The sequence below is a fragment of the Papio anubis genome, chromosome 5 (genome assembly GCF_008728515.1).
Source record: "Papio anubis isolate 15944 chromosome 5, Panubis1.0, whole genome shotgun sequence".
Taxonomy (NCBI): domain Eukaryota; kingdom Metazoa; phylum Chordata; class Mammalia; order Primates; family Cercopithecidae; genus Papio; species Papio anubis.
In genome coordinates this window covers 166,223,315-166,294,901 of record NC_044980.1, presented here as the reverse complement: position 1 = coordinate 166,294,901, position 71,587 = coordinate 166,223,315, and the positions used below count along the sequence as shown (strand labels likewise).

General features: G+C 46.2%; 1 protein-coding gene and 1 long non-coding RNA gene across 5 annotated transcripts; both read left to right on the top strand.

The window, feature by feature from the left end:
* The first annotated feature begins 27,582 nt into the window (after positions 1 to 27,582).
* Positions 27,583 to 36,544, top strand: LOC103885593. Of its 3 annotated transcripts, XR_001903991.3 has the most exons (4): positions 27,583 to 30,817; positions 35,049 to 35,523; positions 36,023 to 36,097; positions 36,213 to 36,544. It is a non-coding gene; the product is annotated as an uncharacterized LOC103885593 (long non-coding RNA). The 3 variants fall into 3 exon arrangements; XR_648754.4 differs by lacking the exon at positions 35,049 to 35,523; XR_004183904.1 differs by lacking the exon at positions 35,049 to 35,523 and having other exon boundaries at positions 27,583 to 30,953.
* A 20,055-nt stretch (positions 36,545 to 56,599) lies between these two features.
* Positions 56,600 to 69,916, top strand: BOD1 (biorientation of chromosomes in cell division 1). Of its 2 annotated transcripts, XM_003900533.4 has the most exons (4): positions 56,600 to 57,476; positions 60,379 to 60,503; positions 64,210 to 64,406; positions 65,341 to 69,916. In XM_003900533.4, the coding sequence occupies exons 1-3, from the start codon at positions 56,955 to 56,957 to the stop codon at positions 64,403 to 64,405; spliced, it is 843 nt and encodes a 280-aa protein (XP_003900582.2). In that variant the 5' UTR covers positions 56,600 to 56,954; the 3' UTR covers position 64,406; positions 65,341 to 69,916. The 2 variants fall into 2 exon arrangements, with proteins under 2 accessions (XP_003900582.2, XP_003900583.2); XM_003900534.4 differs by lacking the exon at positions 64,210 to 64,406.
* Positions 69,917 to 71,587: the final 1,671 nt, after the last annotated feature.

Sequence of the window (71,587 nt, the reverse complement as noted above, 5' to 3'; positions counted from 1 at the left end):
TCATGTTGCCTGCCTGGCCCCTGTAGGTAGTAGCCATTGCAACTCCACTGGACTATGGGTTTTTGGGGGGTAAAGTGTGCTTTAGCTGGATGCGCCTTGCACTTGGCGCACAGCAGGTGCTATGAAATGTTTGTGGAGTGTGTGAATAGGTTCGCTGAAACTTTCAGGATTAAATTGCATTGCAGCACAGACATACATTCCACCCACACCCTTCCCAACCATCACCCCAAAGAAATCTATATTTAATTGGTTTGCAAAATCAGAGCCTCCAAGCAACTTCACACTAGAGATCCTTTCTAAACGGCAGAAATGCGACAGCTTAGCCCTGCGTGCTCCAGCCTATTCATAGCTCGGGTGTGTTTCCTGGGCAGCTGCATTGTTCTTAGTGGGAGAGCAGCAGAGGCAACCTTCTAAGTCCAACTCCAGCTCTGCCTCTCCCAACCCTCCCTCATGCCCTTCCCCAATTCTCTTTCTCTGTCCAGCTCGCGGGCCCGCTGCCTATTCTGTTGGATGGTTATTTATTTATTGTCAGCACTAATCAGAGGGTGGGGAGGGGAAATAGGAGCTCTTGCCGATGTGAAAGTCCTTCCCCAGGGTCCCCAGGGAGAATCCTGTGCAGTGTGCGGCGCCAGAGGTCACTGTCACCTTGGCCTTGAGGTGGCCTGTTTACCAAAGTGAAATGAAGATATCAGTCAGATGTCAGGTAAATGCTAATGGCCAGCAGAGAGCTGGTACAGGATTGGCCGGGCTGGGTGAACCCTTCCTTTCCAATTCTGTAGCACAAAGGCCCCAGTGACTTAGCAACTCCGATAAGAGGTCAATGGGCAAATGTCAGTCCTTGATTGAATGCGCCTCTTGGCCTGGTTTCAGGAGCTTCAGGGCTGCCTCCCTGCGTTTCCCTCGGCTCTTCTCACTCCTATTCAACTGGAGGAAGGTGAAGCATTTGTTGGAAAGCCCTCCCATCCACCCTTTCCCTATCTCTGGCAGGAAAGAAAGCGTATCCCTCGTGTCCCAAGGTCCGAAAACACAATGAAAACCGGCATCATTATCCTCCAGCCGTGAATGGGAAAAGCGGGATGTTGACTATGGGTCGTCACCTAGGAGGACGGATGAGACTAGATTCGGTCGCAGAAAAGAACAGGAAACAGTCGTTGCCTTGTTTATCAGTGTGTGATAGATAGCACCCCGGGCCCGCCTCTCCACGCAGGGCCTCATTAGGAAGTCGGCACCTGAAACAGGAACCTCCGCATCACGTGGTCCAGGATGAACCGGGCCTGTTAGCTCAGTCTCCCAGGACTGCGGATCCTTTTTGCATTCCTTCTATTGCTTTTCCAATGTGGGGAGTTGGCACTGGGCACAGTGAGGGTCTCACACCTCTGCTGGTTCTCACCCACAGGAAGCGTCTCCCACATCGACATCTTCAAGCAGCCCCTCCCCAAGCCCCTCGATGTCACTTCGTCTTCATCCTCATTTAGGCTTTTCTGCAAACTCTCCTGCTCCTTGGTCAGCCCTCTTTTATTCTTCTTTAGACTTTTTCTCTGCATTCTCCTGCCCCTGCCACCGTAACAATTGAAAGAACTGTCAAATCTTCTCAAATAAATTTTTCTGCATTTTTTTTTTTGCTTCTTCTCATATTTAACCTTGGTGATATTTTAATTTTTTTCAGCTTGTGAAAGATTGGAAATCAGAAAGAATGTAAGAAGTCTGTGTAGTACACAACACCACGTGCAATAAAATGGGCACAATTTGTCTCCCTTTTATACCATGTAGCTGCTTGGGACTGCTACGAAATACATAGGACATCGGTATGTAACATATTAGCTGTATAGCTGTATGTTGATTTCTATAGACAGCGACGCATCTGACCTTTGGTCTGGAATGCATCTTGAAAATGGGACGTGGATTGTATTACTTTGTCTTGCTGCACAGTTGTTCACCACAAGCTGTCACAGGTGCCCCTCACAGCCTTTTTGGTACTCCAGTGGGGGCCTGCTCTGATTAGACGCTGGGCGCAAGGCCATTCTCGCTGGCTTGTTATTGCAGGGCTGTGAATGCTCGTGAAATCAGACTCTTACACACAGGTGAGTTTCTGGGGTCTGGTTAGTAAATCGTACCTTCAAGTAATAGCCTCCACCATATTCAGAATAAGCAAAAGCCTAGAAACATTGACTTGAAGAAGGATGTCCTGTCCCTTTGATGACAAGTTGCCTTGTCACTGGAAGATAAAATGGCTTCATTTGCCCATTTGCCGCAGTAGTTCCGATAATCAACCCTGCTTCCTGTCTTGTGCTCCCTTCAACAGATTCTCCGTGCAGAAAGCAGAATGATCCTCTTAAAATACAAATCAGGTCAGCTGTCTCTCCCCTGCTTCCAAAAATTCTGCAAAATATTTAGCATCTCAGCCAAACTCCTTCCTACGATAGTGCCTATCACTCTGACTTCATCTCATGGCATCTTCTCCCCCTCACTCGTCACGCTTGAACCACATTGGCTTCCTCACTGTTCCAAAGACATGCCAAGCTCACTTTCTGCTCAGTGGGGTTGTAGTTGCTGTTCTTTCTGCGTAGGATGCCCTTCCCTCAGATTTCTGCATGGCTGGCTCTTTCTCATCAGGTCTCACCTCAAATGTCACCTCCTCTGAGAAGCCCTCTGATCTTCTCTCACATCGCTGTCTCATTTTCATCCCATCCCTTATCACTAGCCAATATCTTTCTGTTCATTTCATCATGTACTTCCCCTACCACCCGCTGCTGTGAGAAGATAAGCTCCATGAGAGCAGCAACATGGTCTGGGGTCGCATAGAGTCCAGTCCAGTCCAGACTTGGTCCAATCCTCCAAGTCCAGATTCATCTCCAGGCAGCTTCCAGTCCAGAGTTCTAAGCACAGCACGAGCCAGCTTCTTGAACAAGTGTTGGCATTTCTTTCTCAGTGGCTTTGGAAATCAGATGTCAGCCCCCAACCTTGTGACTCAGCCGGCGCATGTGAGAAGGCTGGCTTGGGGACACAAAGTCCTTCAGTCTCTAGAGAGATAGCAGCCCTCCTGGGAACGAGGCCACAGATGAAGGCTGAGCATGAAGCCCGGACACTGGCCTGCCACTGGAAACTGACCCTCTGCTGGACCGTGCCAACTCTCGACATTTCCCAAACCAGGCAATGGCCCAGTCTTTTGAAAGACAGTATCGCCTAGCTATGGAATTACCATGCAGATAGAGCTTGGGGGATGAAATTAAATTTCCCTTTTCAGAACAAAGACAAACACACTCCTCTTGCCCATCCTAGGAGAGCTGGGCCGGGAGCGCCTGCCTCTGTGCCAGGATTCAAAGCCCACGGGCTCTCCTGCTTGCTTCAGCAGTTCCTGGCAAGTGCAACGGAGTTATCCCGCTTTACAATCCAATTGCCTGCCCACGGTCATGAATCCTATCTCCAAAGGCAAGAAAAAAAAAAAAAAAAAAGGTTGGTGAGGGCGTGAGGGGCCGAGGTTCTCACAGATTCGGCCCAGATGAGCCCATTTAAGCTTCTGACATTATGCCTTTTGGGGAGGCCAATTCAAAATAAAACCAGCCCAAGAAGCTCCTGTTTAAAACAGAAAGATCCATAAATGCAGCTTCTGTCAGTAATGAGAAAATGGAAATCACAAGCAAAACCAGAAAACTCATTCCCCCAGAATCTTAATGATCTCCAGAATAATTGTGCTGGTCTCTCACATCACGGAGTGGATGGTGCCAGCCCTGGGTTTTCACATGAGGGTCAGATGGGTTCATGTTTTTTTAATTGGGCTGATTTCTAAGCAGTGTGCTTGTCATGATGCCTTAATCCCTTCCCTGTGCCCCAGCAAAAATGCTTTCTCTCTCCTTGTCTCCTTCAAACAAATGCAGCTTCTCAACAGGGAAATGAGCTTCCCTGTCTTGCAAACAGATTTCTTATCATATGACTGATCCACTGTGGGTGAACTTGCATTTCTCTTGCATAAGAAAGCAATTTCCTGAAGAGAAAAAGGGGGGAAAATCAAACCGCTTACCTCTCCTTGTTTTCCATATTAACATCCTTAGCTGAAGCTCCTGAAGATAATGGGAAAGAAACGACTTTATTTCAGAGGATGAATATCAATCTTTCAGATAGCAGTGGGATGTTCAGGGCTCTCTAAGAGGCCACCAGGTTTTCCTGCATTTGTTTTATTTGGCAGGACTCACCAGAAGGAATAAATTCTTTGACAATTTCAAAGGTTCTCCAGACAAACTGCTACCTTCTGATAAAATCTCCTAGCAGGCTAAAGTTCAACAATGACGAACAAATTAGAAAATTCTGCCATTATAGTGGAATATAAATTGGCAGGTTCATTTAGGATGCTTAAAACAAAGAATGAGATCTTAAAAGTAATAAAAAATAATAATGAGCTTTGGGATTTAAAAAGAAAGAAAGAAAGGGTAATTTCTCAAGTGTGCGCAGAGGTGTGAAAAGTGACAGCAGCCATCAGTTAAATAAAGAAGCACTAGTGATTTGGCAGACAGTAACCATAGCACACAGTCTCAGGGGGGCCTCAGACCTGTCTTGGCCATTTCACTTCTCTTGTAGGTTCTGACTTTCAGCTTCATTGCACCAAGAGAGGGTAGTGAGCCCAGCACAGGCCCAGCACGAGGATCAGCCCTGAGAGTGGGCTGGGGGTGGGGTCAGAAAAAGAGGAAAGAGGGAGGGAAGGAAAAGGGAAGGAAGAAACTACTATTTTACCTACCTTGGCTGATTCAATTTGAGAAATGCTTGTTGTGCACCCACTATGTGCCTGCTGAGGCCAGGGGCCAGGAGACAATAGGGAGCAAAGCAAGAACCCAGCTCAGCCCTTTTGGAGCTCCTGGAGATGATGACTTTAACCACATGCTATGGTTTGAGTGTGTCCCCTCTGAAACGCATGTTGAAGTCTGATCCCCAATATAGCAGTGTTGGGAGAGGGGCCCTAGTAGGAGGTATTTGGGTCATGGGACACCACTGTCATGAATAGCTTAATGCTGTCTCTCAGGAGGGAATTCTGACTCTTGTGGGAATGAATTAGTTCCCAAAAAAGAGGGTTTTTTAAAGTGAGCCCAGACTCTCATGCATGTCTTTTTGCACATGCCTTCTTACCTTTCTGCTTCTCCACCACCCTGTGACCCAGCATGATGCCCTCACTGGTAGTGGAGTGTATACCAGTGCCATGCTCTTGGACTTCCCAGCCACCAGAATCATGAGCCAAGTAAACTTCTTTTCCTTATAAATTATCCAGCCTCAGATATTTTGTTATAGCAACACTAAACAGACAAAAGCACTAGACAAACACACAAATAAATGTAAGGTGGTCATCTTGCTGAGTGCTACCAGGGAGTGCATGAGCACATGGTTCTGTGCACAGGAATAACCAGGAGAAAAGACTAGGTGTGGTGGTCAAGACAGCATCCCCTGAGCACAGGGAGGATGGAGTCAAACGTTCATTATGTTTGAGTGCTCTTCTATGCCAGGTCCTGGCTAAGTATTTTGTAATCATCATCTTATTCACTCCTTGCATCAGCCCAATAGGACAAATGATCTTTATGACCCCATTACAGATGAGTACCTCAGGCTCAAAGAGGTAATATTGCTTGCTTGAAGTCACAGAGCTGGTTACATGGAGGACTCAGACTCAAAGGCAGGCGTCCCTGTCTCAGAACCCAGAGCCCTGACCACCACAGCATACACTGCCCTCCCAGGAGGGGTTGGTATGGCAAGACCAGTCTTCCATCTCCGAACCTCCCTGCCCCTGCCTCCTCTCTCAGGCAAACACATATATGCACACACTCACACTTATACATGCTCTTACACACTTTTTCACAAACCCTCACACTCTCTCCCACTCACAATACTCTCAATCACTTACACTCTCACACTCACACACTCTCAGGCTCACACACTCTTTCTCACACACGCTTCCTGCCTCCCTGTTCCCAGAAGCCAAGGTGACTGCCCCTGAGCCTGCTGTAAGCCTTACCACCTCCTTCCCTCCCAGTGGCAATGCTCCTTCCAGCCTAGTGTGGTTCGGGTTGCAAGCAAAGCAAGGTGTGGGCTCCCATCAGAAATACATCTGAGTAGCCCAGGGGAGGGGGGAAATTGACCCAGACCTTGGAGCATGAACAGGTGCTTGTCCAGAAAGCTGAGAATGGCTTTCTAGGCAGAGAATGCTGCCCGTGGAAAAGTATCTGGGAGATGTGGATGCCATCTGTGCTGGCTCAGATGCACCCCTGCCCTCCACAGCACCCCCTCAATAGCTGCTTCCCCTGCAGCGTTCCCCACTTCAGCAGAGGCACCACCAGCCGCCCCACAGCACACAAACCATGGACATGGGCAGCCCCCTGGCAGCTGCTCATTTACTAACCAGACTGTCACCAACTCCTCCTAAACACAGTCTGAGTCTGCCCACGTCTCTGCCACCCCCTCCTTCTAGCACCCACCCTCTCCCCCCAGACGACTATCAACCTCCTAACAGTTCCCCATCCCACAAGGTACACCCACCACCCTCCAACATGCTGTCACAGAGCAGCCAGGATGGCCTTCCATTCAGCAAATCGGACTGCAGGGCCCCCTGTCTAAAACTAGTCCCTGGGGCTCAGTTCCAACAGCTGCCCTCACAACCCCCTTCTCCCCTGGACTAGGTCAGATACCCTGGTTTACTCTCCATGATGTACGCTTCTTTTCCTCTCTAATGTTTGGCAATGTTTTCACCTAAGCACTTAAATGTTTGTGATTATTTGGTTTCGGACTTGGAGCTACAGGAGGGCAGACACTGCCTCCACCCTTTCCTAAGTTCCCTGCACATAGCAGGCCTGCAAGAAGTCTTTGTGAGTGTGTGGATGGATGTTGACGCCCTTGGAGGTGTGATGGAGATGGGGCCTGGAGCAGGTGGAGGGGAAAGAGACAGATTCCTGGAGGGTCTCCATCGCTGTGCTAAGGCATGGGAAGAAAGAGGGGACATGAGGGATGGCATTGGCAGTCTCCCCGGAACTGGTGTGGTGGCTTGCCCTTCCCTGGACACAGCCAGCTGGCTTTGGACTCCCTACAAGGCCCCCCTCTCTCCCCAGCAGGTTTGATTTGCTGGAGAAATAAGTGGGTCAAGGGAAGGTACGATGTTTGAGAGACGCTGGCATCTGCTACCAAGAGCCTACCACCTACAACCAGGCGGTACCTCTGTGCTGCCCACATGCTGAGCTGCCCAAGGATGCTCAAGGCTCAGGGGAGCCCTGGACACTGGCAAGGAGGCCAGCACTTTCCTGGGTCTCTGGAAGATCCAGGGAGACAGCTAGGGAAGATGCCTCAGAGGGGGGCACTCCTTCCAGGCATGGGAAAGACGGTAAACAGCACTGTACAACACCCACAGCATTTCTGCAGCCACCACAGAAGTGCAATATTGGTTTCTAATGTTTAAAAATCAGAACACCACAGCAAAGTCTAAATTTCTGGCTTCTCTTGAAAAACTAGAAGATTCCAGCCAGGTGTGGTGGCTCACACCTATAATCCCAGCACTTGTGAGGCTGAGGTGGGGAGATTGCTGAAGCTCAGAAGTTGGAGACTAGCCTGGGCAACATGGTGAAACCCTGTCTCTCTACAAAAAAACACAAAAATTAGCTAAGTGTGGGAGCTCATGCCTGTGGTCTCAACTGCTTGGGAGGCTGAAGCAGGTGGATCATGGCTGCAGTGAGCCATGATGGTGACACTGTACTCCAGTCCAGGCGACAGCAACAAAGCAAGACTTTGTCTCAAAAAAAGAAAATAAAAGAAAAGAGTTTTAGAAATGTTTTCCAGTTCTGTGAAGAATGACGGTGGTTGTCAGTAACGTCATTTTCACAATATTGATCCTACCCACCCATGAGCATGGGATGGCATCTATGATTTTTTTCAGCAGTGTTTTGTAGGTTTTTTTTTTTTTTCCAGAGGTCTTTCACCTCCTTGGTTAGGTATATTTCTAAGTGTTTTGTTTGTTTGTTTGTTTGTTTGTTTGTTGTTTGTTTATTTATTGTAGCTATTGTAAAAGGAGTTGAGTTCTTGATTTGATTTTCAGAGTAACCACTGTTGGTGCACAGGAGAGCTACTGATTTGTGTACATTAATTTTGTGTCCTGAAACTTTACTGAATTCTTTTATCAGTTCTAGGAGCTTTGTAGAGGCATCTTTAGGGTTTTCTAGTTATACAGTCATATCATCAGCACACAGCGACGGTTTGACTTTGTCTTTACCAATTTGGATGCCCTTTATTTCTTTTTCTTGTCTGATTGCTTTGGCTAGAACTTCCACTACTATGTTGAATAGAAGTGGTGAGAGTGGACATCCTTGTCTTGTTCCAGTTCTCAGATGGAATGCTTTCAGCTTTCCCCCATTCAGTATTATGTTGGCTGTGGGTTAGATGGTTTTTATTACATTAAGCTATGTCCCTCGTATGCAGATTTTGGTGAGAGTTTTAATCATAAAGGGATACTGGATTTATCCAGAATCTACAATGAACTCAAACAAATTAGCAAGGATAAATCAAACAATCCCATCAAAAAGTGGGCTAAGGACATGAATAGACAATTCTAAAAAGAAGATATACAAATGGCCAACAAACGTGGAACACCACTAATGAGAAGGGAAATGCGAATCTAAACCACAATGCGATACCACTTTTCTTCTGCAAGAATGGTCATAATCAAAAAAATCAAAAAATAATACATGTTGGTAGGGATGCGGTAAAAAGGGAATGCTTCTACGCTGCTGGTAGAAACGCACACTAATACAACCACTATGGAAAACAGTATGGAGATTCCTTAAAAAACTAAAAGTAGAACTACCATTTGATTCAGCAATCTCACTACTGGGTATCTACCCAGAGGAAAAGAAGTCATTATAAAAAAAGATACTTGCACAAGTGTGTTTATAGCAGGACAATTCACAAGTGTAAAAACGTGGAACTAACCCAAATGCCCATCAATGAGTGGATAAAGAAACTGTGAGAGAGAGAGAGAGATATATATATATATAGTATGTGTGTATATATATGATGGAATATATATCACATTACATATATATCACACATATCGATATTTGTGTGATATATATGTAATGTGATATATATTCCATCATATATATACACACATACTATATATGTATATATATGAGATGGAATACTACTCAACCATAAAAAGGAATGAAATAATGGCATTTGCAGCAACCTGGATGGGATTGGAGACGAAGTTATTCTAAGTGAAGTAACTCCACAAGGGAAAACCAAACATTGTATGTTCTCACTTATAAGTGGGAGCTAAAGCTATGAGGATGCAAAGGCATAAGAATGACACAGTGGATTTTGGGAACTCAGTGGGAAAGGATGGGAAGTGGGTGAGGGATAAAAGACTACAAATCAGGTTCAGTGTATACTGCTTGGGTGATGGGTGCACCAAAATCTCACCAATCACCACTAAAGGACTTACTCATGTAACCAACTGCCACCTGTTCCCCAAAAACCTATGGAAATAAATTTAAAAAAAATTAAAGAAAAGAAAAGAAGAAAAGGAAAGGAAAGGAAAAAAAAGCTAGAAGATCCCTTCCCACATGTCATTGGTTGCCTAGAGTAGGCACTCTTGCCCCTGTTCGTGAGATGGGACGTGAGCCCTGCAGCCCTGCTCAATGCCCACCACTCACCACTCTCTGTTGATTTACACCCGTTTCTATGTCTCCCTGGCCCCTGTAGACTCCTGGTCAGCATCTGCAAGAGGCAGACAGTTATCCAACTGGGCGATCACATCTGGGCTGGAAGATGCGGAGGGAAAACCCAGAGAGCTCGTGGAGCCGCAGTGAGGGCTCCTCACCCGCTGGCCTAATGGGGTTGAGCTCCCTCCTCATGCTGGTGTAAGGACAGGAAGCTGCCTCTCTCCCTCTCTAGCCCAGCTCTCCCCACTTGCCCTGGGGCAGTCTCTCCCCAGGTGGCAGCCCCCGGAAGCTGCAGGCCCACAGCTTGCCGGTGTGATCAGCCCCAGGGAAGAGAAGCCCTCTTTCTCTGATTCCAGCAGAAGTTCTTCAACCGACCCTGCGGCTCAAATGCTGATTTGAGTCATGTGTTCACTCCGGAACCACTGTGGCCTGGAGAAGAGTCAGCCCCACGCAGACCAATAGAGTGAACGGGAGAGGGGTGCTTCCCACAGGAACAAGTTTCTAGAATAAGAGCATTTGGATGCTCTCCAGGCACACACAGTTGATGTTCGCCAACCCCTTAGAAGTACATCTCTACAATTGCTTCCCTTACTCTGCAAGTGCCCGTGCCTAGCTCAGCTCTGCAACCCCAGAGCCCTGCAGATGTTAGGCCACTCCTGTGGGGCGTGACTTAATGTCGTTTAAAACTATAGATTTAAATAAGAGCATTATGCCTTACACAAAAGCTTACGGAATTAAACCGTCTTAATTGGCATTGCCTCTGCTAGAAGAGACCCTGACATATGTATGTTTTCAAAGTGTGGTGTCTGTTCATCTTCTGTTTCTAAACTGACGAAAGCTCCCTGAGGGCAAGGCTGGCTTTTCTTCATTCAGTGTCATCTGCACTCTGCCACAGCACTAAGCACCTGGCTGCCCAATCACTCTGGGTTCATCAACTTTTAGAGAATGCCGTGGGAAGAGTATAGACTTACCGGTCAGACAGACTTGGTGGAAATTGTGGTAAAGAAAACTTAGGTTCTGTCTCTTAATAGCTGTCCCTTAAGCAGGGTGTAAGTGAGGGTTCAATGAGGGAAGAGGCCACTGGAATGAGTGGAAAAAGGGACTTGTTATTGGAATTTGACCTTTCACAGTGTGGAAGAAGGAAGGTCTAAATTACAGAGTGGATGGTCTGAGGGGACAAGGGCCAGTCGATCTGGAAGCCACGTGGGGAGGTTGATGGAGGAGGATCCAGGAAGCTTCTGCCACCAAGCATCTGGGCTGGACACAGGGCAGAAGGAGGCAAAGGCCCACGGAAACCCACTGGTGTTTCTACATCCCGCTGCCACCACATCCAATGAGGCTGGCCTGAGACTGAAGGCTGCTGCTCCCCGACTGCTGGATTCTTATGCCTCATTTGGCCAGCTCAGACCCAGAGCTGTATTGGGGAATGGGATTCTGGACAACACAGCTCCAAACTGTCCACGTCAACACAGCACAACCACCACGGCCAAGTGTTAGACCCTTCTGAGCCTCAGTTTCCTCGTCCATGAAACGGGGGTGTGAATGCTTGGTGCGGGACCCAGCTGATACTTGGCACTCAATGATTATTTACTTACCTTGGCCAGAACCTTTGTTACTTGTACAAACTTTTGGCCCTTCCCTCTTACCACGGCAATGCCTTTAAGAATTTCTGTCCCCAAAGCCCACGGCAGTGGCCTCTGAGGGCAACCATGACTTAATTTAGATCTGAAGTTTTGAACAACATTAAGCGATGCCCACAGGGTGGCCTAATGTCTGCGATGCTCTGACTTTTTGCAGAGCCAGATTCCTCTGGTCAATGGGCCCAGAGGAGCTCACTGCATTTCCCCCCAGGCCTGGTTTTGGGGTCATCTTGTTATGAGGATGGGACAAGTAGCAGCCTTCCAGGTGTAGTCACCATTTGCAGTCGGGGAGAGCCTCCACTACCTTGGGGAACCCTGACTCCACAGCTTCTGGCTACAATTTGCCTCCCCAAAGGGTAACCAAGTGAACGCCTTGCCACGAGGCAACATCCATTCTGTGATTTCAGCAAGCGTCTTTCTCCGGGGCTTAGGGAACTGGCCCTTTAAGGCCAATGGGCTGCCTCCTGGGCGGGGTAGATGGAGGGGGCAGGGAAGAGGAAGAGACTTCTCTGCTGCCTGGGAGAAGGAGCAGAAGCCGTTGTGATGCCATGGCAACGCGGAACACTTCAAAATGGATTTGTCCAATTTGCAGGTTAATAATCAGGGAAACAGAAGGGCAACTTTCGGTGAGCTGCTCATGGATCCCTGAAGGCTGGTGCAGAAGAGAAATGGGCGAGGTGGGTTGAGGCCCGGTGAAAGGCTCCCATCCACTGGCAGATGGGGAGACTGAAGCTCGGTGAGAGGACCGGACCAGCCCAGAGTCACCCAGTATGTCAGCAGTAGCTCCAGTCAGCAGGTCAATGGTTCATTTGTTCATTCAACAAAAAATATTTACTGAGTGCCTACTATGTACCAGGCACTATTCTACCGGCTAGGGGTAAACAGTGAAGGGTTAACTGGTATTAGAGCAAACTTACAACCTAAACATTAATTTCAGGAATTACTGCGAACACCCATGAAGGCTTTACTCAGTGCCAAGCTCAGTGCCAGCGAATGCAGTGCACCTTCCACTACATACTCCACGAGACCCCTGCAGCAGACACTGTTCTTATTCCCTTTGTATTCACGGAAAAACCGAGGCCCAGGGAGGATCAGGTGCTTGCCAAGGTCGCACGCCGAGTCCCTCCGAATCAAGGGGCAATAAGGTGCCTTCATCATTCTGCCACATCTCTGCCCCCACACTGAGCTGGAGTGACTGAACTTGGGGCAGAGAGAACCTGGGAAAGTAAACCCATGGTGCAGGATCCCTGAGGGCTCTGAGAGAGGTGAAGTTGGCAAAGAGTGCTGGAAACCCAGGACCCCGGGACAACAGGCCTCACTGCCGGGAAGCCCACTCAGGTCATTCACATAGTGGGATGCAGGCGAGCTCTGTAGTCAGAAAGATCTAGGTTAAAGGTGAGTGACGTGACCCCTGAGCCTCAGTTTTCCTGTCTGTACAATGGGGACGATACAGTGGTGTGAGATTCACAGGATCAGTGCCCATGAAGGTGCCTGGTTCAGTGATGGCTGAGAGTTAGCAGTCACTGACTGGAAGCTTGAAGACATCATGGGTAAAAGGGCACAGAGGCCTAGCAGGACCCGTTCCACAGGTACTCTCTGTTCTGACTTGCTGTTGTGTCCCATTAGACACCCCTTCCTTCTCCTGAAAAAGCAGGGGCGGCCGACTGTTGCAAGGAGTCAAATACAGCCCTGGCCAGGGGCTAGGACTTATGAAATATACAGAATGAAATGTACACAATGACCACAGCACTTATTCCCATCACAGTGACCTTTCCAGACTGAGCCACTGATTGGTGACACCTCACTTCTGGTGGCCCCTACAGTTTACCCGCTACTATCACATATGTTTGTTCACTAATCCCAGGACCTGAGTTTTAGAGCTGAAAGATCCTGGGGCGAGGGAGGGTGGCAATGCGTCATCTCACTTGGTAGTTACCAAGCCTGGGTGCGCACCAGATTCACCTGGGAGCTTTTTAGACATGAACGTGAGAACAGTTTTCTTTCGTGTGCGCACTGTAGAACTTTCCAGCCGTACCAAATAGGATTCAGTAAGTAGTCCCCTGGTGTGTTCCCCAGAAGCAGCCACTGTTTCTTTCTTACTGTTGAGGGGGCAATCCATGTATGTGTAGGGGAATGCATTCAATGCAAGCACGGACAGCCCCTGAACATGCCTTCTGTTCCCTGTTCTCATTTATCAGTGCATCTTAGTTGTATATATCAATATATCAGAACATGAAGATCCAACTGGCTTCTTCTTAATGCTGCACAGCATTCCTTTGCTCAGCATTGGTCCCTCATTGATGGACATGAATGGACTTTCCAATTCTATGCTGATACGGTTTGGCTGTGTCCCCATCCAAATCTCATCTTGAACTATAGCTCCCATAATTCCACCATGTTGTAGGAAATACCTGGTGGGAGATAATTGAATCATGAGGGCAATTTCCCCCATACTATTCTCGTGGTAATGAATAAGTCTCACGTGATCTGATGGTTTTATAAGGGGAAACCCCTTTCACTTGTCTCTCATTCTGTCTCTTGACGGCTGCCTTTGAGACGTGCCTTTCGCCTTCCTCCGTGATTGTGAGGCTTCCCCAGCCATATGGAACTGTGAGTCCATTAAGCCTCTTTTTCTTTATAATTTACCCATTTTCAAGTATGTCTTTATCAGCAGCATGGAAATGGACTAATACCTATGCTAAGTCAAACAAGACAGCAGTAAGCTTCCTAGTACCTACATTCCTTTATGCACAAAACTTTGCATAATTTTGTGTGTGTGCTAAAGGATACTGTATTAGGGAAGCTTAAGGTGACAGATTCCTGGGCCCTCTCAAAGACATTCTGATTCCATTGGCCTGGGGTGATGCCCAGGAATCTGAATTTTGAAAAGCACTCACATAATTCAGATGGGCCCCCATGCCTGGAATCTCCTGGCTCATCTAGTGAAAGGGAAGTGCAGGTTCTACAAAGCTGAGTGGACTGTGCCAGGCTCCCGACTCCTGGGTCCAGCCCAGTCCATGACAGCATCTGCAGAAGGCTCTGTGTGGCCACCACCAGTGCCCCTACATGTGTGCCTGGCTCCTGCCATGGAACCATGATCATTAGCCAAGCGGCCCTGGAGCCTGGCTAATCATGTCCCTTTCCACTTCATGTAACGCTATTGTTTTTAATAACACACAAGAAGTCAGTAAGAGTGGCTGCCTCTGGGGAGAAGAACTGGGCACGTGGGAATGGGAGTAAGGGAGAAGACTTTTCCATGATGAACGTGGGCGAAAAAAAGAAAATAAAATAAGAAAATGAAAACCTGTTGCATAAAAAATATAAATAACAATGGAATCACTGGGTCTAGCTCGTTCTCTAACCACATGGTCTTGAGCAAGTCGCGCACACTCTCTGAGCCTCAGTTGGGAGCGGCTACGACACTGGGGGCTCCCAGTAAGTGCTGAATGAGTGAATGGAGGTGAGACCCTGGGTGGAGCCCTCGAAAGCCATGCCAGCTGCAGCCCAAGGCAGAGAGAAGCTGGTAAGACTTTTCCCATTGTGCAAAAGGGCAGAACACAGAGAAACAAAGGCCAACTTGAGGATGGCCATAAAGTGAGGATGACAGGGAGGAGGCCTATCTGAGGGCCTCTGTAGCTGCTAGAAACCTGCCTCCATCTGCCTGGGGAGGTCTCCACCGTAGGGCCTGGACCTGGTGAGTAAAGTCATTCCGTGGGATGTTTTCTGCTCTCTCACCTTGGCCTGGGACGGCACCATCAGGTGCCTTGTGGGCAGAGAATGTGACTGTCTCAGGGGCCTGCCAGGCAGAGCCAGCCCAAGCCCCAGGCGAGACTGCAACTGGGGGCATCTGCCCATGGTCGGCCAGGCCTGGGAAAAGAGGAGCTGCCTGCCTCTCAATGCTGACTTTCTCCGACTGCCCTCCCCTGGGAAGCAGGGATGACAAAAGCAAAGAGAAGACGAGCAAAAGCCTGCTGGGAGGTGGAAGATGGGCCAGGAGTCCCCAGTGAATTATCTTAACAATGGCAAAATATTGGAACATTTTGCAACCTTTTATGGAATTTATAGTGAAACAAAAATTGCTTTTGTTCTATCAGAACAAAGACGGATGGGTACGTTTCCCCTGCTGGGGCCGTAAACTGGGATGGTTCTTGAAGGAAAGTAAAAAAGTGAGGTTCTTTGGGTCAGATTTGGTATGTAGATGTCTTCCCCAACCCCCTTCCTCTCAATTCAGACTAACTGGGGACTTAGAATACTCAGTGCTTTTGAAATATTGAAGGATCTGGTAGCCTTGGGCCAACCTACAACCTTGTCAGCCCTAGGCAGGGCCTTGGGAGTGGCTGCCTTGTGCACCTGTTGTGCGCCAGGTCTTACACTAGGCTCTGGGAAGATGGAATTGGTTTTAACCATTGTGGAATTCACAGTTCTGGAAACTAGCAAGTAAAGCAGGAATTACAACACAACATGGTAACCATTTTGCAAAAGGAATGCCCTGGTACTGGCACTTGGACCCACGCTGGGCCAGCAAGAATTAGCCTGGGAGATCCACTGGCCCTATTGGGAAATAAAAGTTCTTTCTCACAGGGGAGTTGGGCTGGCAGCAGGATGCCTGGAGCTGCTGAAGGCAGGCTTGCCATCATGCGGGATCTACCAGTTCCCATCTTGCCATGGCTGGGGAGGGCTTGCCTGCATATGAAACCAACACAGAAGAATGCAGAGCGAGATGGAGGTGAGACTCCTGGTAACACCTCTGGGGCCCCTGAGTCCAACTGTGCCTGGACTTTGCCTTTGGACTTTTTGGTTCTATGTGTCAAGCAGATTTGTTTTTACCTGGAGTAATTTAGGTTAACTTTTCCCTTGCTTCTTGGATTTCCCTTGCTTCTTACCAAAAGGAATCGTGACCCCCAGTTCTTAAGGAACTCATAATCTAATATAGGGGACTCATGTGCAAGCAAACAATAATGCTTCAATGTTGTAAGGACTGTAAGGAAGAAATGTGCATGCAGTATTATGAAGAAAGGGTTTGGGTTAATTTTCTTGGATGCAGGAAAAGAAGTTCTAGCATGTTTCCCCCACATACCTATCACAGAGCTGGTCACGCCAACACATGATCTGTGTGTATGAGTGGAAGAAAAGGCAGAGTCTTATGACAAAGCTAGTAGAGACCAGGCGATCCCATGTGAAATCATATCCCCTTCCTAACTTTCTAAATTCAGGGCTTTAGAATTGGCTGCCCTGGTGTCCATGTGACAGTAATAGAATCTCCTTAGCAGAAGCAGAGTCTTTTAATAGACCTCCAGAGGCTAATGGGCCTGACATATCTTTGACATTTATTGGATTTTACGAGCTAGTGGATCTGACTCAGAAAGCTGATCAGATGTTCCAAATCGATGGCCCCTTTGGGGTGCTGTCTTCGCACAGAGCCATAATGAGGTGACCTTGGATGCCTGAGTCCAGAAAGAACAGAAAGAGGATGTCAGAATCGTAGAAATTGCTAAACTGATCAAGGCCTACACAGTGCCCTCGGGCTCGCTCCTGGCTCTGAGATGCTTTGCCCACGGATTCTGTGACTGTACGTTCCTCTTGCCTCACCCTGCCCGAACAGTTACAATCATTAGTCTCTGAAAAAAAAAAAAAATTCTTCCCTTATTCAACAGATATTCATGGAAAACTTCATCATAATGTCACTTAATAAATGAACATTTCCTGGCACAGGGGACTCCAGGAAGATTGTAGGATGTCCCTTGTCCTCTACCAGCTTAGAATCTTGCAGGGGAGACTTCAAGACGCCCAAATCCTATTAGTGCCCCGTGATGGGGCTGGCAGAGAGAACCATAAAAAGAACACAGGCAGTGGAATTGAAAGCAAGCTTGCCCTCTGGATGTTAACGAAGCTTCCTAAAGTAGGGGGTATTTTTGTTGAGTTCTGAAAGTCAAGTAGAAGCTGTTCAGACAGGGGAGGAGAAAAATGACATCTAGGTGGGAGGAAGGATATACGACATATACAAAAGTGTAGAGATGCAGAGATGTTGTTATTGGAAGATGCAGAGTAAATGTCACAGAAGACAAATATAAGGGCTGGAAAGAATAGAAAAAGATACTCTCATACATTGCTACCAGGGGTGGGAATTTACTATGGAGCTTTTTGGGAAAGTGATTTGGCAGTATCTGTTCACTTTTAAAATACACATGACGTTTAACCCAGAAATTCCGCCTTTGTTTGTTTGTTTGTTTGTTTGTTTGTTTGTTTTTTGAGAAAGAGTCTCACTCTGTTGCCTGAACTGGAGTGCAGTGGCGTCATCTCAGCTCACTGCAACCTCTGCCTCCCGGGTTCAAGTGATTCTCCTGCCTCAGCCTCCCAAGTAGCTGGGATTACAGATGCCTGCCACCAGGCCCAGCTAATTTTTTGTATTTTTAGTAGAGACGGAGTTTCACCATGTTGACCAGGCTGATCTTGAACTCCTGATCTCAAGTGATCTGCCAGCCTAGGCCTCCCAAAGTGCTAGGATTACAGGCATGAACCACCATGCCTGGCCCAGAAATCCTGCCTTTGGAGCTCAAGCCTGTAGGTATTAAAAAAAACAAGAAGCACTAGTATCAAAAGCTTGTATTATACTTAAGCTGATATTTATTGTAGCATCATTCACTGTGGGAGGATAAAAAAAGAAACCACCTGAAGATCTGCTGACAAGGGATTGGTTAAATAAAATGCGGCATGTTCATATCTTGGAATTCCAAGGAGCTATTAAAAAGGCAGAGAAAGAAGTCTCTCTAGCCACTGGTCTATAAGAATAAGTCTGGTACGCCATGGAAGCTCTCTTCGTCAACATAATGGGGAGAAGAGTCAATTAAAAGTCATAAAAAAGACACATTGCTTTAAAGCTTAAAAACCTCTGAATCATTTGCCATTCTTTGGATGTAAGGTCCAAGTCTTTTTACTGGACATTGTCTGCTGATTGGTATTCCATGTTACTTTTCTTGCACCAACCATTTCTATAATACATAATCTACAATTTTCAGTTCTGTTTTCTTTAAAGTGGAGTGAGAGTTTAAAGGCAGTGGTAAAGCAATCTGAGTATAGAACACCACTAGATTTTTATGATATCCCCCCTTGTGTTAAATTGTGAAATATTGCCACAACTTCCTCCCACACCAGTAGGCATAAGCTTTTGTGATGTGGCATTGCTGCTCCTCCTATCAAGAGGTGAAGCCTATTTCCCATCCCTTAAAGTGAGGATGACCTTGTGACTTGCTTTGGCCAACAGAAAGTGATGTCAGGCTAGAGCTTAAGAGTCCTTGCTCTTTTCTGGTTTGGGCCCTGTTGGACTGTTGCCCCGAGGCCACCATGTGAGGAAGCCCAGCTAGTTCAGGATAAAAGGCAATGTGAGGCCTCAGTGGACGGCCAGCACCAACGGCCAGACAGATGGAGAAGATCATCTCGGACTTTCCAGCCCACTCAGCTCCAGCTCAATGCAGCCCTGTGAGAGGGTCCAGGCAAAACCAGCAGCCCATGAAATCATGAGAAATAACAGACCATTATTGTTCCAAGCCACTATGTTTTGGAGTGGTTTGTTATACAGCAAAAGGTAACCGATATATCCCAGATCTTTATTGTCATCTGGGTAGCGAATGTTTTTAGAAAGCAACATTGAGCAAATCTTTCTGGGGCATTTAACTTGATTTTCATAGAAAAGTGATGGTCTTCTTCTTCTGCTCTAATTGCACTGATTTATAAAGCATTTGATGAAAGTATAGAATTACAGTTATAAATAGAGTGGTATAAACAGGCTTAAGGACCAATACAGCCTGACTCTGATGAGCCCAGAAGTCACCTGATGGGAGCAGAAGGATGCAAACATACCAGAAAGCAGCCTACTGGCCAAAGCTTGTCAGCACCATGGGTGTCCAGGAGCATCAGAGGAATGGAGAGCGCTGGGGAATCCAGCAACTCTCTGTAACAGAGGTTGGTGAAGAGAGCTTTTACCCTGTTGTTAAGAAAGAAAAGTAGCTACAGAGAAATTCACATGGTAGGATCCAATTGTAGAAAAACAAAACCAGCATATCTGTTCATGTTAGTATGACAACACGGAGAATGATCTGGAAGGATACATGCCAGACTTGTCATGGCTACCTCAGGGGCTAAGAGTGGGAATAAAGAGGGAAAGGAGACATGGGGGAAAAGCACTGTAGCAAAATGGAAAATATACATGGCATATAAGTAAAAACAAATAGACGGTTCATAAATATAGACACACCAGTACTAAGTACTACTATCAACAAGCACAACTTAAATATGAACACTGACAGGAAATGGATGAATGAAAGATAATGGGATAGTAGGCAGTTCTGAGCTTGAATTTTCTTTATCTAGTAGTTTTTGTAATAAAGAGCAGAGGAAAATAACTACACTCTCAGGTATATGCCATAGTATCTTGTGATTTTTATACCAACGACATATTGTTATAATCCACCAAAAATAATTTCCCTCTGCCCTATATCTGCATATTCATTTGTTGGTATATTTTCTATAATATTTAGCACTTTCTAACTGGCTTTATTTGCATATGTTTTTATATTTTGTTATTTGATTATAAGGTACTTGAGGGTACAGAATGGTGCCTTACATAACTGGGCATCTTCAAAGTGCCCTGTTTAAAATAGGCGATCAATAAATGTTTCTTAGAAGAAAGGGGAAAGAAAGCCTCACTCTGATGGCAGTTGACTAGGGAAGAGATCCAGGAGGTAGCCAATTTGATCTCTGGAAGAGCTCGGAGTGAGTGCATTGGTCGGGGAACAGCAAATGACAGCAGAGCCAGACTTTCACCTGCTTTTTAAGCAATGACGAAATAAATTTTCTCACACAGCCTGATGTCCGGAGGCAGAGGAGCTGCAGTTCCCAGCAACTCACCCAGATTCAAAGTGCCCAGAGAAGATGAGAAACGGTTTCTTTCCATGTTATTTTCTTAGAAATACGGAAACCTGGTGGAGACTCATAGAAAAATAGTGTGTAGGAGGCAAGACTAACTAGCAGCTCCCATTTGGACGGACAGAGCAGCATGTGGAAACTCACATTGTGAACTTTCGCTCTAAGAACTACTGCGGGAACATACCAGGAAAGCCGAGGGAATGAGAATTCACAGACTCTTTAAAGGAGGTGGATTGCTGCTGTGGGCTGCATGGGACAGCCAAGGAACTGTGAGTCTGCTTGCTTTCTCAGCTGGGAGGCTTGTAGCCTGGGGCAAGTTCTCAGCCCTACTCACCCGCTGCCTGTAAATAAATTCTGTGCTGTCGGGGGTGCATGGTGAGAGTGGCCTTTCAGGTTGTGGGCTGCATGGGAAGTGGGTGAGGCCTGTAGCTGCCAGCTTTCCCCCAATTTCCTGGCAACCTGTGTGACACAGCAGAGGCAGACATAATCCCCTGGGAACGTAAATCCACTGGCCTGGGAATCACACCCCCATGCCCCACAGCAGCTGCAGCCAGCCTGGCCCAATGAGAGGCTGAGCTCAGACATGCCTGACTCTTCCCTCACTTGGTGGGCTTTCTCTACCTGCCCTGGTAGCTAAAGACGAAGGACATATTCTCTTGGGAGCTCTACAGCCCCGCCCACTACCCGACCCTAGGGCAATCTTGTATCTTTCCTATACTTCTGCAGCTGATGCACTCTTGAAAGTGCCACCTCCTAGCTGGAGGCCAACCAACACAAAACCAGCGCACTTAACAAAAATACAACCCAGGACCCTCAGAGTCGACTTCACTCCCCTGCTACCTCCACTGGAGCAGGTCTTGCTATCCACAGCCGAGAGACCTGAAGATGGTTCACATCACAGGACTCTGTGCAAACATCCCTGGTACCAGCCCAGAGCCTGGTGGCTCTGCTGGGTGGTTAGATCCAGAAGAGAAATAACACTCATTGCATTTCAGCTCTCAGGGAGCCCTATCCTTAGGAGAAGGGGAGAACACCACATCAAGGGAGTACTCCATGGGACAAAAGAATCTGAACCAGCAGCCCTTGAGTCCCAGATCTTTCCTTTGACATAGTCTACGCAAATGAGGAGGAACCAGAAAAACAATTCTGGTGATATGACAAAGCAAGGTCTTTAGCACTCCCAAAAGATCACACTAGCTCACTAGCAATGGATCCAAACCAAGACAAAATCTCTGATTTGCCAGAAAAAGAATTCAGAAGGTCTACTATCAAGCTAACCAAGGAGGCACCAGAGAAAAGTGAAGTCCAACTTAAATAATAATAAAAAAAAGATACAGGATATGAATTGAAACATCTCCAGTGAAATAGATAGCATAAATTTTAAAAATTTACAACCTCTGGAAATAAAGGACACACTTAGAGAAATGAGAAATGCACTGGAGAGTCTCAGCAATAGAATTGAACAAGTAGAAGAAAGAACTTCAGAGCTTGAAGGCCAGGTTTTCAAATTAACCCAATCCAACAAAGAAAAACAAATTTTAAAAAATGAACAAAGCCTCCAAGAAGTTTGGGATTATGTTTAAATGACTAAACCTAAGAATAACTGGTGTTCCCAAGGAGGAAGAGAAATCTAAAAGTTTAGAAAACACATTAGAGGGAATAATCGAGGAAAACTTTCCCAGCTCTGCTAGAGACCTAGACATCCCAACACAAGAAGCTCAAAGAACACCTGGGAAATTCATCATAAAAAGATCATTACCTTGGCACATAGTCATCAGATTATCTAAAGTCAAGGCAAACAAAAGAATCTTAAGAGCTATGAGGTGAAAGCATCAGGTAACCTATAAAGGAAAACCTATCAGATTAACAGCAGATTTCACAGCAAAAACCCTACAAGCTAGAATGGGATTGGGGTTCTATATTTACTCTCCTTAAACAAAACAATTATTAGCCAAGAATTTTGTATCCAGCAAAACTAGGCTTCATAAATGAAGGAAAGATACAGTCTTTTTCAGACAAACAAACACTGAGAGAATTTGCCACTACCAAGCCAACACTATCAGAAATGCTAAAAGGAGCTCTAAATCTTGAAAAAAAATCCTCGAAACACACAAAAATAGAATGTCCTTAAGGCATAAATCTCACAGGATCTATTAAAACACGCACACACACACACACACTGAAAAAAAAACACAAGGCATTCAGGTAACAAATACAATAATGAATAGAATAGTACCTCACATCTCAATACTAACATTGAATGTAAATGGCCTAGATGTTCCACTTAAAAGATACAGAATGGCAGAATGGGTAAGACTTCATCAACCAAGTATCTACTGTCTTCAAGAGACTCACCAGACACATAAGGACTCATATAAACTTAAGGCAAATGGGTGAAAAAAGATATTCCACGCAAATGGACACCAGAAGTGAGCAGGAGTAGCTATTCTTGTATCAGACAAAACAGACTTTAAAGTAACAACAGTTAAAAAAAAGACAAATAGGGACATTATATACTGATAAAAACTAGTCCAACAGGAAAATATCACAATCCTAAATATGTATTCACCTAACACTGGAGCTTCCAAATTTATAAAACAATTACTACTAGACCTAAGAAATGAGATAGATGGCAACACAATAATGGTGGGGGACTTCAGTACTCCACTGACAGAACTAGACAGATCATCAAGACAGAAAGTAAACCGAGAAATAATGGACATAAGCTATACCCTAGAACAAATGGACTTAATAGATATTTACAGAACATTCGACCCAACAACCACAGAGTATACATTCTGTTCATCAGCACATGGAACATTCTCCAAGATTGACCATATGACAGGCCACAAAACAAGTCTCAACAAATCTAAGAAAATTGAATTTATATCAAGTGCACTCTCAGACCACAGTGGGAAAAAAATTGAAAATCAACTCCAAAAACAACACTCAAAACCATGCAAATACATGGAAATTAAATAACTTGTTCCTGAATGATCGTTGGGTCAGCAATGAAATCAAGATGGAAATTTAAAAATTATTTGAACTGAGCAATAATAGTAACACAGCCTATCAAAACTTCTGAGATATAGTAAAAGCAGTGCTAAGAAGAAAGTTCATAGCATTAAACGCCTACATCAAAAAGTCCAAAAGAGCATAAATAGGCAATCTAAGGTCACACCCCAAGGAGCTAGATAAATAAAAATAAACCAAGCCAAAACTCAGCAGAAGAAAATAAATAACCAAGATCAGAGCAAAATTAAATAAAATTGAAACCAAAAAATACAAAAGTTAAATGAAGCAAAAAGCATGTTCTTTGAAAAGATAAATAAAATTGATAAACCATGAGATTGACCAAGAAAAGAAGAGAGAAGATCCGAATAAGCTCAGTTACAAATGAAACAGGAGAGATTACAACTGATACCACAGAAATACAGAAGATCATCCAAGGCTACTATGAGCACCTGCAGTTGCATAAACTAGAAAACCTAGAAGAGAAGAATAAATTCCTGGAAATATACCACCCTCCTAGATTAAACCAGGAAGAAATAGAAACTCTGAACAGACCAATAGCAAGCAGCAAAATTAAAATGGTAATTAAAAAGTTACCAGCAACAACAAAAAAAATCCAGGACCAGACAGATTCACAGCTGAATTCTATCAGACACTCAAAGAAAAATTGGTGCCCATTCTATTGACAGTATTCCAAAACATAGAGAAAGAGGAAACCCTTTCTAAGTTATTCTATGAAGCCAGTATCCCCAAAAACAGGAAAGGACATAATAAAACAAACAAACAAACTACAGACCAATATCCCTGATGAACACAGATGCAAAATCCTAAATCCAAAAAATCCACTAAATCCTAGCTAATTGAATCCAACAGCATATCAAAAAGATAATCCACCATGATCAAGTGGGTTTCATACCAGGGATGCAGAGATGATTTAACATACACAAGTCAATAAATGTGATATACCACAAAAACAGAATTAAAAACAAAATTCACATGATCATCTCCATAGATGCAGAAAACACATTTGACAAAATCCAGCTTTCCATTTATACATCCAGCAAAGGACTAATATCCAGAATCTATAAAGAACTCAAGCAAATCAACAAGAAAAAAAAAAGCAATCTTGTCAAAAAGTGGAATATGGACATAGACAATTCTCAAAAGAAGATCTACAAATGGCTAACAAGCATATGGAAAAATGCTCAACATCACTAATAATCAGGGAAATGCAAAGCAAAACCACCGTGAGGTACCACCTTACTCCTGCAAGAATGGAATAATGAAAAAATAATACATGTTGGCTTGGATGTGGTGAAAAGGGAACACTTTTACACTGTTGGTGGGAATGTAAACTAGTACAACTACTATGGAAAACAGTGTGGAGATTCCTTAAAGAACTAAAAGTAGATTTACTGTTTAATCCAACAATCCCACTACTAGGTATCTACCCAGAGGAAATAAGTCATTATATGAAAAAGATACTTGCACACACATGTTTATGGCAGCACAGTTTGTAATTGTAAGAGTATGGAACAAGGCCAAATGCCCACCAGTTAACAAATGGATAAAGAAAATGTGGTGTGTGTGTGTGTGTGTATATACATATATATATATACATACTACTCAGTCATAAAAAGGAATGAAATAATTCGAGACCATTATTCTTTCTTTCTTTTTTTTTTTTTTTTTTTTTTTGAGACAGTGTCTTGCTCTGTTGCCCAGGCTGGAGTGCAGTGTTGCCATCTTGGCTCACTGCAACCTCTGCCTCCCAGGTTCAAGCAATTCTCCTGCCTCAGCCTCCTGAGTGAGACCATTATTCTAAGTGAAGTAACTCAGGAATGGAATTAACTCAGGAATGGAAGTAACTCAGGAATGAAGAAACTCAGGGATAGAAAACCAAATATCATATGATCTCACTCATTAGTGGGAGCTAAGCTATGAGGATACAAAGACATAAGAATGATACAATGGACTTTGGGGACTCAGGGGAAAGCGTGTGAGGGGGGTGAGGGACAAAAGACTACACATTGGGTACAGTGTACGCTGCTTGGGTGATGGGTGCAGTAAAATCTCAGAAATCACCACTAAAGAACTTATTCATGTACAAAAAATTAATTAATTAATTTTTTTTAATGTGAAAAAAAAAGAGAGAGATGGAAACCTTTCCAGTTGCCCCATCAGACTCCTGTCATGTCTCTTTGCCCAGATTTGGGCCACATGCTGAGACTGAGACCAATCACTGGTTCATGAAACAGGATTAGCATGATTGGCTTAGACCATCCATGGGTCCATATGTGGTCCTATTTTGTACATGTTTAGCATGCAGTTTTATCACATGGAATTTACCAGGCAATTCTGACAGCACCTATACCCTGTTCAACAGAGGAATCCACTGTTCACATGTTTGGAGGCCACAGCAAAGTCAAATAGCTGTAGAAGTTTCTACATACTTTCCATTTCTATACTTATTACACACCAGTAGTAAACAGTTTGCTGCAGAACAGCACTGCTCAATGGACCACGCTTTGAGTAACACTGGTTTAGACTACTCAGAATCTCCTCCTACACCTAGGATGGAGTCAGCTCCCTGACACATGTGAAGCTAGGGTAGAGACCTTAGAAAACCAGGGATATGTTGGCAAGGCACAAAGGCAGAAAGGAAGCTGGGTAGGCAACCTGTAGTTCGCTATACTGCACTTCAGCATTGCTGCTGGTGTGACGAGCTGAGAGCAGGTCACCGTTCATACACAACTTTGAACACAACTCCACACACTGAGATGGTGTCCTCACTGCATACAGCCACCTTGTCCGTCTCTAAGGCAGAATGAGATAATATTCCCATTCCTGACTAGAAGCAAAGAATGTGCCCACAGGTGGTAGGGAGAGAAAAGATTGTTTGGGGTATCTGGCCTAGGTTAGTTAGTCTAGGCTAGGCTGCCCTAACAAACAACTCCAAATTCCCAGCAGTTTACAACAATGATGGAGAATTTCTCACCCAGGCTACATGGCCGCTGTGAGTTAGCTGTGGCTCTGCCCCACATCTGCCTTACTTGGGGACCCAGGGGGATGGGGCAGCCTTTATCTGGGACAGTGCTAATTTTGTGGTGAAGTAGAAAAGAATATAGGAAGCCACAAGATGATTCCCAAAGCTTTTCCTAGAAAATCTTCACTTCCCTCACATTTCATTAACCATAACAAGTCACATGGTGAAGCCTGAAGTTAATGGGACAGAGAAGTAGAGTCTTGCCTGATGAGTACCATGGACATTTTTGAACAAGAGCACAATCTCTCATGGCCCCTTCCTGCGCCCGGGTGCCACATCCATGGAGAATGGATTTTTTCCCCACATCGTCTAGATTGCAAAGTCTTTCCTGGCTGAGGACACCATCGATGTGTTTTTGTGACTCTCCTTTTCCCAGCTGAATAAATACAGAGGTGCAAAGTGTTGGGGGGGGGGGGCGGCGCGCTGTGGACCTACTATGTTCTAGATACTCTGCTAGATTCCGTCCACATGGTTTATAAATATTCTTACAATCACCCTCTGAAAGCAGGCATAACTTTACAGCAGAGGAAACAGGCTCAGGAACAGTGCGTAACTTGTCTTAACTGTTAAAGCTGGAAAAGACCATGGAAATAGTGAATGCTTATACTATCATCAGTATTATTAAAATGACTGCCTTTTATCAAGAATTACTCCGTACCATGTACGGCTATTTACTTCACCTGGATAACCTCATTTGAATTTTACGACCATCTTATGACAGAATTGCTATCATTTTTATTATTCTATTGGTGAGGAAATTGAGGCTTAGAAAGAAAGAGAAAGTTGCGCCCAACTTGTGAAAAAGGGGCAGAGTTCAGGGCAGAACCCAGATGTACCCAGGGTCATTCTCCAACGCCCAGGGCACAGCATTTCTCAAAGAGTGAAGAACTCATGAGGGCATCAAAGCTTTCCCTGGACCATACAGGAAGGAATGGGGAAAGGCCTCCCCTGCAAGCCAGAGAGGAGAGGAAAAGGAATGCCTGGTGGGGATATGAGTGCAAGGACGGGGGTCGGGCCATTTGCATTCCGTATCCTTCTAGAGAACCCTTCTGCGGCCGGGCGCGGTGGCTTACGCCTATAATCCCAGCACTTTGGGAGGCCGAGGTGGGCAGATCACGAGGTCAGGAGTTCGAGACCAGCCTGGCCAACGTAGTGAAACTCCGTCTCTACTAAAAATACAAAAAATACCAGGCATGGTAGCGGGCTCCTGTAATCCCAGCTACTCGGGAGGCTGAGGCAAGAGAATCGCTTGAACCCGGGAGGCGGAGGTTGCAGTGAGCTGAGATCTCGCCATTGCACTCCAGCCCGGGCGACCGTGTGAGACTCTGTCTCAAAAAAACAGAACAAAACAAAACAACCGTCTGCATCTTCTTCAATGTGTTGCTTTTGTTTTGTAATATCGTGGCCACAGGATGCCCCAGCTGAGGTGGACGTATGTTGTCTTCCTGCCTGGAGTTCCCTCTTTTAAAAACAGCACCTCCCTTTTCCTTTGGGGAACAGCCCCTCCCACCTAGGTCTGTGTGGGCTGCATGGTCACCGTGGAGCAGACGTCTCCACTTTGAGCAGCGTCACTTGTGATTCATCTTAGCTATGGAAATGCCAGCCAAGGAGACACCCATTGCCCTGGGGGAAGATAGGATTCATCTGGGAGCCATTGCCTGTCCCTCTTCAAATTCTTTGGTACACAGAGGTCAGAAGGCACCAAGGAGGAGGGGGGCAAATTTGCCCGGAAGCCATGGTGGTCATGGATCATCTGGGCTGCTCATTTTGCGGGGAACTCTCCACCACAGAGGCCTACTACAAAAGTTGACATTCACTTCCCAGCCTCCTTCATGGCTAGGAGCTGGCACGTGGACTAGGCTTCTCCAATCAGACATGCCCCTCTCAGGACATCAGCGTGGGCACTAGTGACGCGAGAAGCAGAGTCTTCATGGAATCCGTTCTGGCAAGGAGCTGTTCCTCCACTGGGCAGAGACGCAACTCCCTGCGTTACCAATAATACCCGGGCAGCTACTGCTTGATAAATATTTCATGGGTGAATTAACAAATAATACTAGTAGCAGCCCTGGCATTATTGGTGATGCAGGGTGTAGCGTCTCCGCCCAGTGGAGGAACAGCTGTGTCCTCACAGGACGGGCTCTGAGGTGTGGTTTGGGAAATTGTTCTGCCCGGGTGACTCCACACCTGGGTCTCTGGCCCGCCCAAAGACTCTACCCAATAAACAGGCCTTTAAGAAATACTTTTCCGCTTCACCTGGCCAGGTGTGGCTCCTGTCATGTGTGGAAGGTTCCTGGCTGAGGATAGAGAAGGCAAAGCGGGTCATGAGCAAAAGGATCTGAGAGGATAGGGCCCTCCAGAGCTCACTCTTTTTACCTCTCTCTGGCTACAGCCTGAGCCCTGGAGACTGACGGTTTCTGGCGTAATGTTAAGAGAGGAAGGGCTGAGGCCAGAAAAGAGATGCTGACCATGCCGCGAAATTAGGCAATGGGGCTTCAAGGCACAGGTTAAAAACACAAGTGACCTCTTTTGGGCACCAAGCTGGAGAAAAAGTTATACCAGTTACCCTTCATCACTTCAATAATACCTCTTCAGAGGTGAAATTCAAGCACTTGAGGGAGGGGGAAGATGTGAAAATTAGGGACCATGGAGCCCCTGCCTCCACCCTCGAACTGAGAACAGGGCAAATTGATCGCCAACTCCACCCACAGGTCCTGGGACTGAGTGATTGTCTCAAGTATGAGCCAGACATATGAGGAAACTGGACAAAGGCCCTTCATGAAGGGCAGGGCACCACGGTCCTGGGTGCAGAGAGCCCCCGGGGCCCCCAGCTACAGCCCCTTCTGTGTCAGCACATGCCACAGAGTCAGGCTTCCAGAAAGCCTTGAGCTTTACAAACACAGGGTCTGGGGAATTCCAGACATTCTCAGTGGCCACATGGTCAGCACACCCCATGTTCCAACTAGGAAAGCCCTCCGAAGGCTCTCCTGGAATTTGAATTATTCGCCTGTAGGTTGTTTAGAGATTTTCAGTGGAGAATTGGGGTTTTAATTCAGAGAAGCCAAGCGTACACATTTAAAATGCCAGTAAGCAAAAAGCTGGTTGTGGATATGTCAAGAAAAAGTCAGGCAACCCACACAGAAATCTTCAGCTCTAAATTTACAACTGCAGCCAACTTCTGAACTCCGAGTCCTCCTACAAAGCCGAGGTCAGGGACCCCCACTAGAGAAATGAGCCTGGTTTTTCTCATGCAAGTATTCTAAAATGGATGGTTCTGATGTTTGCACAACTCTGTGAATAGACTAAAAAGCATTCGCATTTACAATTTAAAAGGGTGAAGTGTATGGTGTGTGAATGATAATAAAGCCGTGACGGCATTACATACAATTACATACAAATCCTACTCTATTACAGCATAGAGTAGGATTTGAATCTCAAACCTTCTGCACACTGGCTGCGGGACCTGGAGCAAGTCACCAACCCTAGCTGAGCTTCGCTTCCTCAGTCTCTAAAGTGATGATCAAATCATAGTTATGTCATGGAATCAACACACAGGGGAAATGAGAGCTGTCTGTGACATTGCCTGGCCCATGGAACGCACTCTATGAATGTGCCTTACCAAGTCCCTGTTACTGCCAGACACAGGGGACACGGAGACCAAGCAGACTGTGCTCCTGCCTTCAAACAGGAAGCAGCTGTTTGGAAGACAAGTTTGAGGGACAAGCAGTGACATTTCAAGGTCATCAGTGCTATGATTCAAAGACAAAATCCATGCAGTGCAATGAGAAAATGCAGGGGAGGAGGGCCAGAGGGCTCAGGGAGGACAATGCCACTCCTTGGACCCAGCTTTCCTGACCACCGAATCTCCACAACCCCATTACTGCCTGTCTATCGCCCTCCTTTGTTTCTCCCCAGCATCACCTGAATGTGTTCCCATTCATTTACTTGGGCACTCCCTTGACACCTGTGTCACTCCCACCTAGACTGGCAGCCCCATATGAGAGCGGGGACCTTGTCATTCTTGGTCACTGCTGTGTCCCTGGTGGCCAGAATGGTGTCCTGTGCTTAGTAGACACTTCGTGAGTATTTGCTGGAGGAAATACAGCATTAAGATGAGGCTTGAAGGGTACCTGGGAACTAGCCAAGTGAAGAAGCCAGAAAGGGCATTGCAGGCTGAGAGCACAGCAGCCAAGCTACCATTGCTGGAGACTGTACAGAGTAAGGAGAGGGACAGGAGGGGGATGGCAGGGGATGGAGATGGAGACACAGGGCAGGGCAGCCCCAAGATGAGGCTTGGCTCTCACTCCAGGGCTCTCACCACTACAGAGTTCCCCCTCTCTGTTGGCTCCAGTCTATGAAAACCCCCCACGGATCCTTGTAGGCGTGCTGAGTGCAGCTGGTGCATTTCTATGGCAACCGTCACCATGGCACCAGAGGCCTGGATCCAACTTCCGGCTCTGCTGAAGCCCTGAGCTCCTGTTACCCGCACCCCCTACCCTGAGCATCCTTCATCCCACAAGGTAGAAAGGAGATGTGGCTGGGGTCCTGCAAGGAGAGCTGTGGCCAGGGTGCAGGGCCCAGGGTCACAGGATTAAACATCACATGTGTTAGGACAGACACACCTGCCAAAGGTGGACACAGACTGAACGTTCACTGGTGATTCCAATTTGCATTGCTTCTCTCAGATGGGGCTTGGGGGTTGGGTTTGAATATGCACCAAGGCCTGGAGCAGACTGGCCTCCATGTGGGCTGGCAGGGAGTGGTGGGGGGCTCTGGGTAGGAGGCCTAGGATGTAACCCCAGCCCCTAAGGCCCCCAGACCTGTGGCTTCTCTGAGCCTCACTCTCCCAGTCCATCAAATGGAAAGGGTAAACACTGATGCTATCAGCCCATTTCAGATATCAGAGAAATAAGTACTGTGCCTTGTACCTTGTAGGTGCTTGATAAATATGTCATGAGTGAATTAATAAGTAATATGAAAAGTAATGTCGCCTCTCAGTCAGCAAAGCTGTGAGTTCCAGTCCCCTTCTCTCCTCCCTGCTCCACATTCTGTTCAAACCCAATTCTGTTGCATCAGCTTCAGACCCATCTCCTCCTCTCTGCCATGTCCCAGCCTCTCACCTTGGAGGTCAGGTCACAGAGGAAGCACTGGTTACCAAGTCACAGACCTGAGTTCTAATCCAGCCACTGTAAGTTGCTGGCCTTGTGACCCTGGGCAAGTTGAGTCACCTGCCTGTGCCCCAGTTGCACATCTGCCTGCTTCTACCAAGATCCCTTTGGTTGAAAGACTCGGAAACCCAACCAGGCTGGCTTAAGCCCAAAGGAGGGATGAGGTGAGGGTTGTGAAATTTAGCAAATAAAAATACAGAATGCCAGCTCAATTTGAATTTTTGATAAAGAACTAATAAGTTGTTGGCCAAGCATGGTGGCTCATGCCTGTAACCCTAGCACTTTGGGAGGATGAGGCAGGAAGATCACTTGAGGCCAGGAGTTCAAGACCAGCTGGGCCAACATAGTAAAACCTCATCTCTATTGAAAATACAAAGAAAAAAAAAAAAGATTGGCCGGGCATGGTGGCATGCTCCTACAATCCCAGCTACTCAGGAGGCTGAGGCAGAAGAATTGCTTGAACCTGGGAGGCGGAAGTTGTAATGAGCCGAGATTGTGCCAATGCACTCCAGCCTGGGCAATAGAGTGAGACTCTCTAAAAAAAAAAAACAAAAAACTAATAACTTTTTAATATAGGTATGTCCCAGATATTGCATAGGGCATACCTGTATTAAAAAAAAATCATTATCAGCCAATCAAATTAAACTGGGCAACCTGTTTTCTCTGGCAACCCTTGGTGGGTGAATACTTACCAGCTCATGAAACAAGCTGGACCCAGGAGCTCAGGTGACATCATGAGCTCTCCCCCACTCCCATCTCTGGGCTTTGCTTCGGTAGCCTCAGGGAGGCTTATCCCCTGTGAGGGTAAAAATAGCCATCAACTGCCCCTGTTCCTGAGGACCGGTTACAGAAGAATTCCTCCCTCCTTCTCTCCTTCCCACCCTGTGCCCACACGGAGCCCTATCCCTGCCTCAGGGATGACCCTTGTTTACCAAGCTGCAGCTTGCTGTTTGGGCAGCTCTTCAGAGGCCGCCTCTGATCTGGCCATCCACAGCTAGCTCTCCGTACCTGAGTCACTTGCCTCCAGATTTTAGTTTCCTAATCTGTGGGGTTAGAGGACTTGACCTGCCAGGGGTCACAAACTCAAGCGACGCTAGAGTTTAGGCCAGGACTTTAAATAAATAGGCTCCTGGAGATAGCAGCCTCATCCAAAGGGAGCATTTACAACTCAGCTCTTGTTCTTTGCTGTCAAGCAGGAAAGCAGACCCAGGATTGTTTCAGATTCTCCCAAAGAACTAGAAATCTGGATATTTAAGGAAAAAAATCCCAATTGTGAGTGGCGGTCCCCCATTACAATCCAGAGCTGGGCTTCTCAGAGGGGTTGCTGGAAACTGCATGCCGTGGAATGCCTGAGGGTGCTATTTAAAATGTGGATTCTCTGGCTCCACCCAGAAGCTCTGGAATCAGCACCCAGAAATCTGCCTTTTAGCAGGTACCTTCAGATGAGGCTTAAGCCCATTAAAATGTAAGAACTACAAATCCTGGATTTTCCATTTTAATAAGGTAGGCCCTTCATTGGCACCCATTACAATGGGGACAGGAGAACCTCTCCATTAGCATTTTCTCCCCAACCATTCCGCCCTCCACCCCAGTGCAACCTCAGAGTTTAGCAGGTGAAGGAACCAGGGCTTTGTGGAGCAGGAGCACCTGCCACCTGCACAACCCAGAGGGAAGGGACTTCGATCCCCATTTTATTCATAGATGAGAAACCTGAGGCTCCAAGAGGGGAAGTGACTTGCCCAAAGTCACAAAGCCATCAGTGGAGGAGCTGGAGTTCAAATCCCAGTCCATGAGACATCAGAGCCCCTGGGGAGCTTTCCACCAAGCCAAACTGTCTCTCCCCAAGTGGAAACAGAAGAAAGGCAATCATCATGTTGAGAGAACACTATTGGTTCAGAGATCCTCTCTCCCAAAGTCAGCTGATAGCATGACCTCCATCATCTGTGATGGAGGAGGGGGAACTCGGCAGTGTCCTGAGAAGGAGACAGGGGAGGCAAGGCAACTTTGATAAAAGCGTTTGGCTCCCGGGGACAGGACAAGGGCTGCAGCAGACATCAGTTCTGATGCACTCCCATGTCCATTCAGTGCCCACGGCATCTCCCAGAAACATGCCCGCCACCCGGCAAGTTTGGCTTGAGTTAAGTATTGCAACTGTGAAGTCTTAAATCACAGGGAGATCAGGCATTCGACAGCTGGGGGGTCCCATTGCACTTACTTTGCTGTGGTCTCTATCTCTGGCTACCATTAGGTCAATCAGTGCATCTGGCCACGGTTTAGTGAGGTGCAGATTTGGAGTGAACATTTGCTGAGTACCTCCTGTATGCTCTGTGCTTTGCTAGGCACAAATGACTGGAATTTGATGTACTGTGTTCCAATAGAACATATAAGGCATGCTGCCCCCAAAGTGCTATGGGAATAGACAGGAGAGAGGTGACTTTCACATGGGAAGGATGCAGGGCAAACTTGTGAAGGAGGTGGCCTTGGAGCTGGGGTGGCAAAGATGTGTTGGAACTGAGCCACACAGAAATGAGAAAGTTAGGGCATTCTCTGTGGCATAAACTGTGAGTCAAAGGCATGGAACTGATTCTAGCCCCCATCAATTCTGCCTCCCTGACACTTCCTGTCTGTCCCGGAAGCCCAGCACATCCCAAATCTCAGTTATTTACACAAATGCCTCCTTGCTATATTCACATACAAACTGTGCTCTTATTTGTTTCACATTTTTCTTTAAGTCAGCTCACCAATTTTTATTTTATAGAATTTATGTGAAGAAGAATCTCTCACAACAGTAATTGGAAAATAGGTTGCACTTGCTATAAATAGATGGCCACCATAAAAATAAGAACACCGAAAGCAAAAGAATGCTACTGAAATGCAGCCAGATTTCTGCTGCCCTGGAGAGATGCTGAGTCTGCAGCCTATTCTCTCTCCGGTAAAGAGAATCACGAGTGTTAAGAGGCATTAGGGACACCCCAGCACTGTCATGAGACTCTCCTTGATCTAATCAGAAAGATAGAGGACTGAATAAGAGAACTACTTTCTTCAATGCTCTATGTCCCTGAAGAAACTCTAGATACTGCTAGCATTCCCCACCCCCTTTTTGGGTAACCGAGTCCCAGCTGAAACCTGAGACCAACTACATGTGTACCTCCATGGTTTCCCTTATACTATTGGCTTACAACTGTGACCTGGGAGACCGTAAGCTCCATGGCTCACGGTTACCTAAGGGCTGCCATGGTGGGTGAGCACTGAGCATAATAGTAATAACAATGACCAAGGACCGCCACAACAGCAGCATCCACCAAGCACCATAGCAGGTAGCACTCACTGAGTTCCTACTGTGCTTCAGACACTGTAATCAGTCTTTGCCCGTATTACATTATTTCATCGTCGCAAGGGTGCCATGCCCATTTTTCCAGATGAGGAAACTGAATAGAGGCACAGAATGGTCAAATATTTGCCCAGGAGCAATTCTGTCCTCCATATGTCTTGATTTCCTATACATGACTTCATTTGTTTACTCGTTCTTTCATTCAAACATTCATTCAACAGATATGCCTTCTGTTTCCTTTGATTTCACTAGAAACAATACTGGTTTCAGCTTAAAATGAAACTTGAAGTCCCTGCTGTCTCCAGCTTCCTGCAGGCTTTGACTGTCATCCCTCCGCTCCAGGCCTTCTCAGATGGCTTCCAGTTGCCCTCTGTGAGCTTTGCCATGGTGCGGCTTCCAGATCTCCCACTGGGACCCAGGCACCCATTCTTCTGGATTCTGAGAATGTTGGCTGCTGGTGACTCTTCACTAAGTCCTTCTCTGGGGTTGGCACTAGGCTGAAGAGGACTGTGTGGCCTTAGGTTCTGGCCCCGCCCCTGGGGGCAGCCACAGTCGTGACTGATATGTGTGGGGGAAAACAATGCAGACCCCTTGCCCCTATTCAAGCCAACTCCATGGGGTCACCTAGGCTCCTGAGCTCCCAGGGGACCAGCTGAGGCCTCAGTGGCAGCTGCGTCACTGTCCAGTTGCTCCCTCTGCCCAGCCTTGCCCCTGCACCCCCTCACAGGTAAGCTTCTCCTGCCTACTCCCCCAAACGCCATCCATCTCAGCCTGCTTCCTGGGAAACTCAAGCTAAGACCCCTTCCGAAGGCACCCATTACATTCAGAGCTGCCACCTGCTCATCTCCCAGCAGCCCCTTCCCAACTGAGACCCCAGCGGAGGAAGCCTGGGAACCTCAGACCTTCACAAAGGGCCTTGTGGCACCAAAGCCCCAGGGTCACCTCAACCTCCACAAGCTCGGAAACCTTGAAGGTTGTTGGGCTTCTTTATTTATACATTTTACTACATTAGCTAATTAGCTTTCTTCCCAGGCCCCATTACTGTTCCCTCAAGTGTATCATGGCCTCAGCTCTAATGACAGGCAGCCACTCAGCCTGGCCAGGAAAGACATTCTCTTTCAGGCCCACAGGGATCAGTCGGGAAGGAGAGAGGAAGGAGAGGGGAGATTGGATTACGGGGTGTCAGGCGAGGGTCACTGCTCCCCCCACCTCTTTCTGCCTTCCAGCAAGGACAGCGAGATCAGCATTTCCCTTCTTGCAGTGGGGCGCCCTTCCTGAGCCAAGAGAAGAAGGCCCACGTGGTGAGTGGTCTGCCTTTGCTTGATTCTGAAATGGTCCATTCTAAAACAGAGCCCACATCTGCCCCAGACTTGACCTCTAATATTTCTTAAGTTTAATTGCAAATTACTGTCTCAGCAATTCTGTAGGCTTCCCAATCTGGCCTGAGCCCAGAGAAAAAAGCAGAAAACAAACGGAATTAGAACCTGCAGGCTGCAGAAGCAATTCGGGATGTGGACACGAGGCTCACGGTAATCATACTTAGCGTGAACCAGGCAGGAGAACTCAGCCTACAGAAAAGCTCCCAGGTCACCAAGTGCCGTCCCTGCTTAGAACCGCACTCTTAAAAATTATTAAAGACCTTAAAGTACTTTTGCTTCTATTTACTACATAAGAAATTAAAGCTGAAGAATTGCACAGACATTTATTTCTTTGGTAATTTAGAAAATGTAACAAGTCCATTCCATGTTAACATATAACATTTTTATAAAAATGAAAATGTTTTCATTTTTACACAATATTTTTACCCAATATTTTTACACAATATTTTACACTACATTTTACACAATAAAGACATTTAATAAAAAGTGCGGCATTGTGGTACATGGTTACAGACCTATTTAATATCAGGCTCACTCGAACACAGCTGAATCTTCATATCTGCTTCTGCATTCAATCTGGTGCCACATCTTGTTTTGGTGAACACGAATAAAGAAAATCTGGCCTGACACAGATCTGTACTTGGAAAAGGGGGAAGTATTTTAATAGCCTTTTCAGACAATTATGGATATTCTTCTTTGAGGCTACATGAAAAGTTGACAAGTGGGTAAGCGATGTTGCAGTGTAAAATCTGAAACCATGTTAATGAACTCTTTCTACTCCGTCACTTCAAAATGCAATGGTCTGGCTTGACCTTTGAATGGGTCTTTTACCCATGCACGATTTGATAACATCACGTATTTTGTTCATTTGGAAACTATTGCTTCGCTGCCTCCCCCGCAGATCTTTCAAATATTGACACATTTCATTATACAGTATCAAAAACCATATGCCTCCATATCACCACAGATCTCATGGGAGAAGCGTAATGGGAAGTTGCCACCCTCGTAGTGGCAGATAAAATTTTCCAAACTTCTAATTTTCACTTAGCTTGAATTTTATCATTGGCAACAAGTACTGTTAATTGCTTTCTTTGAAGTGCCAGGCTCATTTTGTTACTTTTCGGGAAAACATCAGCCAGAAAAACTATCTAAATAACCATGGGTTGTGCTGTGTGTGTGTGTGTGTGTGTGTGTGAATTCTTTCAAGCAGAATGAGTGTTCCATGAAAAAAGTGGCTACTTCAGCTCAAACAATCACATGTGCTTTTCCTTGTCATTACCTTCAACCATTGTGCTTTGGTACGCAGCTGGGTGAGAAGTGCTTTATGCATACTTTCCATTTTTTCACACAGATTATTAAAAAGACATGCATTCAAGGGTTGAGAATTTTTTAATTAATAATTTTACTGCTTCATTTGGGAGGCTGAGGCGTGTGGATCACTTGAGGTCAGGAGTTCAAGACCAGCCTAGCCAACATGGTGAAACCCTGTCTATACTAAAAATACAAAAAAAAAAAAAAAAATTAGCTGGGCACGGTGGGGCATGCCTGTAGTCCCAGCTACTCAGGAGGCTGAGGCATGAGAATCACTTGAACCAGGGAAGCAGAGGTTGCAGTGAGCCGAGATCGGCCACTCCACACTCAAGCCTAGGCGACAGAGTGAGACTCCATCTCAAAAAAAAAAAAAAAGAAATCAACAACAACAACAACAAAAATTTTACTGCTTCATTAAGAATATTTCTAAGTGAAACTGGCATGTGTTTTAATGCGAGTAGGTGATAAGAATACAATGAGTACCTGTACACTTCAGGGTCACTCCCTTGACTCATACTAAGGTATAAGCAGTTTTACCACTGCCAGTATAAATGACAACACAATGAAAAAAGAAAATAATATCCCGGAGTTATGAAAATGGTTTTCTTTTTTCTTTCTTTCTTTCTTTTTTTTTTTTTTTGAGACGGAGTCTAGCTCTGTCACCCAGGCTGGAGTGCAGTGGCGCAATCTCGGCTCACTGTAAGTTCCACCTCCCAGGTTCATGCTATTCTCCTGCCTCAGCCTCTGGTGTAGCTGGGACTACAGGCACCTGCCACCACACCCGGCTAATTTTTTGTATTTTTAGTAGAGACGGGGTTTCACTGTGTTAGCCAGGATGGTCTCGATCTCCTGACCTCGTGATCCACCCGCCTCGGCCTCCCAAAGTGCTAGGATTACAGGCGTGAGCCACAGCACCTGACCCCGAAAGTAGTTTTCATTGTGAGGCCCTCTGAAAGGATTTAGGAGGTCCTCTAGGGTTCCACAGACCACAGTAGAGAACCATTTAAGTGAGAGGAGTGTAGCAGTTTGTGCACTTCCAGAAACTCCCAATATGACTGAGAAGAGAGACCATAAACAGACATAATTACCATGTCTTGTTATGAGGGCCAGGCTGGAGCCATGGCAGATAGAGTGACTTGTTTTCCAATGGGGAAGGTAGCAAAGGTTTCACAGTGTAGGAAATTTTTGAAATGGGTCTTGAGGATTGAGTAGAGTTCATGCAGAAAGAGAAAGTGGATCTTTATATTTCTAGTTTCAGAAGGACAGGTCCTAGGAAGGCAAGGCACCAAAAAAATGAAAATAAACAGGACAGTTCATATGATTTTTTTTTTCTTTCGAGATGGAGTCTTATTCTGTCGCCTAGGCTGGAATGCAGTGTCGTGATCTCAGCTCACTGCAACCTTTGTCTCCCAGGTTCAAGCGATTCTCCTGCCCCAGCCTCCTGAGTAGCTGGGATTACAGGTGCACGCCACCATGCCAGGCTAATTTTCATATTTTTAGTAAAGATGAGGTTTCATTATGTTGGCCAGGCTGGTCTTGAACAACTGACCTCAAGTGATCTGCCCGCTTTGGCCTCCCAAAATGCTGAGATTACAGGTGTGATTCACTGCACCCCGCCCATATGATTAATAAATAAGAATATTGGCCACCATCATGGAATACCTATTATATGCCTCACACTTTGCATACATTATATTTATCTCCAAAAACCTACTAAATGCATACAATTATTGTTTTTGTTCAGAGAAGTTGGGAAACTTCCTTAGGGACACAGAGCAAATCCACGAGGAAAATCAAGATTAAAATCAGAATTGGCTTACTCCAAAGCCCACTTTTGTTGTGTTTGCTTCCTTCCCTAGAGGAAGCCAAGAGGAAGAGCAGCCTCCTGGGCCACTACTGCTCCAAAACTTAGCTGTTCCCTGATGTTGACCAAATCAAGCCCAGTCCCCGTGACTTGGCGTTCAAGGCTTCCCAATGCAACTCCACCTCCCCTTTCTAGCCCCACCTTCTGTGAATTCACAGCTTACCACACTGGAATTCTTTCCTGTTACCCAGAGGTATGACCTCCACCAGGAGTCCTTTCATCCTTTCTCTTTCCATCTTGATTTACTGCTTGAATCCAACCTATCTTTTTCAGGCTTACACATCCCTCCTTTCCAATCCTCTCCCCATAATCTCTGTCCTCAGCACTGCTTATCTGCATTGATGTCATGCATCACGGTCTGTGCACCAGACTACAGGCTCTTTGATGGCTGGGCCTACGTGAATCTAAGAATATTATCTCTTGGTTCTTATTCTTGCTTTTTGAGACTCGGTGTTCCCCTCTGTAAAATGGGGATACTAGTACCTTACCTCATGGGCTTGTGGTGATGATTAAATGCATTAAGGTGTGTGCTGAGAAAGCTGCCTGACACATACTGTGTGCCCAATCAGTGTGAGTCACTTTTGTTATTATCATAATAATTACTGTTGTTAAATATCACTGGGGGAGAATGAGCCTATTCCTGCCCTGCCTTAGTTTCACAGCACATTTTCTCGCTATAAGGGCAGGCTCTGTTAGTATCACTCATTTTAAGCCTGTGAAGAAGCATGAAAACATGTTCAGATGTATGTTCCTTTGGTTTGCCTGCAAATAGTTCTTGTTTTTTGTGTGTTGTTTTTTTTGTTTTTCCACCCTGGCTGGAATGCAATGGCTTGATCATAGCTTACTGCAACATCCACCTCCCAGGCTCAAGCCATCCTTCTGCCTCAGCCTCCCAGGTAGCTGGGACCACAGACGCGCACCACCATAGCTGAGTAATTTTTTGTATTTTGGGTAAAGAAGGGGCTTTGCCATGTTTCCCAGCTCAGGCTGGTCTTGAACTCCTGAGCTCAAGTGATTTGCCTGCCTCGGCCTCCTGAAGTATTAGGATCACAGGCATGAGCCACAGCACCCAGGCATGCCTGCAAATAGTTCTGTTCCTGGGAGCTTATTTTAGTCGGGTCCCTCCATTGTCTCCCTAACAAACCCTCATGGACCTGAGAAATGTGGAAATGCCTGAACCAGGCCCTATAGCCAGGTTCTGGGGACAGCTCAGAGCACACAGAGCCCTGATTAAAAATGCAGCGGTGTTGCCATCCTATTAGCCGAGTATCTTTCCTTTTTCAACTTCACACACTCACCCACCCTCCATGGGCTGCTTGGATGAGGTAGACCGTTCAATCCTGCCGGGCACCTGAAAACAGAAAGATAATCGGCACATTAAACTTTTATCTCCACGGCTGTCGCTCTAATAAGCAGACAAGGAAAGCTCCTCTGTCCCCAGGCTCTGACCTGCCTGAAGCAGGCTGATGGATTGTTGTCAGGGTGCTGGGTTGCTGGGTTTGTTTTTAAGGTTAGTGAACAAAGCACCCCAGAATGCCAGCTGCCCCAGATTTGGTTACTATGCTCTTGAGCCACGATGAGCTCTTGGCAGTGTGTGGATTCTAGGGAGGACGGGATGTAGTGAGTGGCCTCCAAAGGGCAATTCAAGATCAGTCCCGTGGAGGCTCCCAGCTCCTGTTTCCGAACACGCTTCCTGGCCTGCAGACACCTTGATGGCCAACTTCGTGTAAAGACTTGGTAGAGATGATTCACCGTTTCCAACATGTTTCATCATCTTTCTAAGGTTGGTAGAAAGATCTAGCCCTACACTGATGCCACCAAGGGGTACCATATCTGTGACCTTGTCTCAGCCAAGGTCGCCATGGCAGCGATGCTAGCACCTTCTACACGCCACCACTGGGTTCAACACTTCACATGCATGGCTAGTTTCATGCTGAGCACAGCCGTCCAGGGGGCTCTGGATATTTGTTTTATAGATGAGAGGACTGCAGCTCAGAGAGGACAGTTCACTTGTTCGAAAGATACCTCTCCTGGAACCAGAAACCGAGACCAAGCCCAGGGTGAACAGATTCCAGAGTGTGAATGCTTTCATCTTCTGTGTCCCCTGAAGGTTTTATTTGCCACCGTGCTGAGCTGAAAAGAGCTGAGGAAAAGTTAGAGCTAATATTTCGGGGGCATCTTTATCTGCATCTTGCTGCTTCCCCAGGCATTGCCTTGTTGAATCCTGACAGCAGCCCTGTGAGGTAGGATTACCACCCCCACTTTTTGGGAGCGAACTTGGACGCCTGGCTGCAACTTGTCGATTGACTCTCCCAAGTCCACAAATCTTGAGCGGAGCTGGGATCCAGGCTCAGGTCAGCATCTATGGCCTTCTACCACATGCACTGTTTTGCTGTTGTGCCTAGGACATTTGCTTCTCCCTGGAGTGCTGAGGTCCCATACAAGGTTAAGAGGAAAGGGAAGAAGAAAGGGCCGATACCAAAACCTGCTCAGGGTAGGGGACTGCAATAAAGGGAGAGAATGGCAGGCAATGAGAAGGCTGGTCCCTTCCCCACAGGAACAGGGAATTAGGGGAGAGAGTTTGGTGCTATGATCATGACTGTTCTCCCTTCATCGGAATTAGAAGTACCTAGCCCTCCAATTCCAGATCTTCCCAAATTTCAGAACTTTGTTAAAGATGAACATTGTCGGGCTGGGCTCAGTGGCTCATGCCTGTAATCCCAACACTTTTGGAGGCCAAGGCAGGCAGATCACAAGATTAGGAGTTCGAGACCAGCCTGGCCAACATGGTGAAACCCCGTCTCTACTAAAAATACAAAAATTAGCCGGGCATGGTGGCGGGTGCCTGTAATCCCAGCTACTTGGCAGGCTGAGGCAGGAGAATCTCTTGAACCCGGGAGGCAGAGGTTGCAGTGAGCCGAGATCATGCCACTGCACTCCAGCCTGGGCAACAGAGCAAGACTCTGTCTCAAAAAAAAAAAAAAAAAAGATGACCATTGTCTATGGAGCCTCCCTTCAGCCCATACTAAGCCTGATCTCTGCCAGCATTAGCATTTAGAGCCTGTGTTTCAATCACTCACAGCATGTACTGTGGTCTCTCTCAAGTGTCTTGGGGTAGAAAATTCCCATTCAGTAGGCGGTCTCCATTGAGATAGGAAGTTGCTAAGAGGGAGGACACTGTCCTACTCATTCCTTTCTTGTTCCTCACAGAACTCAGAAGACTGGTGAAAATAAATATGCGCTCAAATACATACTTGTGATATTGAATTGTTCCCATTTTATACAGAAAAACAGAGGCAATGGGAATTCCTGTCAATTAGGTCAGCAGCTCTGGGGTTATCTGATTTTCCTTTAACATCAAATCTCCTGATCACTACTAAATCCCAAATCAAAAGCCAAGTAAATCTGGATTGATTTTAAAAGGAGAAGGCAGAGAGAAAGAGAGGGAGGAAGGAGAGAGAAGGAATGAAGAGGAAGATGAGGTGGGAGGAGGGGGAGGAGGAAGAATAAGAGGAGGAGGGAAGAGATGTGGTGAGGGATGAGGGAAGAGATGTGGTGAGGGATGAGGAAGAGAGTGGAGAAGATGAGGACTGGGAGGAGGGGAGGGGAGGAGGAAGATGGGGAAGAGGAGGAAGAGGAGGAAGGAGGAGATGAGGAGGAGGAGGGGGCAGGAGATGTGGGGAGGGAGGAGGAAGGAGGACTTGAGGAGAAGAAGAAGGGGGCAGTGGGGGAGATAAGGATAGGAAGGGGAGGAGGACTTTGCTCTGGAATGGAGCACAGCTTGATACTGAAAGTGGGTACAAAATCGGATTGGAGACAGAAATAGCACTCTTTTCTCCAACATGAATTCTGTGTTTCCTAATCTAAAAAGAGGTTCTGCCACGCAAACCTCCTCTTCTGTGCCTGTCTCACCACGATGCAGGTATCATTGACTTCATCAAGTGCGAAAGCCTAACTCGCTGCAGAATGAACTACATCAGAAACTCTGCCAGGTCAATCTCGACAGAAATCTGGCGACAAGGTCAAATCTTGAAGCAAAACAAAACAGACAGCCCAGGAATGTGCAGGCTGGCCATCCCTCACTTGGCGCAGTGCGGGCAGTCACTGTGAGGGGCTTCTGGTGTGTGGGTGGGAGAGCTTTACTTCCAGGCAATGTCTAACAAGCAGGGTGCTTATCCCTGGGCCCCCAGTGCCCACCACAGTGCCTGACACAGAAGAGGCTCCACAAATGTGTCATCTGTTTTCATGTTTGTGTTTACAAACACAGCAAACAGACCATTACATTTAACAACTTTCATTAAGTCAAGATTCGCCAGCAAGTCTCAATACTAGCCAGACAGACTTTCTCCACAACATCGTTTCCATATTAAATGATTTTGGCAGTTATTGTTAACAATGAATTTCATATAGGATACAGGCATTCTGGGAATGCATCAGTGCCCTTCAAAATGGTGTTTTATGATTCTGATCCTAGCTGAGCCATTCATCTCTGTACCATCGGATCCGGTTTGGCCACTCCTGGATCTGGAACATATGCCACATGCTTTGTTTCTGTCTTTTCTGTCGCTTGTCATGGTTCAGAATTAAGTATTTGTAGGTTGATTTGTTCCATGTCTGTTCACCCCCCTAGAAACACTGACGTCCATGAGGGCCAGAATCATTTCTGTTTTGGGCTCCACAGAGTCCTCCATCTTTAGTGTATAACCCTAAGCTGATGTAATGTGTGGCACATGATAGATGCTTGACAAACATTTACTGAGTGAATGTATGAAGCTGGATTTAATGCCTCCTAACTTCTTAGCTCCCTTTTAATGGGAAGAATCTCAAGCTCCATAACACAGGGGGCTCTTGGCTGTCTGACCCCAAGGGTGCAATGCTTTGTGAACTGGCTGGTCATCCTACCATGGTCTTAGGACTCCAGATTCCACCCTTCGGGTGGCTGCGGGGTCTATGGCATCTTGGCTGAGAGGGTGGACTCAGCCTGGGGGTGTGGAGGACGGGCCTGCCACGTAGCTTTCTTGATACTGCCCCCATCAGGCCCAGCCAGGGAAGAGCGTCTCTGACTCCAGTAGGTCCCTGGCTGCTACAGCAGCCTGTGCTCCATGCCAGGGCGGGTGGGTGGGGAGCAGTAGGGGCTCTACTCCTCCATGCAGGTGTGACCCTGTGGTTGGGGAAGACATGCACTTCTGAGAAGGTGGACCACACATAATTATGCTGAGTTAGGAATCGCTGCATCACTATTCTGCAAGACCTGGCCTGCCGTGCAGAGTTGCAGCATGTGCTGGGCAAAAAGGGGGCCGGATCCAGCCTTCGAGGAGTGGTTGGTGAAAGCCAACGACACCCAGCACATATTCTGGGCTCCAGCCCCAATCCTCCAGGCCGACTTCCTGCTTTTCCTGTTCCCAGCACTGTGAAATGACCTCTCCAGCGGCTCCCCAGAATTCTTAGAATGCAGCCTGAACTCCCACAAGGCCTCCCTCTGCAGCCACCCTGCTTCCCGCTGCCCCTCAGTCAGGCCAGGCATGTTCCCATCTCCAAGCCTTTGCTATTGTTCCCTACCTTGGGACCCTCTTCCTGCCCTGTAGGTCTAAGTGTGCCCAGCTCCTTCTTGTTATTTAGGTCTTAGCTCAGATGTCACCTCCTAAGAGAGGCCTCCTCTGATCACCAACTTATCTGTACCCAAAATGATTTTTATCTTGATTTTGCTTGTTTGCTTGTTTGTTTGTTTGTTGCTTGCTTGCTGGCTAAGCTCCAAGTACTGAAACTGTGCTACCTTTTACTTACTCTTCTTGCCCTACCCCCTAGAACAGGGTAGCACGTGGAAGGCTTTGGATAAATATTTGTATGAACGAGTGCGTGAGTGACGGCACATGCTCAGTTAAATAGTGAGGGCCAACACAGCTTCCCAGGGTCCATTCAGTACCAGGCCTGCCCAGCAAGGAGACTAATTCCAAGATGCATGGAGACTGAGCATTGACTATATGACAAGCACTTTACATGTAAGGCTTAATTTAATCTGCCAGCCCCCCAGCGAGCCATCACCACGGGGAATCCCATTTTACAGATAACTCACTCAAGGTCTCTTGGCTAAGACATCACAGAGCTGGGACTCCAACCTCATTCCACCTGTCCCTGGACACTGAGTGACGGCTCAAATGCCTCTCTCTCCTGTGACCCCTGCACATCACAAGATCCATCTGTCAGTCCACGCCCGAACAGGGCAAAGGCAGGAAAAAGAGCTCCCTGAACGCAGCTGATCCTGTCTCTTTATCCAACAGGTATCTGGCAGCCCCTTGCTCTGTGTGGGTCCCTAGGCCAAGGGCTGGAACACAGACAGCAACAAGGCTGAGCCCTGCCCTCCTGAGCTCGGAGACCCGTGTCACATTGAGCCACACCACAGTGGTCTTCTAGAACATTTTTCCTTAATTAAGGGCAATTAAAATTCCTTGGGTTTTGAGGATTTCTTAAAATTCCTTGGGGGCACGGACGATGTCTGAATTCAGGGGAGACACATGACATGGGGGGAGGAAAGCCTGGCCAGACAGCCAGCTGGCTAGGCGGACTGGCCTCCCAGGGCTTGCCCCAATTTGAAGTCACTTCCTCTCCCAAATTCCAACTCTCCGGCTTTCCGGCCCCTAGCTCTGAACCCAGGCTGAGGGCCAGAGGGCACTGGTGTGGGAAAATGTGCCTGCTCAGCATTTTGTAGCGGGTCTGGGAGTAAGGGCATCAGGGCTTCTGCTGAGACACTGGAATTTTTCAGTTTAAAGCCCGAAGTTCAGTTTTTCTTTCTCCCTCCGTTTCATTCATTCATTCCTGGCAAACTGCGCATTCTCTCCTCCTCCCACTGCGAATCCCATTGTCATTCCAGCAGCATTTCAACCCACTGCAGGCAAAGTGGAGGCTCGCTCTTCCAGATTTCTCTGTCGAATTGCTGGCAAGGACAAAGCCGTTAGGAGCAAGATTCGGTAACTAGCTTTTTAATTTCATGGCTGGAGGTTGTCAGGACAGTGCAGAGAAAATTGCCAACGATTCGGAGAGCAGCCCATGAATCTGGGGCAGAGCAGGAGAGAACAAGGGAGTGCTTCAGCCGGGGGGAAGGTGTTGGCAGCCACTTGGATGAGAAAGTTCTCCTCTTCCGAATTTCTTTGGTTCAGATCCGTGTTCATTTAAAAAGATCAATTCAGCAATTTTTCACCCTTCCTCAATAAAGTATTTTAGACAGCTGAGAAAGAAAAGGAGAAGGGGCCCTCTCGGGATCTTTCTGTAGGAGGGAACGAGCATCATTTGGTCATCAGTTGTTATGAAATAGGGTCATTAATTTGAGAGAGAATCGTCCTATTTCCAGTACATTTTTGCAGACCTGGATTACAAAACAAACTTACCTCTAGATTACAACCCCAATATCAGGTTGAAAAGATCTACATTCCAACCCCCAAGCTCAGCCACAGAGTTGCTGTGTGGCTGTGGGTTAGTGGCTGTCTGTCTCTGAACTCTGTAAATTGAATGTTGAATAAAACAGTCCCTAACATTCTCTCCCACCTCTATGCTTCTCCGTTTTTACCAAGTTCACAAAGAATTTCTTCGTATCTAAAGGCTGGGGTCTCAGGTCTCTTGGGCAGAACCTCACATGGGTCTGAATGAGGAGGAATGAACTGTGACCTCCAAGGAGCTGAGTGACACAGTGACATTAGGAAGGATCTCAAGATGCCACTTTACCTTGTTATACCAATCACGATTCCACAGCTTGATATACTCATGCAAGTTAACACTTAACAATAGTAACGTGGTAAACTTGTACTGGGGGTCTTCTTTTATCCTTCCTGGAACTCTCTCTAATACATTCTCTTTCAAATGCATTCCTCACATCCACCCTAAAAGTAAGGTCTTTTAGTCACTCTATTCTACATATAAGGGAAGTGAGGCTCACATGCCCAAAAGGTGACCAAGTCTGACCGGAAGACCCTTGCCCAGTGCCCTTCAGCTTGCCCTGGGCTAAGATATACAAGGCCTGCCCCTGGAGAAGCAAGTTTGTGAAGAGCAAGGGAAGGCAGGTGCATGTTACCGGTTTCTGCCCTCCCTTCCAACTTCACACTGACCTCTAACTGGCAGTGCTGCTCCAAGGCTCTTAGTTGCAAGCAACAAAAATGTATTCTGGGTGATTTAAGCTGAAAGGGAATTCATTGAAAGATTCTAGGTAGCTCACGGAATTGACAGGAAGGCTGAAGAACTGGGCTCAGGAAATAGGTAAGAAAAAGGGCGGTCACACAGCCAGAATCACAGACAAAACTCTTGCTCCAGAACCAGCCTGGTGACGTCATTGCTGCAGCTGCTACAAACACAGGGCCCCTGTCATTGCAGCTGGAGCACTGTCCCTGCTGGCCATGGCTGTGCACACAGCTGCAAAGGAGGCTGGGAAAGTGGGTGTCTGGCATTTTCTCTACCCATAGGAAGGCTCTGCCACCTAACAAGCCTCGGGGGGTAAAAAGTTCCCCCCAAATAGGAAGGGCATTGAGAGTTGAGATGCCAGGCAACCAAATCACAGGCAAATGTGCACATATCAATCAGGTTAGGCTCCGTAATGCTGTAGTAACGAAAACATCTTAAATCTGAGGGACTTAAAAACAACCAAGGGTTATTTCTGGGTCATGCCTACGTGTCCAGCAAGTGGCTCCATTCCAGGACATTCTTAACTCAGACTTCAGGCTGCTGGAGCCCCCTGATCTCAAATATTTCCCACAGTCACCACGACAGAGGGAAGGGGTGATTAGAGCAGCAATTACAGGCTCCCGACCAGAAGTGACATACATCACTTCCACGCATGGCTCACTGACCAGACCTAGTAACACAGCCCTGCCTTGGGGCCAGCAAGTGCTGTCTTGCCCCAGATCTGGAGGGCAGAGAGCTGGGAAAATCTGGCAAGTAGTGTTGACAATGCCCAGGGCCCACTGAATGGGGCCTGCCAATCAAAGCCCACCTGGAAAGGGAGCAGAAGCCAGAGCCCTGAAATGGAGGCAGGAGAGCAGAGCTTCATTCCTGGTTGGGCCCCTGAGAACTGTACATGTATCTAGCAGCACCTGGGGGCTAGAGGAAACCCTTACTTTAGGGTGTGGCCACAGAAGACACTCTGCTCAAACTGCAAGTGGCAGCAGCAGATGTTGGAAGCGCAGCCCACGAATGAAGCAATGGAGGGCCCAGAGTGAGGGGAGCTGGGAGCCAAGCCCAGGCTCTTGGAGCTCAGGCAGGCAGCCTCTTTCCTGCCCACCGGCTCCTGAGCCATGGCACTGTCTCCTAGGGAAGGTGGGCGCTTCACTGTAGCCCCAGGCTCCCTCTGGAAATAAATCTTCTTCTTGTAACTGTCTGACAGGCAGCAGGAGCCAGGATGCCTAGAGTGTCCACAGGCTTCTCGGGCTCACACTTTGCTTTGGTTGCAGAGAGATGACCTGGCAGGGTGTGTCCCCAAGAAGCTCCGGGGGAAGCCAGGCACTGTGAGCTGGAGAGTGAGTGGGTAGGAGGCTAACTATGGGTCCCTTGGGACATGGAATGTCCTCTAAGAACAAGGTTGAAAGTGCAATTTGCAACTTGCTTGCTTGTTTTTAATGTGGTTGAAACATCAGTCCCTCCTCTGATTCCTTCAGAAAGTCAATCAGTACCAAATAATAAAGGTGCTGAGATTCATATAAAAGCCCCTAAATTAAAAAGAATACAGCAGAGGCAGGAATTCCAATGCAGAGGTGAAGCATTTGAAGAAATCATGGAGGGGATCAGGATCGGCCTTCTGCAGGACCTAGGATGGCTGTGGGGAGAGGTAGGTTGGGAGGCAGTGAGCAGGCTGAGCCAGATCCCAAGGAGCAGTGATGCCCTAGCCAACACTCGCCCGTGAGATGATCCCTGCAGCCTCCTCTCCAGTCTCCCTGCCTCCAGTGTCACCCCATCCACTCACACTTCCGTGCTAGCCCAGAAGAATCTTTGTGAATTTTGTATACTATGCTGCTCCTGCCCTATTGAAAAGCATTGTCTTTACCCCAAGGTAAAAGTCAACCTCTGAAATTGCAGCATTTGAGGTCCCAGGCTACTTCATCAAGCTCATCTCCTGCTGGATCTCGCCTATCTCAGACACATGCTCTGCAACCTCCACACAGCTCATGGGACTGGCCCCGCCTTTTCAGAATATATTCATGCCCTTCAAGCCTCTGAGCTTTTGCTCAAACTGTTCCCTCTGCCTGGGACCCTGAGCCACTCCTTCCTCCACCTACTTACCCGGGAAAGGCTCTCAGTTGCAACAGAAATGAATTCTGGCAACTTTAAGCGGTAAAGGTAACCAGGAGAGAATATGGGTGACTCTCAAGATCCCTAGGAAGGCTAGAGATCCAGGCTGAGACACTACAGGGATAGGATCCGCACCCGCATCACACCACTGGACATCCTGTGGAGACGTCACTGCCCTGGTGCTGAGACAGACATGACATCAGGTGCCTCCCATGCTGCCCACGCGGCTATTACGTATCTCTGTGGGACTCCGCCTGGCCCCTGGGAGGGCTGGCTACATTAAACAACAGCCACCTGTGCCCTGAGAAAGCTTTCTGAACTCAGGAGTCATAAAATCTATACGCATGTCCCTCCTCACCCCTGCATGGTCCCTCCCCTGTACAGCAAATCACCACAGCTGAGTCCCTTTCCTTTCCAGGATCCTCATGGGAGCACGGGTCTAGGGCCTGGCCCTTACCAGGCATCGTCTCATATAATTCTCACAGCATCCCTACAATGTAAGTTCTGTTATTGTCCTCATGTCACACACAAGGAAAGAGGCTCCAAGAAGAGAGAGAACCTCTCCCGGTGGTGGGGCCAGGATTCTACCCCAGACCTGTCTCCAAAGGCCACAATTCTCCTGATATGTTATAGCAGGAGGAACCCAGGCTTTAGGTATCAGGCAGGCTTGTTTGAACCCTGGCTTCAACACTAGGGAACTGATGTCTCCTCTCTGCCCCTTAGTCTTCTCATCTGTAAAATGGGAATAACATCTGTCTGCCTTGCAGAACTTTTGTCTCAACTAGAGGTGGTGGGGGTAAGGAGGGTAAGGACCAGATACGTATAAGGTGTGTAATAAATATTACTTCCCTTCCCCTGGCTGGCACCATCTGCTGTTCTGCCTCTCCCCGTCCCCTGAATCTCTAGGATTTCAGCTGCATTTTCAGAAAGATCCAGCACATGTTGGGGCCCGCTCAGCCCTCAGAAACGAAAGGGATTCCCACGAACATCAGCTCAGATACTTCTGCTTGCCTCTGACAGAGCCTGGCCACAGAGAGGTGGTACCTAAGCCACACCCACCCACACCTGAGCCACACCCAGACACCCAGATCTAGGCCTCCCTGTGCTCTCCTGGCACAGGATACGGGAAGTCGGTGGATGAGACTGGATGACAGGAGAGCTATTCTCCTGGGCCTCACGGTCCAGAGTCCTCAGATTCAGATATTCTCTCCAAATAACACTAAACATGCAATTGCAGAGAAATATTGGCAGGAGCAAAGGAGACGTTTGTCCAGAGCTTTAAACTTTGTCCCATCATTATGCCCCAGGGTGTGCAGCACACGTGAATTTATACACATAATACATGTTGGCTGGGTGCAGTGGCTCACATCTATAATCCCAGTACTTTGGGAGGGTGAGGCAGGTGGACCACGAGGTCAGGATATCAAGACCATCCTGGCCAATATAGTGAAATCTCGTCTCTGCTAAAAATACAAAAATTAGCCAGGTGTGGTGGTGTGTGCCAGTAGTCCTAGCAACTCAGGAGGCTGAAGCAGGAGAATCATTTGAACCCGGGAAGCGGAGTTGCAGTGAGCCGAGATCGTGCCACTGCACTCCAACCTGGGCGACACAGTGAGACTCCTTTAAAAAAATATGTATCTATATATATAGAGAGATATATATTCTTCATTATCTTAGAAGTAGCAGAATCACTCATCACACTGTATTGTGTGCGTGGCAGCAGTGGAATTGTTAGACTGTTCAGTGTTGTCTCTTACAGACCTACTGCTCTTCTGATCACCATGTTTCAACTCCTTTCTTTTACAGGCAAGAGCTGCAAAGACCAGAGAGGATACATTGCCAACAAAGGTCGTAGAGCTTGACCTTTGTGTTCAAATAAATCTTTACCAAAGGTATTCAGTTTTAGCAGAAGTGGCCAGCCAGAAACAAGCAGGCAGGATGGGAGTAGGAGTTGAGGAGAAAATGATTTCAAGAAACCCACATGTGGAAAATAATCTGTCTTTCAGCTCCATTGATGGATCTGATGTTTCTACCCAGAGAAACAACAGTTTCCCACCCTGGTCCACTCTCAGAACCCCCTTGAAAACGTGCTTAAAAATGTAAACAGCCATGGCCTGTCTCTACAGATCCATTCTGTGGGTTTGGCAGGATGACTGAGCACCTGTATGTTTTAACGAGGTCCTCAGGGAATTTCAATAAACAACAAAGTTAAAGAAGGACTGACCTAAGTTGTCTCAAGGAGACATAGAGTAAACTAGGTTGACTTATAGTCACTCATAGAAATTATCTGAAGGCACAGGGCCCTGGGGAAGAAATCTGATTCACTCGCGCATTTATTCACTCATTAGTTTCCATCTTTGGTCATTCCAAAAGTGACGGCTTTAGTGGAGGAACGTGCTCAGGATTGTATCAGGCAGGATAGGCTAGGTTATGCCACAGTCACAAACAACTCTAAATCTCAGTGGGTTGAAACAAACAGTCTCGTTCTCACTCATGTTACATGTGGCGTTATCTGGGACCTCTGCTCCATGTCACCTCACTTTGAGGCCCAGGATGATGGATTAGCCATCATCTCAAATTTTCCTGGTTACCACGGCAGGTGGAAAGAGAGCTCTGGGAGGTCTCCTGTTGGTATGAAAATGGCCTAGTCTAGAAGTGACACAAGTCACTTCTGCTCATGACTCTTTGGCCAGAACTAGTAACATGGCCCCAGCTAACCCTTAGGGTGTTGGTTCTTGAGTGCTGAACCTCCCTGCAGGAAGAAGGAAGGATGCTACAGCAGGAAGGGGTGCTGCTTCTATCATCAAGGCAAAGCTTTCCCAGAAACCCTCAGTTTCTCTCTCCGCAGCCGGAACTGGGCCCTACGGTCACTCTTAGCAACAAGGAAATCACAGATGTATATACTTTAGCCAGACGTGCTGCAGCCCCAAACAAAATTGGGTCCTGTTTATAAATTAGGGGAAATGGATATTGGGTAGGCACCTAGAAGTGACTGGGGGCAGAGGGAGTATTGCTAGAGAACACGAAGTGTGAAGACAGAGGTAGAGGATGGATCCAGACCCAGCAGCAGTAGCATGCAGGATTTGGCCATGAACTTGGCTCCACTGAGTCCACCAATTTAGAGACCGGCTGAGTCGATCCTGTGTCCTCATAAGATTGAAACTATCAAACTAATACATTTATTAGTGTTAACTCTAGATACACATTAGCCAAGATTTCTGCCCAATAATAGGCTACAATTAAATACATCAGGAAGTTGTATCAAGACCACATTATTAGTTACTAGCTATTGAGGGCCTACTCTGTGTCAGGTTCTACACACATAGTGTCTCTAATTTTTATGGCAGTTCTTCAAGGTAGGTATTACTATCCCCACTTTACAGATGAGCAAATGGAGGCTCAGACAGGCTAATGGATTGCCCTAGGTCACACAGCCAATTAGCAGAGGTGCTGGATCCAAACGTAAACCAAACTCCAAAGGTCTCACCTTTTTCTCTGTGTTACATCAGGTCGCCTCTTTCACTATACACCCCTTATTAATAATACTTTGACATGACAATGTGTTAAAAACACGGTGGCGTAAAATCTAGTCCAAGATGCATATTTGGTTGGGGAGACGGTAGTAGTGTTGCTTGGTGCTGGGGATTCGTGTTTACTAAAGCCCTGTTTTTTCAAATGTGTGTTGGATCCAATCTATCATTAGAGATGCTGGAAAACATCAAAAGGAAACAAACGAAAAAAAAAGAAGCAGGGATCAGATGGCGCAGATGTAGCCAAAATGCTATAGACAAGGCAATCTCAAGAAACTCTGGATGCTGTTAATGAAGAAATGAACAGCTGTCCGGACTAAGAATTGGCAAGACTCCTCGGATGAATATACACAGGTAGGAAGAAAAAGAGCCACCTCATGATCACAAATAAGGACCAATAACTAGTCTACCCCAAGCAAGTGTGCTGTCTAAATGCAGCCCTGGACTCAGGCTTAGGGCTCTGGAATGCTCTCGCTTCAGGACCAGGATCTTCGATTAGAAGGTTGGAAGGTTACCAAGGCAACTCCCAGATCATCTTCTAACCTTGGGCCTGCTCCAAGCCCCAGACTCTTAGTCCAGTTTAGTCATACATTATGGACAGATCCCTAGATTGTACTTGGCCCCTCTGAATATTGACTATATTCTGACATTTGGTCCAGGGCAGTGTCAAAAGTCTTAAATGGCCTTATCCTACACCTAGAAGAGTAAACTTCCCATTCACTCATCCTTCCTTTTTTTTTTTTTTTTTTTTAATTTATCCATCATGTATTTGTGGAGAGCCTGATGTCCCGGGCCCTCTTCTTGTTGCTAGGGATGCAACGATGGTTGAAACAGACAATCCCTGCCTTTGTGGAATTTAGAGGCTAAGAGGAGAAATAGAAGTTAATTAAATAACCTCCTGACCCAAATGTAAATTCATGATGATAATATGCTATTAAACATTTGCAAAAGACCAAGAATTGTGCTAAAATGGATTGCCAAAATGGCACTTAAGCCTCTCCGCTGTCCTGGGGAAACTAAGATTCAGAGAGGTGATTCAGCTTTGCCAGCTGGGATTCCAATCCAGTGTCACCTGATGCAAAAAGTCCACACATTTGACTACTTTCTTATATCTCCCTTGGCAAACGATAGATCTGATTTCTTTCCAGTTTCTGTGAGGTCTAGATTTGGGCTTGTGGAAGTTCTACTTGTTCACGTAGCCTTCGACAAAAAATATTTCAGCACCTAAAATGTGTAAATCTTTGGGGTTGGGCAACTTAATACAGACGAGTTTTAATGCTGAGAAGCAACAAGAATTTGCTACGTGAAGGATACCTGAAAACCAGATTACTACCTATGCCAAAGTTAAAACCGTATTCCGCACAGACATTTCCTAATGTTTTGGATTGTTAATACAGCAATGGCGCTCTCTGATGACTGCTGGTGTGTATTACATGTCTCTTGACTGGGGAAGAATACATTTTGGATGTCGTGGAGGCCTCCTATTCCACGGTTTGGATAAACAATAAGCCTCCCTTTGGCTTGATCATCTTCACTCCTCATCCCCTTCCCCTTTTATCCCTCACCATTTACTTCGATTCCAGAGGGAAGGTCATGGATACAGAATGCAGCCCTCTTGTCAACATTCAGAGACCCAGCAACCAGGACACAGGTCCCCATGACAGACAGTGAAATTGTCACAGTGTGAACCATGTGCAGACAATCTCCAGGATCACTTACCCATTTAAGTCATGACAGATTCATCCATCATCTCCTGCTAGAATGCTCCTTCTTTTCTGAAGAGTATGGCTACACATAACCCTACCCACGCACTCTGTGACGCTATCCCACAGCTTTAGGAAACAGACAGGAATTTATACATTCTCTTTGAGCTAAGAACTATTGTGCTAAGAGCTGGAGACACAGTGATGAACAAGTCATGGTCCCCATTCTAAATCTTACACTCTATCAGGGGACACAGGTTGCCAATTTGTCTGTAACTCATTCACTTCCAATTATAATAATTGCTACAAAAAATCAGGCTTTGAGTGTCTGCGCATGCAAGAAAGACCTCATTGGATCTAGGGGTCAGAAGAATTTTCCCTGAGGAAGGAGAGTAAGGTGTGGGGTGCCAAAAATGGAGAAGGGACTAGTCAGAGTGATCAGGGGCTTGTAGAAGAAAGAACCTGGAGCTGAGGCAGCCTGAACTGGGCTTCTCCAGGGGCTGAAGGTGAGTGATCAGTGTGGAGTCAACCAGTAGAAACAGACATTAGGTAATCTCAAAGATGGTGAGCTATCAAGAAAGAATGTTTGTCATTAACTGACCCATTGTGAATGAGCTGGTGTTAGAGGATGAGTATAATCCAACACCTGAATGTTTCTTTTGAGGGTTAAACTCTCTTGGCCAGTTGTGCAGTGGCTCACACCTGTAATCCCAGCACTTTGGGAGGCCGAGTCGGGTAGATCACTTGAGGTTAGGAATTCGAGACCAGCCTGGCCAACATGGGAAACCCCTACCTCTACTAAAAATACTAAAATTAGCCAGGTGTGGTGGCATGAGCCTGTAATTCCAGTTACTCGGGAGGCTGAGGCAGAAGAATCGCTGGAACCCAGGAAGCAGAGGCTGCAGTGAGCCAAGATTGCACCACTGCACTCCAGCCTGGGCGATACAGTGAGACTCCGTCTCAAAAAAAAAAAAAAAAAATTTAAACTGTCTTGAGTACTAAATATTGGTGTGGAGAACATCCTGGATCTTTGCCAATTCTGCATCTTCCCAGGAGCCAAGGATATTGCAGAATTTGATATTTACATCCCCTCTACTGCTTGTGTAGGATGAGGAAATAACAATAGCAGACATAATTGCTGAGGTTGGGTGGGGGGAGTTGAGCTAACAATAGGCAAAAGATGAAGGGAAGAGAGGATAATGGTGGCAGCTATGGGATTCCAATGGTGAACTGTGGCTACTTAAAAAAACTCAGGATATAAAGCCTTACCTACTGTGGGATACCAACTAGCTCTCAGGATACCTCAGGCTAAACAAGCGAGATTTAGATCCTCAAAACCTGGGTTCAAATCCTACTCTTCTACCTCTAGGTATGTGATTAGGTTAACAAACTTTCTCTGCCTCCATTTCTACGTCTGTAAATAGCAATAATGGTAGTATGTGCCTGCTTTTTAGATTATTGTGAAGCAGTGCGTGCAAAGTGCATAGCATCACTCCTGGTACTTTTTAATTATTCAATGTTGGCTTATTATTATTGACAATATTTAATATTTGGGAGGAAATCCACACACATATAAGAGAGACTTAACGAAAACTTTTATTTTCTTCTTCACACTTTTCCGTTATTTTCCAATTTTCTAAAATGAGTATGCATTGCTATTAACACCAAAAGGAGGGAAACCCACAAATTTCTGAACAATAGAAGTTTGACTGTTTCATCTTTTCCGGAATTTCCCGGAACATGTTGTTCAAGGAGGACATGGGGGTGCATGCTAAAAGCACGGATTGCTAGGTCTCTATCCGTAAATACTGGGTCAAAATCTTTAAGAAATAATTCTGGTAATCTATACTTTTAATCAGCTCCACAGATGACTGTTACAATCAGGCACTCCTGGGACGTGTTGATTGAATGGGAAGTCAGCAGAGAGTGGGCGGGGAAGGCCAGGCGGGTTGCAGCGATCACGAGGAGTGCGCCTACAATTCCCATGTTGCCCCGCGAAATAGCGACGAGCAAGCCAGAGCCCTGCCGGGAGTTGTAGTTTCCCTCGCTAGGCCGCTGCCTATAAAGAACGCTGGAGATGGCTACAGAAAACTTCCCGCCCCACAATGCAAAGGCCAACGGCGACGCCATCTAGGGCGCGCCTGGAATCGAGCAGGCAGTTTCTGCCGCGTCTGCCACAACCTCTGGTGTCTCAGGGCTGGCCTTCGCCGCCGCCGCCCCCACCACCGCCCCCGCCGCCATCGCCGCCGCCACCACCACCGTCACCTCCGCCGCTGCCGCCTTGGGGCCCTCCTCCTTCACCGCCCCCTTCGCCACCTCTGCACGTTCAAGGCCTTCTGTCTTGGAAAAGAAGCTATTATCGGTCTCCCTTGTGGGCCCGGGGCACAGCCATGGCGGACGGCGGCGGCGGCGGGGGAACGGGCGCGGTGGGCGGTGGCGGAGCGGGCCAGGCCTCTGCCGGGGCAGCGACTGGCGCTACTGGGGCCAGCGGGGGCGGTGGCCCCATCAACCCGGCCTCGCTGCCACCCGGCGACCCGCAGCTCATCGCTCTAATCGTGGAGCAGCTCAAGAGCCGGGGCCTTTTTGACAGCTTCCGCCGGGACTGCCTGGCCGACGTGGACACCAAGGTAGCTGCGGCCGCCTGGGCATAGGGGAGCGGGGCTGCACGTGAGGCCGCTGGGTTGCAGCTTTGATTTTCGAAAGCCGAGAGCGAAACAAAAGATAGCTTAAAAATCTCAGCAGTGAGGTCTTACACCGCTTGGGGCAGTACGGAGAGCTTTCTGAGCGATGCACACGTGGGTTCCCGCCTGGTCATTTACTAGCTGTGATTTTACCCAGTCGCTTCTCCGAACTTGGGGTTTCGATGTGGATTTTAGAGCCTAGACCCTGTCATTCCCAAGATGGAACACCTCTAAGGCCCTTAGTAACAAACTTCGAAACCAAGTAGTTAAGCAAGCGTGCTTTAGAATTTCCACCTGTTCCGTACTCACCACTGAGAAGCTGGCATTAAACAATGATTTGAACACAGAGTCTTCACCATTTTATAACTGTTGATTCCTTTTCTCTAGCTTAGTGTTTTGCAGACTTTAGTACGGCGTTGAATTAAGATAAATTGTAGAAACGGCACCCTTATTTTGCACTTCATCATTGATTAAAGGAGATTTGGTGCCTAGTTTAGAGCTTAATGCCATAGGTCAGTCCCACCGATAAAACACTATTTCACTTTACCTACTTGTCAGAGTGGTTTGGATTCAGTGAAATAATGGGTGTTAAGTATCAGACATACAGTAGTTGCTGGAATGTTCATTTTCTCCCTTTTCAAAACTTGCCTAACCACGACTATGGTTGTAGGTTAGGAGACTCTTGTCACTGGACCCCTACAGGGAGTAATTTCTCCTACCAAAGCCTGTCATGGAAACATTTTGCTTACCTCACAGCAAGATTGTGAGCTTAGAATTAGACCTTAAGATAGGGAAAAACCCTAGTCTGTTTATTCATTGAACGTTTATTGGCCTCTAGTTGCCAAACTGTGATTACAGGAATAAGTCACTACCCCATCCTCAAAGCTTATAGTCTAGGATAGAAAACTGACCTGTAAACCAGGTGGTAAATGCGTATGTAGAGGGAGAAAGTGGTATACACTGTTACTTCTCCAAGAAGAAAATCCTATCTAGAAGTACTGTCCTTGAAACTAAGTAATTTCATACATATACATCCCAGATATGTATTGACAGAGCTTTCACCTTTCCTAGGACAAATTCTCCATTCATATTTCTTATATTCCGTTAGGTTTTGTGTGTGATTTTAAAACAAAAACGACTACAGTAGCCCACCCCATCCAAGGTTTTGCTTTCTGCGGTTTCATTTACCCAATTGTTGCGGTATGGAAGTACTTGTGTTCAGGTAACCCTTATTTTACTTCATAATGGCCCTCAAAGAAATTCATGCGTAGTGTATATAGGGTTCAGTACTACCTGAGGTTTCAGGCACCCACTGGGGGTCGTAGAACAGATCCCGTGAAGGGAAAGGGACTACTGTCTTGAGCGGCTGTTGAGGGAGAGTGGTTGGAACCTTCCCATGTACAGCTCCTTAGCTGTTCCTTCTATTACAGGTTGTTTTAATTCTTGAAGATAATGTTTTTTCAGGCATATGTTATCTGAGACCTTCGTTGCTTTAGCCCAGTGGTTCTCAAAGTGTGGTGCTTGGATTAACACCAGCATCACCTGAGAACTTGTTAGAACTGCACATATTGGGCCCCACCCCAGACTGCTGAAGTAATTAGGGGAAATTGAACAGATGTCTGTAATTTACTTTGCAGTGCATCCAAAAACAAATAGAACTGATAAGTGAACAGGTGGAGTGGTTGGTAGTACAGTAAAACGTTGAGTGGGCTCATGAGTTCCTTTGACTTCTTGAACTGAGATTATTCTGTATCGCCTGGGTTTGTTACATGTTTTGGTGGTGATGTTCACTGTCCTTTGTCCTTTTTCAGTAAACAGTTTGTATCATCTCAAACCAGGTGAGTTCTTTTGAGTAGAAGGTGTGGTATCAGGATTTATACTTACAAGGGACAAAAATAATCCTAACTGCTTTATGCAAAGGGGAGAATCTATTGCCTCATGGAATCCAAGGAAGGATTGAATGAACAAACTCTCCCAGAGGGTAGGCATGCATTTGGAACCAGATATTCCCCACTCGTTCTATGTCTTTCATCTCTGTTGATACCTGTTTTACTGTTGCTTCAGAGTGGAGTCATCTATTTGGTTACTAGCATCTCTTGATTACATTTTACAGCTTCTTCCTCTCGAGAGACTGTCAGCTCCAATTTGGGAAATCCCAGGAAATGTCTGCATTGTCTTAGCATGGCGCAGGCACCCACTCCTGTGGCACCCTCTGCCCTACCCTCGTGAAAAGAGGAAGACAGTTACTAGAAAGAAGGCGTTGCTAGGCAGATAGCACATGGTATCGGTGAATTTTACTCCTCTGCCCCCATTTCCTTGCCTTTCTCTTTTCCAGGTTTAGTGGACTCTTTGAGTTTGCTTTCTCAGCCTTTCGGAAGAGGCCAGTTGTGGAATTGAGGCCTGCTGGTTCCTTCGTCAACTTCATTTCCCTGTTAGCAAACTTTGCCACAGTAATGCTGCATAACAAACTGAATCTCAGCAGCTTATAACCAGCACAGTTCACATGTTCACGGGGCAGCTAGGAAGGCTTCAGCTGGTGGCTTGGCTGCAGGCTGCCCAGGTGTGGGTCCAGGCTGTGGGTTGATGTCAGGCCTGCTGCATGTAGAGTTACTTAAAAGTAAATGGAATAATATAAGTAAAGCACCTGGCATTGTGCCCACCCACCATCAAGTGGGCACTTGTGTTAACCATTAATTCCTGACTGCCACACTGCATGGTGATCTTCATGCACAATGGAAGTGTGTTTAGGCTTGATAACATTTCTATGAAAAGCAATGTTCTGAGAGACTAAGTTCAAAACTTTGGTGCATGTAACTTCTGACCTTGCCTCCTCTTTTTAACATTTTAGCCAGCTTACCAAAACCTGAGGCAGAAAGTGGATAATTTTGTGTCAACACATCTGGACAAGCAGGAATGGAATCCTACAATGAACAAAAACCAATTGCGAAATGGTCTGAGGCAGAGTGTGGTTCAGTAAGTAAGCAGAATTTAAAGCTTTTGAAAAGGCAGTAATCACAAGTGTGATGCACAAGAAGGTTGAGGTCTCTGTTTAGTCAAGGTTGATGGGACTTTATATCAAGTATCACTTAGGAGTTGCAGCAGTCTGCTCCTTTATTACAGTTAAGGTTAAAGTACGCAAAGTACTCAATTAAATTCCAGTTTCTGCAGCCTGTGAAGGCCTCTTGTGTGCATCTCTGCTGGGTGCATCGAAAGACATTCCAAATTATGAGACATGTTCCCTGCTCTTTGAAGTTTCAGTGTCGTCCAAACATATGTGAGTTTTATACCAGGATATCAGGGTTTGGATCTTGGGCAAGAAGAGCTGGATCTTTATTCTCACAGATGAATGTAAGTTAAATTCTTTGAGTCCACCAGGGCTGCCACCTCTAAAGTGTAATGGTGGCAGCTTTCAGGAAGGCATAGTCTTAGCAAAGTATTGTACTTCACAGTAACAAACTGAGCCTTAGTTAATGAAGGTGCTATTGATAGCTTATCTGAGTGACTTTTCACTGTCACTGGGCACAAAAGTGGAGGAGGGTCATGGAATCTGGTCATAACATTCATGAGCTAACAGTTACAGAAATGGGAGAACACATTAGTGATTGCCTGGGATTAGGGATGGGAGGAGGGGCGAGTGTGACTTGAAAGTGGTAGCACGAGGGGAACTTGCGATAGTGCAGTTAAGTATCTGAGTTGTGCTGTGCTTATGTGCAGCAACTCGTAAAGTTGCATGGAGCTACACACACAAGTCAGTGCAAGTGTAACTGAAGTCTAAATAAGGTCTGGATTGGACCAGTGTCATTTTCCTGGTTTTGATATTGCACTGTAGTTATGCAAGGTGCTAACATTAGAGCTGGCTGGGTGAAGGGTGCATGTGGAACTCCCTGGACACTTCACAACTTCTGTGAATCTGCAGTGATTTTTAGATTTTTGTTTTTAAAAGTGTTTTACTAACAGGCTAGTACTTCCAATATGGCTGAATGCTGGGAAGAAGCCTGATAGCAGAAGATGCCCGGTGCCTTGTCATTCTGGGGTCAGTACCGAGTGCCTTTCCCTTTCTGCAGAGAGCAGACTGGTGGCACCGGCCTCTTTCAGAAAGAAGGGGACAGTAGCTGCCCCTTACTGAGCAACTCTTCATTACATGTCTGGCACTGGTCTTTACATATATCACTCATCCTCACGAAAAACCTATTTCACAGCTGAAGTCACTTGTGTTTACCCTATCTTGAGTAAATCAAAACATTGAACATTTTGAAATACTTGGAAAGTTGCCGTAATTGTATGAAGGCTGTTAACATTGCTGTTGATTTCCATAATGAGCATGGATGTCATTCTAGAAGAATGCATGTGGCACTTCTTTTTGCATTTCTTTAGTAGGAATTGTAATACCAAAAAGTGCACAGAAATACAGTAAAACAGATAATGAGAACATCCCTTAATCACCCAGGTCAAGAAATGAACTCACACCTCCCAAAATAGCCTAGGCCCAGACATACCTTCCTCCTTTCAGAAGTTTGCTGTATTCCTGACTTTACGCCAATCATTTCTTCTCTTCATAGCTTTTACCACCTCGGTGAAATTTTTTTTTTTTCCTGCTTTTTTATTTGACTTAGAATGTGTTTAACCTGAAAACATGAACTTGGCTTTAATACTGGGACATTTCTCCACAATTCTTGCTAGCATTTTGAATTTGAGGCAAAATCTACTGGAGTTTTGAAATGCAGACTTTCTGCTTGCCCCCGGGTGCTCTCCCCAGATGGACATTGCAGGCCTTCAGAGCATTGGCTCACTGGCCTAGCTGTTCTGGCCCAGATGCTGTAACCCAGTGCCACAGCCTAGAGGGTTTAACAGGAAATTAGCCTGTACTATTGAACTGAATTATGACAAATAACTCTTTTAACTATACAATATTTGTTCATTCCATCTTCTACGTTAGGCTCCTGACAAGATTTTATGTTTTCCTCAAAAGCTTTAAGAATCTCCAGGAAAGTGAGCTGCACTCCCTTGGTACTTGGTTTCCCCTGATCAGGGGTTTTGGTCAGTTGGGGATGCTTTAACAAAGCGCCGTAGACTAGGTGGCTTGTAAACCATGGAAATGTACTTCTCACCATTCTGGAGTCTACAAGTCCAAGACCAAGATGGCAGCATGGTCAGGTTCAGGGGAAGGCCTTCTTCCAGGCAGCAGACTGCCTACTACTTCTTGTTCTTGTGTGGTGTGAAGAGAGCTAGCTAACTTCCTGGGGTCCCTTTTGTAAGGGCATAAATTGCATTCATGGAGGCTCTGTCCTCATGACCCAATCCCCTCCCAAAGGCCCTACCTCCAAATGCCATCACATTAAGGATTAGATTTCAACATAGGAAGTTTGGGGGACATAGGCATTTAGTTCATAATATCAAGCTTTTACATCTAGTAAAGACCCCTGTGAATCCGACTCAGGAAGTGGTTTGGTAAAGTTGGAAAGGTATTGGCTTGTGACTGAGGAGAGGTGGCTTTGCTTTATAACTGACCCATAGCCTGATGCTAAGTTTGCTGTATTTAACAATGCTCATCACTAAGGGCAGATACTGTCGAATGCCTGGTCTACCTGAAAATGTGCCCTTCAGTGCTCTGGTGGTGGTGTATTTACATCTAGGCTTCCTGTCGATAAGCTGTTAGTTACCATTGATTCTGGGAAGCACTTTACACACTAATCATCTTTCCCAGTTCAGGGCCTGCTTCTCGTCTTTGTCATGATGTACATTTACTCATGTCTTTCCTTTGCTGTGCCCTGACAGACTATTTACCCAGTTGCTGCCTGGCCTATTTTTGCCCAAGCGCTTAAATGGCCTCCAAAGTCTCAAGTCTACGGGAAAATAAGTAAAACCTGCCCACATGCTTGTGATGGTATTGGAATATTTCAATCCTTTGAGAAGAGCACTTCACTTTGAACCTTATGGGCTGTTTTCCAGACTGTCCAAATGTGATTTGTTTGCTCTCACCATCATTTCCAGTACCCTGTCCCAAGTGTTTGAATATAGACATTGATATGCTCTGACTTTTGCTCTACTTCAGAAAGGATTGGGGATGTAATTTAGCTCTCCAGAGCTGGGAACTAATTTGTTTCTTGTCTATTTCTTGTTTGCCTACGAGTTGCTTATTATGTGTTACAGGTAGCAGCCGCTGCTGAAGGCCATGGTGAGTTGCTGGTGATGTAAATACTCCCAGCCCTGACTGATCTGCCTTGTTTAAGATGTGAGGATTAGTAAACAGGTTGCTGCTGGAGCTTCTGCTTAGGCTATCAAGAGAATAAATGTTGAAGGAAATGGAGTGAAATTCAAAGCTCACTGGCTTTGACAGTACGAGGAAGGTTTTCAGTGCCACACATGTCAGATTCTTTCTTGCCATGCTGTCATTTGTTGTTTGGGGGCAGCCCACTTAGTTTTGTTTTGCTCCTTTGTACAAGTTTGGGTGATTGTGGATAAGATTGTGCAGTAGGAATAACAGCTGCTGGTTGAGAATTGCCCCTCAAAAGTGAAAATAGCTTGAGCTGTATGTGGTAAGTGGATTGACCTCTAAACTCCCTGGATGGGCTGTAGCTTTGAAGGTGGACATTTATTGGGCTCCCACATGACACTTATTGGGGCTAAAGATGAATCCCGAAGAAACTAAATAACAGAATGATCTGTTTGTCTCCACAAGGTCAGGGATGTTGGAAGCTGGAGTAGACAGGATTATTTCTCAGGTGGTGGATCCAAAACTTAACCACATCTTCAGGCCACAAATAGAACGAGCAATTCATGAGTTCCTGGCGGCCCAGAAAAAAGCAGCTGTGCCAGCACCCCCTCCAGAGCCTGAAGGCCAGGACCCTCCAGCTCCATCTCAGGACACTTCCTAAGGTCCAGTATCCTATCTTCTGTCCAGGAGCATGCATCTCTGGCTTGTAGATATGTAAAATGGATAGGAATGGGGTAGGCCATAATTGAGGATCATTCAGAAAGTATTTGCTGCAGATGGACTTCACCTACTGTTATGAGTCATTTTTTACTGAGAACTAATCAGAAATTAGACTGATTTTCTGTTCCACCAGAGCTAAACATGTAAGCTATGAATAGATGCTTCATTAGAAATCAACTGGGATGATTGGTGTGCATAAGGGAGATTCAAATGAGAGTCTTATTTTGCTGAAATGTTTAAGTGAGTCTCTCCCCTGGACATGAGTTAACTTGGGCTTGCGATTTTATTTAAAATCAAGCAGTGCCTTCTGAAGTGGTATCCTAAATGGGATTCAGAGTCCGCTTTGAGTGCGACTCAATTTCCATGAATTTAGAAGGAGTTTGTTTACCACTATTGATTACCATGGGATTCTTCTGTTAGGAACACTCCCCCTTTTAAAATTAAATTTGGAATTAAATGTAATTTTTAAAAAGCTCTAGATGTACAAAAGAATGCTTTTTGCAGGTTTTGGGAGACATTAGTATGAACAGTGATGAAGTTAACAGTGGACTCTTAGCCATTGTTGGTGACCATTGGGGTATATTTTATCCCTTCATTCTGATGTTGGTGTTCGGTTTTTAAGATTCTCTGGGATGTCTATTCTTAATCAGTAAGTGAGGTGAATTGACTAGGGCATTTTGAGCGTCAGTGATGAACAACGCAAGAGCATCGGGATTGTCTTTTTGCGCCTCTATCAAGAGAAGCCCTTGAGTCCTATATGGAGTGTAAAACATTCATTTTAAGTCTTTGTAATTGTAAATTTCTTTAGGAACATAAAAGTGAATATAGTCTCTTATCAATAAATAACATTTGGATATGATTATCTTTCCTTTTTAGAATATACCTGACACCTTTTGAAAGCTAATTTCTGGTGAAGAAGTGGATTGGGTTACATAAGAGTGCAACTTCAGACCGAAGATAGGCCAAGGTCGTCACTGATCTCAAGATTTCAACCCTGACTACGGGCAGTGACCAGATTGAAAGGGGAGCAAGTTCGGCAGTGGGAAAGTTGACTGTGTCGCCCCCTGCATTGTGCTGCCATTTGGCCAGCCTGTCCAAGGGCATGACACCAAGTAGACACTACAGAGAGAAACACTACAGCGACCCAGGGTTGTCCTGAAACAGACTTTTATACTTGAACATGGAGACTGCGCGTGGACTTTAGGGTTTGTGTGGTGGAATAAACGGAAGCTACAGTGAGAACATAGCCAGTCAGAGACAATTTCAGAGAACAATGACAGTAAAGTTTAGCTGGGAGTTGTCTTTGACAGTGTTTATTTGATACTGTCTCTCAGAGTTTGCAAACCAGATTGTACAAGTCATTAGCATCAGATAGCTTTAAAGTTGTGACCTTCTTGTACATAAATCTTCTAGCCAGTTTCCTTTCCTTTGTGATAGATAATGAGACATGAAATCCTAGAATGTGTGAGAAGTTCAGACAGTAGGCATAAGGAAACTCGTTTGCAGGCTGTCTGTCCAGGGCTGCTTCCTGTCCTGAAGGGGCCAGTGAGTCTTGGGTATGTTTGTTTTATCCTCACATTTGTGTTTTTTTAGAAGTGAATGGTCAATAAATGGCTTATCTTTCATAATAAAATCATTTGATACTCTTACTTCGAAGCTTCAGCTGAAGCTTAGACCTCAGGTCTGGGAAGGGCAGCCATTGTGCTCTGCCTCTGCCATTTCTGTGCACCACACGTGATCTACTGGCAGTGAGCATTGGTACCTAGAACTTAGAACTATGAAACTAGGAGGTGTGGCTAGAAGTGGGCTGCTTCTCTCTTCCCTGAGCCATTACTGACACTAGTCTTTAGTTGAGGTAGTCCATGGTGTGTGTGTCAGTGTTTGTCAACCTTGGGTGTACAGAAGTAGCACCTGGGGATTTGGGGAAAATGCATTTTCCGATTAAGACGTTTTGGGGTGGGACCTAGAAGTGTTTCTGACAAGCTGCCAGGTGACGCTGATGCTGCCAGGCCTCTGAACATACTGTGTATAATAAGCCTTGGATAATATATCCAAGATTATGTCAAACTAAGAGTCTGTGGTTCTTGGTTGAGTCTACTACTGCATATTACTGCTAATCTGATCAAAATCTTAACCAATTGGTTCCCTGTTAAGACAAAGGTTCCACTTCCACCTTTACCATGAATACCCCTATATTAGGACTGCAGTACCATATTCAGCAAGATATTTGGTAGCATGTGCCCTCATTTTAAAGCAAACTGGCCACACGTTTAAGGCAGGTGCAAGTTATATCTGAAGTGTGGTCTGTTCCCACCCAGTAGGTGCAGTTCCATTTCAAGCTGCCTTACAGTTGCAGGAGTCAACAAAGTTCTTAACCCCAGAGAATGGGCCCTCCAGTCCTCTCTACTACGAGGCAGACACGGAGTGGCCAGAATTACCAGTCCTGTGCTTGCAGAAAAGCTGCTCGAACTACCTGGAGTGTCTTTGCAGGACCGCATAGCGTTAATGCGAAGTTCTTCTCTGTGAGGCGTCCTTCTGGGAGGGAGATCTCCACACAGCTACTTTGTGTTGACCCTCCCAACATCTTGCCTATCCCGCACTGACCTCAACTAGCAACGAAAAGGGCAAAATCCCAGAGAAAGCTTCACCCTTTCTGCCCCCAAATGCTCAATTAACTGTATTTTATATATGTTTTTGGAAGACAGTTTTTGGTTCATCTCAGTTCTCTTACTTTGCTTTTTCTATTACTGGAGATGGCTGGGCCAGTTGATGAGAAATACCCTAATTTTCACAGAATGTTAAATGTGCCAAATACCAAAGAGTTTCTATTGTTTTTTTTGTTTTAAGTCATTGTGTTTTATCTACCAAGAGTCACCTAGATTAGACATTATTTCATTTGAAAAAAAATAGAGCAGAACATGAGATTATAGAAGTAACTGGGCACATCATTACTGTTGGGATAGACGATGGACTTTTTGGCTCTTAGCAACACTGAAAGGGAAGATGTGCCTAGATTGGTTTGGGTAACCATATTCAGATTGGCATACACAAGAAGACGAGTCAAGACAACAGCACTAGAAGGGTTAGGGGAAAGCAAGCCAGCCTCTTCCTCCTCAGGAACTGGTCACCAGGTAAGCGTCTTCGCATCCTCAGCTGAGTTCTCATGCTTTAATTGGGTTTGTGATGCAGAATCTGGAAAAACTCTGTATGTTCTGAGATCCTGAGGAAGACAAGACCACCAAAAACTTCCACCTCTTAAACACACCCTTGCGTAATTCATTCCTAAACAAAAAATTAGCTGTCACTGACCTCAAGCCAGTTAGGCCTCTCTCTCTCTCTAGTTGGAAAAACCGCTGCTATTTGCAAAAGCCCAGTAAAACACAGAGCTAATACATGAACAAATATTACCAACACTTGCAAGCCAATTGCAGTCATGAGTATCTTCAGGGCCCCATCATGTAAGGTGGGGGTCAGCGGAGGCAGGAAGACGGGTATCATTTTGAAGCCCAGTTCTTTTGTCTGGGACGGCATCTGTGATTGTTACAGAGATCCTTGCTTCTGGCACGTTTCCGGTTACCAGCTTAGATGTTTGGTATTGCCAGCTCACCTCAACCCAGTCCTGATTGTTTTATCTTTTCGCCTTTAGTGAGGTTTGTGGCTTCTGTAGCAAAACTTAAGGAATGGTTTTATCCTGTTTCCATCATTTTGCCTCAGCCTCTATTTACTCATCAGATGGGTGGAGGGTCAAGGTTTCTATGCATTCTGTGTCACTCACTAGCGCAGTGAACTGAATAAGTGCTAACAGATCCATTACAACAGTGGTTCTGAACAGATAATCCCCAACCAGCAGCATCAGCATCACCCTGGGACTTGTTAGAATTGTGGCCCCCACCCCAGACTCGGAGATGTGGAGGGCCCCAGCAAGCCTTCCAGGTGCACACTAAAAGTCACGTTTGCTTAAGAAACATTTTAATTCATAGTTGTGTGTGTGTCTAACAGCTCCTGAAGGGCAAGACTAGTATGTCATTTAAAAAATTCTCCCATAGTCCCTTGGAAGTTCCCAGAAGAAGAGGAGAATCAAATATGGGTGCGTACTAGAAGTCTATTTTAGCCTTTCTGACTGCCAAATATATGGTGTCTTTTCCCCACAGAGGTACTCATCCTGCTCCATGGAAGATCCCAAAGTACCATCTAGTCTCTGCATCCAACGCAAGGTTCAGGACATCTCTACAGTGGGGACTAGGCAGCTCCTCTGTTAGACCTAAGAATTAAAACTCAGGTTGTCTGCCCAGCATCCCACCTGATAAGCAACAGGAATAATTAGAACAGGGAAGAATGAGAAACCTCGCCGTTCCTGCCCCATAGCAATTCCGGATCCCAGTGGGCAGCCGCTGTGAGGCCACTTCACCTAGGCTGGCAGATGTTGCTTGTTTAGGACTGGGTTCCATTCTTTAGCAGGGGTCTCCCCATTCCATTGTCCTCTGTGGCCTCTGGCTTCACCCTCTGCTAGGTTCTTTCTTTTTCCATTATCCTGCGTTTCCTTCCTCCTCTTCGGCCACACCCAGGAGAGACATTCAAGACTCTGTTAGAGGTTGTGCAGCCTTCTCAGTCCTCATCCTCCAGGAGATTGGAGACCCAAGGAACATTTTAAGTTTTGAACAGAGACTTCTGGAACCTGGGCTCGTGAGTTTGTTTTGTTTTTGTCAGAATGAGCTTCAGAAATGTAGCAGGAATTTTACCTGATTGATTCCAATCAGTAACATGGGCCAGAAGCCACACTCAGTTCTTTTTTGGGACTCAGTTCTCAAATCTGCTGTATTTCTTCACTCCCTTACCCTTATGCTTCTCTAGATTTAAACTTTGAGTCTAGATTTACAACTGTGGGGCCTCTGTGCTAAAAAAAAAAAAAAAAGCCAGACTTTTTCCCCCTGAGCCATTTTGTCCAGCTGGAAAGTTTGCTTGGGTGCCACCTCCTTAATCATCACACTGAGGCCTTTGTCATGCCACTGTTCTCTGCGTTTGTTTCTTGTTTGGAGCCAAGTTAGTTTACTTATTCAGCATTATAGGTTCTCGAATATCTGGACCGTCCCTTAATTTCTGCTGACAAACTGGAAAACTTGTCTGCGGGCTCATTTCTTTCTCGTAAGATCTTTCCAAATACCGTCAACCACCCATACCATTGGCATTCTGCTTTCCACCTCTTCCCTTACAGCCACTGGTTCATTAGGTGTGTAACATGCCCTGAGTTACTGCTGCCCAGTACGTCCTCCTTCTACTATGTTGGTTTATTTGCATTTTTGTAGCTTGCAACTAAAAAACGTCCTGACCAATTGTCTCATAGCATTTGTTTGATTTACCCATTAGTGGTTCTCCAGTTGGTGGATGTTTTCTTCAGCTGACAGATCAGGTTTGTGCTTCTGCTGTATTTAAAATTAAACTTTTTACATGTGAATAACTGAAGATGCACATGTAATTTTTTAAAAATAATAGACTGTATAAACATTGATATTTACCCGATTTCCCCAATGGTAATGTTTTGCAAAAAGGTGGTACAATATCACAACCAAGGTTGCTTTATTTAAAAACTGATGGCCTCTGCCTTTATTTCTGGCTATTTGCACATCAAGAAGTCTTTTGTGAGTTTGCCAGTGCTATTATTGAGCCTACTTTTGTGTTGAGGTTGGTCAGGAGGTTTTGTTTTGATTTTGTGTGTGTGGGTAATGGTTTGTTCATGCCATGTGTGATATATGGCACAAGTGTGCCAAGCAGTGCACTTTGCCATAGGACTAGAGCAGTGGCCAGGACAGACGTGGCCCTTCCCCTAATAGTGGACACATCTCACTGGTTTCTGTGAAGCTAAGGGAAATAGTGTTTGAAGTGTCAAAATGCCACAGAGCAGACAGGAAGATCAAGGGAGAAATGCGTTGAATTTATCAACAAGGGCAAGAGCAGTTTGAATGGAGAGCTGGGGGCTACTGCAAGGTGGCAGTAGGCTGAAGGGTGTGAGAGAGAAGGGGAAAGGGAGGGGTCCCTCTGGCAATTTGATTATTGTGAAAGTTGTCAGTCAAAATAGAGTCACTTATGTCAAAAACCCATACACGGCCAGGCGCAGTGGCTCACGCCTGTAACCCCAGCACTTTGGGAGGCCAAGGTGGGTGGATTGCCTGAGCTTGGGAGTTCGAAACCAGCCTAGGCAACATGGCGAAATCCCATCTCTACTAAAAATAAAAAGAATTAGCCAGGCGTGGTGGCAGGCGCCTGTAATCCCAGCTACTCGGGTGTCTGAGGCAGGAGAATTACTTGAACCCGGGAGGCAGAGGTTGCAGTGAGCCGAGATCGCACCACTATACTCCAGCCTGGGGTGACAGAGTGAGACTCTGTCTCAAAAGAGAAAAAAAAAGCCATACACACACACAGCTGGGGAAGGCCATGAAGGGAGAGGAATGCCTGATAACAAAAACTATCACAAGACTGCGAAAACCACAGCTTTGCACAGAGGCCACTGCACCCTGACAACCACACAAATTCTTCTGCGAGGACAAGTGCCCAGCAACCGCCTGTCCAACCTTGGACTGAAGCCGCCCTTGTTATTGGTCCACGTTGTTGTAGCCAAAGATAATTATCTCAATGATGCAATCCTCTCATTGTTTCTTTAAAAACGTTTTTCTTTACCTGACCGAATACGCACATAGTTTACTATGGCATGCATATTCCTGTTGCAATGTTCTGCATCATGTTGTTTTTTTTTTTTTAGATAGACTGTTGTTTAGGTTGACACTATACATTTATTTAAATAGATAAACTTGCAGTGGGAACACAGTCAAAGGGTACAAATGGGTTTAGCAGTGAGAAGTTTCCCAAGAGTGTCCCTCCAGTCTCTCAAATGCCCTCCCCAGAAGCTGTTACCAGTTCCATCCTTGTCTCCAAAGACATCAACGCCTGTAAATTTTTACATATGCCTTTAGCTGGGACACACTTCACCTCTCTGTCTCTGGTGGAGGTTCCTAGAGAGGAGAGGATAGCAAGTCCAGACTTTGGGTGGCCAGCAGTTCTTAAAAATAGGAAGGGAGGGCACTGGGGAAAGCAACAGCACCCTTGCAGAGCTATGGAGTCCGTGATGAGC

Bases quoted from the DNA above. Each gene is read 5' to 3' on its own strand.
- BOD1 (XM_003900533.4), top strand. From the start codon at position 56,955: ATGCAAAGGCCAACGGCGACGCCATCTAGGGCGCGCCTGGAATCGAGC. The intron at 57,477-60,378 runs GTAGCTGCGGCC...TTAACATTTTAG, and splicing joins TGGCCGACGTGGACACCAAG to CCAGCTTACCAAAACCTGAG. The intron at 60,504-64,209 runs GTAAGTAAGCAG...TGTCTCCACAAG, and splicing joins CTGAGGCAGAGTGTGGTTCA to GTCAGGGATGTTGGAAGCTG.